This window comes from Drosophila willistoni, assembly GCF_018902025.1.
Source record: "Drosophila willistoni isolate 14030-0811.24 chromosome XL unlocalized genomic scaffold, UCI_dwil_1.1 Seg141, whole genome shotgun sequence".
Classification (NCBI taxonomy): Eukaryota; Metazoa; Arthropoda; class Insecta; order Diptera; family Drosophilidae; genus Drosophila; species Drosophila willistoni.
The window spans coordinates 3,152,075-3,214,218 of NW_025814052.1; the positions used below are offsets into that span (position 1 = coordinate 3,152,075).

Consider the following 62,144-nt stretch of genomic DNA (forward strand, 5'->3'; position numbering starts at 1 on the left):
GTTTCATCTAGTTCAAGAGCAAAGAAAAACAAATGACCTTGTGTAATCCACAAATTCAGGATCCTCACACACACACACACACACACAAACAAACAGAGAGGGAGAAAGACAACAAGGAGCGAAAGCAGAGCATCGTTAAACTAAAAAACCAAAAAAAAAAAACCAACGACAAGAAGGAAAAACGGCAGTGAAAATTCTCAGGTAACCAATGGATTGGTTCAAGTTAGTGATTGCAGAGTTTAATAGCCGCATTATTACAGCCCAAACAGAGCCATGCAAACACCATAAAAAATGAACTGAGCCAACCAACCAACCAGCCAACCAAACCCACAGTCAAGTCTATAGCCATACCCAAAACCAAAAGCCATATCCATACCCATACCCATACCCAGAAGTAGAAGAAGTTGAAAGAGATCCAGTTATGCTCCCATGGGCCCATGCGCCTGCGCCCCGCCAAGCAGCAGGAGTTGCAAACTTCAACATTAATGCTCCTCCAAGATAATGAATATTGTGTTTTCATAGCCTGCCGCAGAAGGCTAAAGTCGCCTTTAACAGCTTCCGACTGGAAACTGTTTTTTTTTTTTTTTTCTCTCCAACAACAACAACAACCAAACAAAGTCGATAGAGTTGGAGATGGAGCTGAAGCTGGAGCTGGAGCTTAAGTCTGTGTTTGTGTCTTTTTTTTCTTTGGTTTCAGTTTCGGTTTGGGGCTTGGAAGGTCGTGCACGCCATCAACATCCCAACCGATCCCCACGACACACTTACGCCGCATTTGGGTTTGGGATTTTTGGTTGCTGTTCTTTTTCTTCTTTTTTTTCTGTAGCGCCGCGAAAAAGCGCAACCATCAAAACCAACCATCGACAACATCGGCAACAAACTCCATGCCACAGAACTCCATGCCACTTGAGCAAGTGTAGGCGTAATTGTTTTATGTTGCTCGCTTCGCTACGCAAAACTTGGCTTTTCGTTTTCGTTTTCGTTGTCGTTTTCTTGTCTTGCTGCCAAACAAATATTACGATGAGTGCAATATCAAACGCTTGCTTTGGGTTTGGGTTGGGTTGCACATGCTTCCAGAAGCATCATACCTTCTGTTTCTTTTCTTTTTTTTTTTTTGTTCTTTTTAAATTGGCCAACTGTCCCGCCTACCATCGGAGTCCATGCCCATTGCCATTGCCATTGCCATTCCCAGCGTCATCAACGAGAAGCATGAGCAGGAGCAAAATGCGTTGCACTTGTCTCGGTATAGATCCTCAAGACGACTTGAGACTCCTCCAAATGCAATGAGCGCATTTTCAATTTTATGCTAATTAGTTTGGATTTGCTTGAAGACAAGTTAAGGGAATGGGAATGGGAATGGGAATAGGATTGCATCTTCGAGTTGCAGTTTTGGTTTCTTGTTGCCGGCAAAGGTGTTGGCCGAGGTGAGAGCGCCTGCAGCGGTTTTATTGGCCACAACGCCTTCTGGCCATAATGTAGCCAAATGAATTGTGAATGGTTGCCACCGTCTCCATAGATCACACACACACACACACACAAATCCTTAATTATCAACTAAAAATGTTCAATAGTTGAAAGTTTTGTTTTATTTTATTTTTTTGTTTTTTATTCTCCAAGTTAAGAGAGAGTTGTTAACTGAATGGGCACATTTGGATTTGTGTAACTTTTGCCATCATTAGAAGCACAAAAATCTTGAGAGTTGAGTGGGTAAACGAATAAACTTATTGAGTTTGAACAATATTAGTTGGAATTAGTTTTTGAAATCGGTTAGAAAGTGACAAAAATACAATTGATTAACCGAAAATGTTAATGTTAAAAAATTCTACAAAAAAAAAAATCATTATCTTTGCGAATCGGTATTTTCATTCATGTTCTAAATTTCACATTGGAGAGTGATCTTCTTTGAATTTGAATTATGATCCCGAAAACCCACTGAACTATACGAAATCCAGAACGGAAAATGGCGCTCGGGAGGATGGGCAAATTAGTTTATTCTTTTTATACTTTTGAATAAGATAATAATTGTGATTATTTCGCGAGGCAAGTGCCCTCTTAGTATTTACACTAGATCCGGCACTGTCAAATTCTAGAACTAATAAGAATAGTTTAACCAAATATAATTCATAAAATGCGGCAAAAATTTTATAAATTTTGGAAATTTCATGGTCAACTGAAGATATTTTCGTACTATTCTTTTTCTTTCTATATTATTAAACCTGCTTTTTAGTTGGTTCTTGAATTCATTAACAATTTGTTGTCATCATACTGAATTAAGTATAATATATGTATATATGTATATCTTAAGTTTTATCTATTTATGTATGCATGTTCAGTTTATAGCTATGTTATATCTGATTTTTCTGATATTTACTTATCAAGGACAAAGCAGGTAGGACGAATTGAATTTCATTCAATAATTGCTTGATTGAATGGCTCAAAAGTTATGAACTCAACACATTTGTCGCTAAATAAGTGATCTGTTTATGAATCGATCGGGAATGATTACCCCAGAAAGTAAAGTGGCCACCCAGTTATTGAATCAGTGTGAGATTTGTTTTCGAATTCGTTTCTCATACCATAATTTGGGGGTTAACATACACACACACACACACACACACACAGTTGGGCATCTTCAACAGTTTTGCCACCGCTATCCAACGCCCCACAAATTACTATATACTAGTATATGGGAATAATAAACCTCTTACAATTAGATGATACTAACAATGAGATGTGATGAGAGAGAGAGAGAGAGAGAGAGAGAGAGAGAGAAAGAGAGAGCCAATCTGATCGACTTGATATTGTGAATGTGAATTTTTGTTTTGGTCTTAATACATGGGCTTGGGCTTGGGCTTGGAATCGGGCTTACTTACACTGTGTTACGGTATTCGAATTGAGGGATTTTCGAATTCAGGACTGCCCATTTCATGCTAGTAGACCGTTTAAGTGGCGGCGCATCCGAGATCCCATGGCATCATACTCTTAAATTGTATCGCATGAACCTCATATGCATATGCCGCCCGATCAATTTTTTCAAGTCAAGTCAAGTCGAGTCAGTCTCGACTTTGGCTTTGGCTTTCGCCGTATAATTGGTCTGAAGTGGAAGTGGAAGAGAAGTGGAGTGGTGTGGCCTGGTCGGTTCAAACGCAGTAACCAATTGCAAGGGGCCCCCCAATTTTAGTGATAATGATTATGCGTTGCGTTGGCCTCAACATCGACATTGGCTATGGCTTACCATATATTCTTTGTTAGGACCATGCTGATGTGATGTGATGTGATGTGGTTTTGGTTATGGAGTCTCTCTGAGTATATGGTGTTATTGTGATTTGTGGTTAGTTGCAGCTTCTGTGCTACGTTTAAGCCACTGCCACTGCCACTGCCACTGGTAGCTGTCAGGTCTACGTTTGACTTAAAGGCTCATTACGTTTGGCTACCTTTAGCAATCTGTGGGAAAATTTTCGTGTCCATAATTTGCATTGGGTTCAATTAAAGTTTTGCTGCTGTTTTGCTCAGTTATGTGCCCAGTTTTCTGGCCCAATGCACAATATGGACATTAACAGGAAATTGATGTTATTGGCATTAGTCGCCTTTAGTTTTTTTTTTTTTTTTAGGACGTTAGGGCGTGTGTATCTGTAATTTTTAAAATTACATCGTTAATCCAAAATTTGGCCATATATGGGAAAGTTAACAATAGCATAAAAATAAGTTTGCTCCCATTTTTTACTTCGAATAGTTTATCCTTCAACATCCTAGTTACAGCTACATCTCATTTTAGCTTTGACAATGAAACCATTTGAGCTCAAAACTTAGCTTCATCTAAATCTTTTTTACTTTTGCCGCTGTGGGTGGATCCTGGGAACTTTGAATTAACCGCTCGATTGCTATCGATATCGGTAAAAGTGCTATCGGAGCAAAACCTATCGGCTAGTCGACATTATCGGAGCGAAATCTATCGGTTAACCGACATTATCGGAGCAATCCTATCGATTAATCGACGTTATCGGAGCAAACCCTATCGATTAATCGGCATTATCGGAGCAAGCCTACCGACTAATCGACATTATCGGAGCAAACCTGACTGGGCGGGCAAATTTAAAAAAATGTACTCTGGATAAATAAAACCATAATGAATGAAATATATAGTCTTGTCATTTGCGAAAGCTGCAGTTGTTAGCGATTAAAAGGGGAAATCCTTTTGCTAAAAATATGCTTATTTGACAAAATAAATAGAATTTGAGTGTCCTGGTTCAACTTTACAAACTTGTTACCACGAATTTTTCGTTTTACATGGAATTTTTTGAGCTCAAGCTTCACGGTAATTACACTTTTGAAAATCTTAATGTGTAACCTATAAATATTTAAATTTAAGTTTTAAATTTAAGTCATAATTGATTAAAAATTTATTTTCGCCGCATATTTTTATGAGTAGTAATTAAACCAAACAAAAAGATAACTTTGACTCTAAATTTAAAAAGATAAAGACACTTTTGTTGGATTATTATAGAAAATCATTATCAAATGATTTCATATATATAAGTTAATTCAAAATCGAGAAGATAATGAATAAATAAAAGATAAAAAGACTCAAAAAAAAAGGCTTAGACGCATTTAATTCGAATTTAATGAGAAAATCAATTTTGTGCATTTATGTGAATTTCCGAAAAAAAAATATATTTATATATATATAAGAAAAAAAATGCATTTACTTATTAACATACTGGAGCATAAGCTAAAGCTACATACGAGTATGATATGATAAAGTTAAGTGCTGAATATATCTGGTGCTTTAATGGGATTTGGTAGGGTTTTTTTTTTTTTTTTGATTTCTTTGAGTTTGTCCTACAATGACATTTTGTAATTTGTTGAATTATTCGCCAATGGGCGGAAAATGTTTTTAATTTTCTTTTTATTCGGTTTATATGAAGAGGATGACGACGAGGAGGAAGAGGAGGCAGAGGCAGATGATGAGGATGGGGATGAAGGTGACATGATCAGGGCGGCTGAATTACGATCCTCCGAGCGAGACCCATCATACGGAGTACGAACAATTTCCGGTAGATGAGCATAATAGACGACACGCTCATTGCGTATGGGCAATGTTAGATCTGGCAATTTGTGTGGATTATATTTGGCATTGATGTTGAAAGAGTCCACGGCGGGCACATCATCGATATAGGCACGTCTCGACTTGATATAGTCCCTTGCTGTGGGCGTATCCAAATAACGATCGGGATACATGACATAGGGATCAGGATATTGAGGCACACGGGGGCTATAGCTATCATAGGGATCGAAACGCTGCCGATGCATATACATATCTTCGAAATATTGCGGATAAGAGCGATGATGGTATTGTTCATCGAACCTGGACAGGAGTCGAGGAGATAGGATTGAGTAACGATTCAAGAGAGGGAAAATCACAAACTCACCTATCATAACGTCTTATATACGGATCATAAGATCTGGATGGATATAAGGGCAAACTGCCAGTCGGTTTATTTGCTTGGCCATACCATGGCAAAGATCTGACCTCAGCGGTTGGACGATTTATCGATGTTGTTTCACCATAGGACATTTTACCACCATTACCACCAACAGCCGCATTCAGATCCATATCAATTAAACCTCGTCGTGCATTTAGATAATAATCATAGTCTGCATAGTCGCTGGGATATTTCATAATCTTCATTTGTTTTGACTCCCCAGAACTGGGCAAATGAATATTGTCCACCAAACTATAATTATCCAATCCACTGTCCACTTGTTCCTCGGCATTCCGATTGCCATTGCCATTGCCATCCAATCCCTCATAAGGTTCGCCGCGAGCAATTATCAAAATTTGTACTAGGATGAAAATGCATAGTATTCGCTTGTCCTGCAACATTTCGAGACCGAATCCAACCGCTTGCAATGATTTACCAAAATGGACTGACCTAAGCTTATCAATGTAATTAGGCACTGCAAAACGCTATCGATAGGTAGGGCAACTAGGGAACTAGGGAGTCACACAATGGCCGGCGATATGCTGAGTTGAACTTCAAAAGGCAATTGTTTTGGCCCCAAACCCCACACCCATTTTTGATCATTTCAATTCCAGTTTGATACAGTCAACCGCAAGTTGCATGCAGGCAAATAAAATGCAAAAACCAATGCCGAGTTGACCAGTGTTCCCCAGAGCATTGTGGGAGATATGCATGGGCGTGGCACCTCTCCCCCTCACTATTCTATAACAATCTAATCTGCATTTCTCTTGACATTCTCCCCATACATTCAATCCGGACATTAGCCAACCAGCTAGCCCATGCCACGCTTCGTTGATCCCGCATAGACATGGCAAGAGAATTCTCCATAGAGTTGCAGCATAATACAAATTGCGACTAACTAACAAGTTAATACATAAACTAAACCCAAACACAGAATGTCTAAAGGTAAAACTTGTTCTCTGTTTTGCTGCAAGTGATCGAACAAGGCAAAAGGTAACTCTTTCTTCTTATCACAAGATTTGATAATCTTGGACTAGGTTCAGTGCCGGATTAGGCCAGCGCGGGGCGTGTAGTAATCAAGAGACCTATATACATGTATAAAGTGAGGGTTAGAACAAGATTCGAAAGGATAATGGTTTGTTTTAGAATTTTTAAACACGAATTTTTGGTCAGCCTATATTTTCGATAGTTTCTAACCGATTTCAAAAAGTTATATATCAATTAAATGGGAAAAAATCAATTTTCCATCCGATTTTGGATAACAAAAATATATAATTTTTGCCAAATCTATTATATCTCTGGATATTTTGCTCAGAACTATATTTTGGAAAATAAATAAAAAATTAACTAACCTAAATTTCATTTCAATTTCTCCATATAATTGAATATTCTCTTCTTCCTCGGTTCTTTATAAATAATAGTTTAAACACCTAACAATCTGAAATAGTATTAAATTTTAACAAATTTTCATGGCCATATCTGTTTGTCTAGCTTTTATTATAATAAAACTATATCAACGAAAATTATTCCTAATTCCCCACAAAAATTTGTATTGTATTTGAAAATGCTTCTAAAAGTCGTCCTTATTTATAGTGGCCAAGGCATCATTTCTTTGAAATTCGTCCCTGATTATGTTCATACTATCTCCTATATAATCATCGTATACATACATTAAAATCATATATTTGTCGTTGCTAACGTTCTTTATTTGTTGCTAAGAACTTACTCTCAGTTTCCCAATATTATTATTCGATTACTATTAAGAGATAAAGATTAGAATTGTCTTTTGTTTTTCTTTAAATATATTTTTAAATGGTTTTAGCCTTAAAATGATGTAAATCATAATATGTAAGATATAAATTATAAATTAGTTGCAATAACAAATTAATAGAATAAATCATTAAATGACTAATGTGTTTGGGTATTTTTTTTTTCATGATGCCTTCACAATCCGTGGGTGCTTTCTTTTTGCTTTTGAAAGAAACCGCTGCTTGTTTTGCGCAAATAAATAAAAAACATTTTAGAATACAATTATATTTTGCAATTGGGTCAGCGTTGAACCAAGATGAATGCTTTCGGGTAAATTCTTGATTTGAAGTAACCAACGCTGGCATTCGGCGCATTTTCGTTGACGATCCTCGCGCGTGACATCGACCCCCAAACCATTTGCTGCCCACGAATCCAGATTCTCTTGTATGGTGGGCAAGAAATTTGATAATATAATGCGTAATGTATCGCAGGCTCTTGTGAAATGGCTGAAAATAACAAAACATAAACAAATATACAGAAATTATTAATAATAATTCATTAAGTTTTCTCAATATGTCACTTACAATTTATGCTGACTTTGCAATAGCTCATAAATTTCGGGTAGAACAAATGTACAAAAGTCCAAATTCCATGACGAACTGAAAATTTAATGTATATTCTTATTAAAATTCTATTTCAATCAGATGAAAACTCATATTGCTTACGGTTTCTCTATTATTGCACCGAGCAGATCAATAAAAATTGATCGCCCATTATTTTTGGCCTGCCTTAATGCTCCGAGTACATCGTGTGAGCTGCGAACGAAAGGGAAAATTGTATTAAATGAATATAAATATTTAAGAAATTCATTTGCCTACCGTGTTAGACTTCTTAATAACTCGAGGCTGGTTTGCCTATTGCTCAATTCCTGTAGGACAGCTTCATGTGGTCGCGACAGGACATCGAATTCATAATGATCATTCAAATCCTGGCGATAGCTCATTGGCTGCAAAGTGAAAAGTTGAATTTATTGATTTATCCTGTAGATATTCAATATTTTCTTTTTTTACCTGTGAATGCTTTTCCTGATTTTTATTTTGTGGCGTCGGACGCATATCAAGGGTGGTCCGCGATCTAATTGGAGGTTTTGTAATGATCTCAACATTGATATTCTTTTGCATTGTATTCTCTTTATAAAATTGGCTCGTTGAGCCCATTGTACGCTTGTTCTTATTGACCACATTCGATGATGAGGACTTTTTCAATACCATATTGTCCTTCAGATTGTGCAATTCCATTGAGCTAACCGAAGACACTTGGCTGAGTTTGTTACTACCGAATATGGATGCCGATGTGGCCTGTTTCGTACTACTGCTGCCACCGATGCCACCTGTGCTCCGTTTGTGAACAGTGGTCGATGCCGGTTTCTTAATTAGCTTGGACGTCGCATTGATTGTGGGGGCAGCTGGTGTTGCCTTGTAATTGCTTTCAAAATAATTCAAATTCTGATTGACTGGAAAATCTTCAGTCATATCAAAATTATCATAATTGGTTAGTATTAGGGGATTACTATCGTTTGGATTGTACTCGACATCGTGTACATCCAATCTATCGTCATCCTTCTCAATGGAGGTGTATACATTATAATCGTCTGGGACATGCAACGAACTCGGACCATTCACATGCATTAATCGGGTGGTGGTGTTGGCCGTCGTGGCTACATCCAATCCATAGCCGTAGTTTCCCTCAATATTATAGGCAATATTGTCGGTAACTGGAACTCTGGTGAATTTTGTGTGCCTCAGATTTGGATCGGGATAAATGGGCTCTGTTGTGGTTGGCTGGTTTGCATATGGTGGCAAGGATGATGCTGGTGTTTCTATCGACTCCAATTCTGCCTCATTGACAACCTCCAAACTCAAATTTGGACTTCTATTGTCCTCATGCTCTTCCTGAACGTGAGCTGGTTTGGAGCCACTTCCCAACGATATTCGAAACGTTTGATTGCCACGCGAAAAACTTTTACGATTCGTTGAGTTATGCTTGAAATTTGGCTGGGCATTGGCTGGCTGATAGAATGGTATAACACGATCCAGACTGACCGTATTAACGGACACAGTATCAACCTCATAGCAACCACAGATCTGCAAGCATACATATATGTATATAGAAAAACTATAGTTTTACAATTTAAATTTCGTCTAAGGAACTTACCAGCTTATTCTTAAGAACCTTCATGTCACCCAAACATGTCCAATTGCTCTTAATGTGATCCAATTCCCGATTTGGCTCCCAGCCAATAACCGATATACCGGCCACACCGCCCACAAAAAGACATTCACCATTCTCGCTGGAAAAGCGATTTAAGATTTTTGTAAAGCCAGAATTCGATCAATCAATCAATTGAAAACTTACCTAAATGTTATACACTTAATGGCCTGGCCATAGAAATGACTTGTTTGTGAAACAAGCTGCTGATGCTCTAGATCATATATAGAAACTGTTCCATCGGCCCGACCGGCAGCCAATAGAAATTCAAACGGATGAAACTGTATGCAGGTGATTGGAGTTTTCGGTGGCTCGGCTAAAAATTCCATTATCTGTTGGCTCTTTCGTATATCCCAAATGAGTATGGAACCCTCTACACCAGCAGAGGCAATCCAGAGGCCATCCGGAGAGAATTTCACCGAATTTACATGGTACATGTGGCCACGATAAACTTTAATGCATTTGTTTTTGTCCTGTACATCCCAAAGGCTAAAAAAAAAACAAAAATATATGTATTATACGTGGAAAAAAGAATTTTTAAATGGTTTTGAAATTTGTCTATTAAAGAAACTTGGCTTTAAAACGGGACTCCATGTCGTATGCGTTATTTTTATTACGCATACGTCAGGTATTTTTTTTTTTTATTTCTAAACATAAGAATTGATTGAAAACACCAATATTCCGATATTAGATATTTAATATAATACCGACACATTGAAAGTTATTTTTACAAAAAAAAAAACATTATTATAAAGAGTTATCATTTTTCCTGGCTTTTGAATTGAAAATTTGGCGGCTTTTACTGTTGTTATTTAGCTTTTTTTCTCTTTAGCGACTAAAAATGTTTGCTGGGCTATGGCTAGAGTTACCGTTTCTCGTCAAATTCGAAACATTGTTTTTGTTACTAATGCAAAACGCTTATCTCTATCGGTGGAAGACTGCACTTTGTACCTGTGTTTGTGTTTGTGCCAGATTAGTCTCTGGTGGTATTAAAGGAGTTCGTTAAAAGAAAAGTTAGTCTACTACTAACCGCTCGGAAATCATGTAAGTAATGAAGCAGAAAACTTGTTGCTGCGGGATGATCCATACTTCTTGTAGCGGTGGAAGAAGGGGGTAAAGGGGCGCGGGCAAGACTTGTGTGGACTTGGACCATTGGACAAGTCAAGTGCTTTAATTTTATAGGCAATCACTTGCACACACACACACAGTCACATACACAAAGTAACGCAGAGAAAGAGACGATTTTTGTGGAGAGCTCTTGGGCGATTAAATTAATCAATTTCATTTTCTATTCACTTCACAGAGAGGATTAAGGGGATTCCAACCGGATAATTCAAGCATTATAATGTCAACATCAACTTTGCGCTACGATGGCCGTGTGGCTGTAGTAACCGGAGCCGGAGCTGGTCTCGGCCGGGAATACGCCCTGCTGTTGGCTTCGCGAGGTGCCAAAGTGGTGGTCAATGATTTGGGTGGTACCCATTCCGGTGAGGGTGCATCACAGCGTGCAGCTGATATTGTGGTCGACGAAATTCGCGCCGCTGGTGGTGAAGCCGTAGCAGATTACAATTCAGTTATCGATGGATCAAAGGTCATTGAGACGGCCATTAAGGCCTTTGGCCGTGTGGATATTTTGATTAACAATGCTGGAATTCTGCGTGATCGCAGCATTGTGAAGACATCCGATCAGGATTGGGATCTGGTGCACGATGTCCATTTGAAGGGCAGTTTCAAATGCACTCAGGCAGCGTTTCCCCATATGAAAAAGCAAAATTATGGCCGCATCATTATGACATCATCGAATTCGGGCATCTATGGTAATTTCGGTCAGGCCAACTATTCGGCAGCCAAAATGGGTCTAGTCGGCTTGGCCAATACAACGGCCATCGAGGGTGCAAAGAACAATATCCATTGCAATGTGATTATACCAACTGCAGCCAGTCGTATGACGGAAGGCATTTTGCCCGACATGCTCTTCAATGAGCTGAAACCCAAGCTTATTGCCCCAGTGGTGGCTTACCTGTGCCACGAATCCTGCGAGGATAATGGTAAATCAGCCTCAGCATTTCGTGCACTCTTCAAATTAATATCGTAAATTTGTTTCTTATAGGCAGCTACATCGAAAGTGCTGCTGGCTGGGCTACCAAAGTGCATACAGCCCGCGGCAAGGGAGCAGTTTTGCGACCCACAATCGAGGACACAGTGACCCCCGAATATGTGGAGAAGGTTTGGTCCAAGGTGACCGATATGTCACAGGCCAAGCACTTAGAAGCAATCGCCCATGCCTCTGGCTCCCTGTTGGAAGTGTTGGAGAATCTAAAGAATGGTGATAAGGATGCCGTTGAGGATACATTTACTTTCGCTAGCCGCGAGCTTATACTGTATGCTCTGGGTATTGGAGCGACCACAAAGAATAGCCAGGATTTGCGTTTCCTGTACGAGAACGATGCCGACTTTTCACCCATTCCATCATTCTTTGTTCTGCCCGGTCTATTGCTGAGCATGAGCAATCCTCTGGTGGGCAATGCCTTGCCACACAGCGGAGCTGATCTGACCAATATACTGCATGGAGAGCAATATTTGGAAATTGTTGATGATCTGCCCACACAGGGCACTCTAACCACCAAAGGCAAAGTGATTGATGTTATGGATAAGGGTTCCGGAGCCGTTGTGGTCACCAGTTGTGAATCGTTCGACGAGAATGGACGTCTTCTGGTCAAGAACCAAAGTTGCATCTTTGTTGTCGGTGCCGGCAAATTTGGTGGCAAAAAGGATCCCAGCTCTGATGTGGTACCACTGGCCCCTGTGCCCAAACGTTCCCCTGACTCATCAGTTCAATACACAACCAGTGCAGATCAAGCCGCCCTCTATCGACTATCGGGTGATCTGAATCCCTTGCATATCGATCCCAGTTTTGCACTAATTGCCGGCTTCAAAACACCCATTCTTCATGGCCTTTGCTCTCTGGGCTTTTCACTGCGTGCCGTTCTCAGCAAATATGCTGATAACAATGCCAATCTATTCAAAGCAATCAAAGTGCGTTTCTCTGGCCCTGTGCTTCCCGGCCAAACTCTTAAGATTGATATGTGGCAAGCTGGCACACGTATACACTTCCTTACCACGGTCGTGGAGACGGGCAAAGAAGTCATCTCTGGTGCCTATGTGGATCTGAAGAGCTCTCCAGCCAAATTGTAAACAATTGGAAGACAGAGTGACGGAGACGAAGACAGAGAGAAAAGAACTTAAGCATAACCAATTTTTGGTGGTAGTTTTCTAACACATACATACATATTTTTGTTTCTAAACATCGTATTTCACACACAACAAATGTTCGTTTGTCTGTTTTGAACTTAATAAAATTGACTAGTTTTTTAATCGATTTGCTTAAAGCTGTTCTAAAATCAATTTAAATGAAATGTAAACAATTGATTTAACCAATTGATGACCATTACAAATTCAACCTATCCGAATATACTCTCAAATCTTATCTTTCTTGTGTGATAGAGTAAGATAACCGTTAGTATTGCCATTTCAGTTTTAACTATGTACTAAACAGAAGTTTTTTTTTTTCATTTTTCTATATCTATATCTTAATTGGATATTCATGAAATTCATTTTTTACATTGCCTCTATATACATTTTCGATCAGTAAAATAAGTGAAATGGCAAACTACAAAGAGTAAACTAGAATTTTAGTTATCAAGGCTAAGAAACGAAATGATTCATGTTATACTACTAGGAAAATGAATTTTTCCTCTCTGTTTGCTTTAGAAGAGATTTATTGGTCACAATTTGTCTATGAGTCGAATAAGAATGTTATTCTCAAATGCTTTATCTAGACGGATTCGTCAAAGGGAGATTTTCATTGTCTATTGTTTTAATATTTCTAGCAAGTTGTTGGATCGTTTCAAAAATGATTAAAAGACAGACACAGAGATATTACGTGGCATTCAACAGGCCACCGAGTTCAAACAATATCGTAAAATAACAAAACTATAATGATAATGATACTCTTGATCAAAGTCAGCATCAATTCAAATAAGATCGGGCATAAAAACTTACCGAACTGTGGTATCATTGCTGCCAGAGACGACATATTCACCAGACGGATTAAAGTCTAATGTACGAACACTTTTCATGTGACCATTTAGGGTTGAATAGATTTTCTGTGCATTCAGGTCCCATCTTCTTATGATGCCAATATCGTCAGCGGAATAGACAAAATTATCCTTATAGGCAAAACGAACGCACTCAATCGATCGATTGTGACCGGTTAAAGACTGTGGAATGTAGATAAATATTATGTTAATGGGATGAGGTAAAATGGTTAAGGACTTACCATAAAACAATCATCCTGGCCAATGGCCCAAAGGTTAACATTTCGATCTTCGCCGCCAGTGACCAATACACGGCCAGTTTCACCCAGATCCAGACTGGTTACCCCGCCATCGTGTGCCTTAATGGCGTCTGGAAAAAACATATGATATGGGTGGAATATAATATATATACGTACATATATATAGGTACACATGTTGTTATTAATATTAATTTCCTACAATGGAAATTTAATCCCCATTCAGACACAGACATTGACATGGAAATCTAGACTAGACTCACGCACACACACAAAAGGCAGACCACACGCACACACAAACGCACACATAAGATACATCACTTTCGAATGTATTCCATTTACTTACAGATCCTTCCGAGTAAATTTCTTGGCATTGCCATTATCTTTGAAATTTGTATTATATAATCAGTCTGACAATGTTTAATTGTTTTACAATTGCGAGTTTTGTAAATAATTCCTTTTATTTCGTAGCAGGTGTGAGAATGCTCAATATTAAATGGGACTGATCAGCTGGAGCTGGCCGATTTATGAGGCTTATGTCTTGGCAGCGTAAAATAACATTAACAATTGAGTGTACGTATAGACTCATTAGCGACGACAACGACGACAATTACAACATTTTACAATCTTAGAAAAATGTAAATAAACTAATAGGAAAAATCACACAATTCTCGTAGACAAAAACAAAAAAAAAACAAATGCACTGAAACGGTGCCAGGGCTGGCATTAACTCTCTTTTCTGCTTTTAATCGCAGAGCCACTGGGCAAATCATGGAACTGGCTCAGTGGTTCGGAACTTGGAAGGTTTACAGGTGTACCTGATAATATGCGTAAATAATTATATATTACAAATATATAGATGATAAACTTTACATATAGAAATTTACAAATGTATTTACTTTCTAGAGAGAGGGGAGTTCGCTCGCTATTGTTACTCATCCACTAAATACACAGTCACAGTCGCTGTGAAATTCACCTTACATATTAAATATGTCACTGCATCCCTGTTGATAAAAACTGCTTCGCGATAATTTATCGTCACTTGGCTATCGATTGTTAATTCTCAAAAAAAGCATCATCATTGCCTGCAAGTTGAGAGACCACAAATTTTTTGCCGACCAAAGAATTTCGTTTAAACGCTGTGCGTACAATAAAATAGAATTGTCATTAGCAATCTATAGATCCCGCTTTGTTTCAAGTGATTAAAAGATGTCTGCACGCTACGATCGAGCTGTAACAATTTTCTCTCCTGATGGTCATTTGCTTCAGGTTGAATATGCACAAGAAGCAGTTCGCAAGGGCTCCACAGCGGTAAGTAATTGTAGTTTTTCTTGAATCCATTTTACATATATATATATGTTGTCATGGCTTCTAGGTTGGTGTACGTGGAGGAAACTGTGTGGTACTCGGCGTTGAGAAGAAGTCTATGGTCAAGCTCCAGGAGGACCGCACAGTGCGCAAAATCTGTATGCTCGACAGTCATGTTGTAATGGCCTTTGCCGGTCTAACTGCAGACGCACGTATCCTGATCAATCGCGCCCAAGTGGAATGCCAGAGTCATCGTCTGAATGTGGAAGATCCAGTGACCCTCGAGTATATTACAAGGTAAGTTTAGAAATAATTTGTTCACCAATTCATTGTTGCTAAAATTGAATGGACTGTCCTTGCCGTTTTTTTTTTTTCCGAAGATTCATTGCACAATTGAAGCAAAAGTACACGCAAAGCAATGGACGTCGTCCCTTTGGTATTTCGTGCCTGATTGGTGGTTTCGATACCGATGGCTCACCGCATTTATTCCAAACTGAGCCCTCGGGCATTTTCTATGAGTACAAAGCAAATGCTACTGGACGATCGGCGAAGGTAGTGCGAGAGTTCTTTGAGAAGACCTATCGCGAGGAGGATGTGGCCACTGAGCACGGTGCTGTCAAGCTAGCCATTCGGGCACTTCTCGAGGTGGCTCAGTCAGGACAAAATAATCTGGAATTGGCCATTATGGAGAATGGCAAGCCATTAAAAATGCTCGACCGTAGTGTCATTCTGGACTTTGTCAACATTATAGAGAAGGAGAAGGAAGAAGAACAAGAGAAAAAGAAGCAGAAGAAGTAACCTAAAATGGCGCTAAAAGGAGCCGTTCACCAGTCACTGAATCATATTCTAGAAGTAAAAGGACACATTTTGTATCTTTTGTAACAGGAATTGTACTTCTGTTTATTCTGGAAACTTTTTTATATATATTGGCTTTGAAACGGCCTCTTTTTTTTTTTTTAAGACACTAATTTTCATTTACCCGGTATGTTATATGGTATGGATTTGTATAAAATACATGATCATCATCAAAAACAAAGTAATCTTATGGACAAGTTTGGTATCTTTGTTAGTCAGCATGTTTGTATATGAACGAATTCTTAACTAGGTCGTTATTTGGGCAAATCGAATTGTCAAAGAGATATTGGCAGTGTTATAAAATTTAAAAAAAAAAAAACCCGCCGAAAATTACTGACTTACCCAACCTGATCATTTGGAGTCTTTGGGGAACTCATATAATGGGGACAACATTAAAGTGGTTTTTAGGCTCTTGATTTATTTAAAGAATACTTTACTCTTATTAAATATTTTTTTTAAATAAATAGCCGGCATTAAATACCGGGAATCAAACTCGATAACGTCGATAACGATAGAGTTGTTCCGATAATTCAGACTACGATAGGTTTTGCTCTGACTATGTCGATTACGATAGGGTTGAATACCGATATTCGATATATTTTATAAAAATACAAAACCATCGATGTATCGATAGTACCATCGATGTTATTTCCAGCTCTACTCCTGGTTCTCTTTGGTCGACGGACGTACTCTTTTGTTGCATGTTCGACTCGATGGTCGGAGTCTGACTCTTTTGCTCGATTGAATGGTCGGAGTCTGACTCTATTGCTCGATTCCGACCATTTCTCACGATTTTTACTCTCTTTTTACTCTCTTTTGCATAAACAGCGCTCTTTTGTTGGATGTTGCATCGAGTTGCATGTTGAATCGAGCTGCGACATCGAGCATCGAGTTGCGAACCCCCCGTGCAGTGGCGCCGTCAAACATACTTGTTGTTGTTTTTTTGTTTCCGAAGTGAGTGGACGTGTAGCGCACGGCTTGTTGAAGAGAAAAATAAAAGAATAAAATAAGAGGAAAGAATAGAAAGAGGAATTTGAAAAGGAAGAAAAAGAAAATTGAAATCCATAAGAGAATTTCTTGGTAAATGGACACGCGTGTGCTTGTTTGTACTCGTTCACCTTCACTAGCCGCAATTCGACATAATTTTTTTTTCTGCTGTGTGTGTGTGTGTGATGTGTAGTGCAAAACGGAGAAACGGCAATGACGACGAAGACGACCACCAAAAAGGAGGAGTAAACGTTACCAAGAAAATGTGGCCCGTAACACAACAAGAAATGGGTGAGGGTGGCAAAAAATAGAAAGAAAAAGTGAAAAAACAACCGTAAGAAAAAGTCTGGCCGCAGCAGCACATGCACGCACACAAGCACGCCAAAAACAACGCGAAAGAAAAGTGAAAACGTGCAAAAAGAAAAAAAAAAAAAAGGAGAGAAGAGAAGAGAAAAAAAACCAAATCAAAATAGACAACAGCAGTGAAAATGTGTGACACAGCGATAAATGTAAATTCTACATCAACAACAACAACAACTGCACCAGCAACGACAATAACATCAACAGGAGCAACATCAACTGCATCTGGAACCCAATTACCAGTAGCTACAATTCCAGCTACAACTGCTTCCAAGAAAGAAGCACAACAACGGACGCTACAAAATTGTTGCCGTCTTTGCATTGCTCCGGCCACAGAATGTATTTCGATCATCAATAGCTATGCAGCCGATAAGGAGCCTCTGACTACCAAAATCTATAATTGCGTCAATATCAAGGTGAGATACTACACACTTAGAGAGACACGAAGAGAGAAAGAGAGTACACAATAATGCCATCATCATCAGTAGTAGTAGTAGTGGAAGTAGAATCATTAGCTTTGAATTCCATTCCCTGCTCCCAGCCAGAGAAAACTGTTATACACATTTCCGACCTCCTCCTCCCCCTCCTGCTCGGACCACAGGAGCCACACCCGCAGCAGGCGGCGTGTCGCTCCTTCTATAAAGTTTCAATTCAATTGTGGCTGGAGGGGATCAGAGAAAAGAAATATAAAGAGAAACAGTAAAAAAAAAAGTGAGGTTACGTGTTTGACAGAAACCAAAATCCAAAAGCCAAACGAAAGCTAAAAGCGCAATCGTTGTGCAAGCAAAACAAAAATATGGGACTAACAGAAAAATGGAATCCTCTGCTGCCACAGGCACTGTCATTGGCACTGTCGCTGCTGCTGACGCCGCCGCCGCCTCTGACGCCGCATGCTTATATAGTTTATACTCTGCCAAGTCATGACATCGCCCCGTCACTGGTTGACGCTGCTGTTGCTGCTGCTGCTAGCAGGCATTGCCCAATCCCAGTGATATGAATTGAGGTTAGAGTTGATCCTGGCGAGGTATTCGTACGAATGGCCAGCACAAAGCGGAAACCGCAATGAGTCCGAATCGAATTGTGTGTGCTTCTGTGTGTGTGTGTGTGCTTGTGTGTCAATGTATGTGTGTCTGTATACGCTGGACAGGCACACAGAAAACCCAAAGCCAAGCAATTATTCGTATTAAATTTTTGTTTCTACCCCGTCTCGCTTATCCACTTGGTCTTGGTTTTCTTCCCTTTCCACTTTGCCCATTTTCATGGAATTTTCTTAAGGAAGATTCAATAGCAGCTGCCGTCTGGCGGCCGCCTCTGTTGTTACTCCAACGGGCGGCTCTGACCAGATTTCTATCCACATCCAACATTTTGCCCTCTCTCTCTCTTTCTCTCTTGCTTGCTCGCTCTTTTCGCTTTGCTCCGCTTCCGCTAATGTGCGCTTGCGTCTCCTATAACTTTGTTGGCATCATCATCATCATCCATTTGGATGACAACGCCACCTCGTTCTCCTCTTGCTCCTGCTGCTGCTACTACTACTTCCTCCCAGGGCCAGGACAGGTTGGCTTCTCTAGCTTCGGTTTTTATTGATTCTTTCAACAGGCAACAGCAGCAGCAGGCCCTCATCATCGTCCGTTGTCGTCGTCGTCGTCATCCACTTTTTTTTTTCCTACTTCGTTCATTCGGCTGCACACACACACATATATACATGCATACAAAACACACACACACACACATATACAAATACACTCAAAATGGTTGCCCGTTTCTGAGGCCTGACCCCCGGCGGCATCGACATCGACATCTCGACATCGCCCTCGTCGGTCGGTTACCGCCGCCGCCGCCGCTGCTGCTGCTACACGTTGCTGCTGCGTGTGCCAGTGCCATGGCTCTGGGGTCTCTCTAGTGAGCTGGTGACGACTGGTGGCTGGTTGGTTGGTTGGTTGGTTAGCTAGCTGGCTCGCTGGCTGGCTGGGTCTGTTTTGGCTTTGGCTCGATTTCATGGCGCGCACAGACACACACAAACACATATACACACACGCACCCATATACCCATACCCGACCGAGAGTTGACGACGACGACGAGCATTTGGTTGGCGTCATCGCTAGCTCGACTGCTTCTTCTGGCTCGCTGGCTCTGTTCTCGTTATCTGGAGGCGGACCACATGCTCGTTCATATAATACAAACACACACACACACACACATACACACCAGAAGAGGGAGAGAGAGAGAGAGCGAAAAAAAAGAAAATGAGACAAAGGCCTGACCATGCCATGCCAGACCCGGCCAGGCCAGACCAGGGCAGGGCAAGCAGGCAGGGAGGAGCGGGTAGTCGTCGAGTGGTTTCACCTTGGGCAACTCTGCGGCTCTTTACGCAGATTACCTGATGGGTTTGGGTTTTGGGCCTGGGCCCGCATCGAATTTCGTAAAAAACAAAAAAGAAGGCCAAAATATAACAAAAAGAAACTTTACGAAAAAATTAAATAAACAAAACAACAACAACAACTTTCTCTGATGTGGCGGATGCAGTGCATCCCCTCATATTCGGTTTCAGTATATGCCTAACGGTAAATTAAATAATCGATAACTTATCGTTTTTATTTTAATCAAACTCTATCGCCAATATCAATGGAAAAAAAAACCAAAAAAAAACTGAACATTGGCCAATGGATAGGTACACTTTGTGCCCAGAGATAGGATCCACACACAAACACATACACACACATATATATAGGGACGGGCGAATAAGGACACAAAAAGGAAGACAACAAAAATGAAACTCGTTCGATACGATTTCTTTCATCTCATATCCATCCACACGATGGCCACGATGATGATGGTTACTGATGTTGACGAGGATGCACCTGGTCTGCTTGGGTTTCTAGCAGCTGCTCTTATATTTTTTCTTGTTGTTGTTTTTGCCTTTCTACCTGAAGTAAGGGAGATGAGGATATAATCTTTAACCTGCCTCAATTCTCCAATATTAAAGTTTTAAGCTAACCAGGAGATGATGAAACAGAGAGAGAGAGAGAGAGGGAGTGAGAAAGGGAGGAGGGAGACTTATGTGTGTGTGTGTCTGTTCATGTGGTAATATGGCGGCGGTTTCTATGTGCGTGTATGTTTTGGATTATGTGGTGTGGGCAGGTTGAATGAACAACAACATGTTATCGAAAACCCTCAAAGCCCCCCCAAAACACACACAAATCCAAGACTACACTCCAAGTGTCCAACGCCAAAGGAGTTGTCAAAGGAAGGGGGAAGTATATAAGCATAGTATATAAACGAAATGAGGGAACATAACTACATGACCAGGAATATGATAGAGAAGGAGGAGGAGGACGAAGAAAGCCAAAGGATTGTGTGTGGGTGCAATTTGGTGTAAATTACAATTGCATAAAAAATATTACAGAAAAGCAAACAAAATAGACAAAATGAAGGAGAAGAAGCCATCAACTAAGTGTCAAATTGAATTTGCAGAAATTAATTGTAATTCAATTAAACATAGTCTGTGTTTAGTATATTACTAAGCATTACTTTTGTTTTATGATGATGGTCACTCATTTTTTAAGAGATGTGTCGTCGGGTAGGAGAAGAGGGAGAGGTGTCCGCTTACTACCGTTTGTTTCTATGTACATATGCAAGTACATAGATTCCAGTATATATGTACACATATATACTAAACATGCGCACACATACATACATACATACATCATCCATAATCGGAAAAGGGACATATGCATTTGATTTGCGCAGAGGTGTGTGTGTGTGTGTGTGTGTGTGTGTGTGCCGAGTTTGGGATGCTGCTGAACGACTGCAAGTTTTACATATAATTATAAACAGGTCATTGACATTTTAAATGGGGGGTAGTTACTTAGTTCTTCTCGCATCAATGATTTCTGCTGGACAATGTAATAAAGGTAAGGTAATCCTTGCAAATCCTTACCTCTCCGCCTTCTGCCGATGGAATCATCTTTCTTCATGTAGATATCTGCTGTTGTTACCGAAATTATCAAGTGCGCTTATTTAGGTTGGGGGTCAATCAATTATAGATTCCTTTTTTTATGTTCTTGAGACTTGAAAGGAGTTCAAATCGTAGTTCTTGTTTAACTTATTTTGGCATTTGACTTGCTTATAATTAGTTTGGCTGTTAAGAAGTCAAACTAGTTAATTAATAAATAACGCATTGACTAATTTAGTTTTGTATTTCTTTTTGTTTTTAATTTTTAGATCACATCACAGGATCGTTTGTCACAACAGATTTGTCATGCTTGTATTAGCTATCTAAATTCATGGCAAAGTTTTAAAAATCGTTGCCTTAGCTCGCAAACCAAACAGCGGCAATGGCTGGAGACGACGTCTACAGCGTCGTCGACGACGACGACAACGTCAAGTAATAAAAGCAAACTTTTGAGCTATTTGGATTTGAATAGTTCGGAGAATGGAACTGGAACAGCAACAGCAGGATCTGATCACCATCAAGTGGCGGCCGAGAATGAAACATTTGTTGCCGGCAGCAGTAGTAGCAGCAGCAACAACAACAACAACAACAACAACGATGCGGCATCAGATGATCCAGCGGATAAATCCGCATCTACCTTAGCAGCATCAGCATCCGCCGCAGCGGCAGCAGCAGCAGCAGCAGCCCATATATTGGATGGAATACCAGCGCTAAAGAAACGCAAATCTTTAACAGTCTATGTGAGTCCCAAACAACAGCATCAGCAGCAGCAGCAGCAGACCTACCATCAACAGCAACAACAACATCAGAAGCACCAGCTACAGCAGCAACAACAGCAACAACAAATGCAGGCAACCCCATTGACAGGCGGTTGGGCAGCGTGTGGTGGCGGTAATAGTAACGCTGGCAGTAGTAGTGGTGTTGGTGGTGGCGAAACACTACTTGTCCAAGTGTTACCGACAGCAGCAACAGCAACAATTGCATCTTGCTCCTCTGCCTCGACCTCGTCATCATCCCAATTTCACACCCAATCCCAATTACAGCGACATCAATCTCATCATCATTATCAGCAGCAGCATCCACAGCCACAACCATATCGTAAATACCAACAGCAAAGAAGTAGGCAACATCAGGCACAATATCAATATACTCCAAGACGTTCACGTCAGCATCAAGGAAGACGTGGTCCTGGTCATGTAGTTGCTGCATCTACGACTAATCCCACTGGTCATTCCACTTCCATGCGCAAATTGAAAACCAAAATGTATTTACCCTTAGATATAACTGTCCCATCATCGCCAATACAACTTACTGGTGCTCCTGCACCACAGCCTCCGCCTCCGCCTCCTCCTCCTACTTCTGTTCCTACTCCAATCCCATCTATGTCAACTGCTGTCTTACCGCTACCACCGCCAAAGCCACTGTTAATGCCAATATCGGTGGCTGCCCCATCAACATATTCGACGACAACGACTGCGGCTGCCACTGCGACACCGCTGCTAATGCCGGTGACGCTGCAAAGCGCCACACAGCAATTGCGATTTTTCAGACGCTATTCCTATAATGTAATTGTATCGTGCATTCGAAGAGAACCCCCACTTCCCACCTCCCCCATCATCCCAACCTACATTCGTCCCACATTTTTCTCAATTTATTCAAGCACAGGATATAAAGCGGAGTCAAGAGTTAATAATTTATATATTTATATATACAAACAAAGAAAATTGGTAGAAATTTCTGCAATACTGATCCAAGAACCTTCACGTTTTTATTTTTCTTATGCCCATTCTAAATACAGCCTCTGCCCGCTGTGCCCATCAAAGATGAGCCTATCGACGATACCGATGATGACTATCAGATGAAGTCCATAGATGAATCCATAGATGATATGGTTGATCCCACAATGTTCCTAGAGCGTTCTGAGCACGAAGGCGATGTCCCATTGATGGTAAGCAAAACCCCCGACTTGAGAGAGGAAGATGATGATGATTTTAATCCATTTTGCTTTTTGCATTCCTTGACAGACTTCGGACTATGATTATACGGCTCAGCATGGCGTTACAGCAGCTGCAGCGGCTGCTGCGCTACCAGCTAGCGCTGTTGCCAGTGTCGCCGCTGCTGGTGACTCAAAAGTGGCCAGTTGCCGGGCATGCAGCCTACAGTTCTCCACACGAGCCAATGCCCGACGGCACGAGCGTAATCTGCATCCGAATCTCTTTCAATTGTCCACCGATTCGCCCAACAATACCCCAGTTACAAAGCCAACGCCAGCTCTGGCTGCCGCATTGGAAATCCAACGGGCCGCTGCTGCGGCAGCCTCAGCTGAGGCAAGTCGTTCCGGTGGCAATATGTCAACGCAAAAGTATCGTCAGGTGGTAATGAATGCCTTTATCAAATGTGAAGCCGGCGGCTATGACTACGATAATCCCGAGCAATATCAATCCTTGCTGAGTCGCGACAAAGTTGAATTTATTGAGCAGAATGCCGAATTCCTTGAGCAGTATCAGACGATGACTTGTCGTTGTTGCAATAAGTTCTTTAGCACCTATAAGAATTTTATGGCCCATGTGCGCAAGAAGTATCCATTGTTGCCGCGTAATCTCTGTTTCAATTGCCTCAAGATGAACGACTCGAAGGCGTTGTTTATATCACATCTTAAGAAGCGCAACTGCATTAATCTGTACAGAGTTATGAATGCCATCAATAACAAGCAACAACAGCAGAACGATGGAACCTCAGTTGGTCCGTCGCCTGCTGCTGTTCCAGTTGTCGTCCCAGCGGCTGTGACAGTTGTTTCCGGTTCGAGTGGAACAAGTGGCACAACAACAACAACAACATCTGACCGCCCAGAGAAACTGCGGGCCAAAGAGCTTCTGGTCAATAAGCTATACGAATGTAAACTCTGCCCAAAAGGTTTTCGCACCAAACATGAGTTCCGTACCCATGTCTATGATAAGCATGCGGATGTTCAGCGCAAAGATAACAATTCCATTCAATGCAGTTTCTGTGGCCTAGACTTTGCCGATCCTGTGGACAGGCGGCGTCACTACAACAACATGGACTGCATTGTTCGCTTGCGATGCATGACGTGTGATGCCAAACTGGAGACGCATCAGCGATTCCTCGATCATGTCTATCAGGATCATTTGGGCGGCTTGAGCAGTGATAATGTCTCATCGACGACTGTGATTGGTACAACTAATGTGGATAACACCCATTCGCCAGGCAAGAAGAATCTGCTGGGTGCTCTGGGCATAGGATCGGCAGATGAATCTCGTAGTGCTGCCACACCATCACTAATAACATCTACACCAAAGCCAGCTGGAGCTGCTGCAGCTGCTGCTTCCACAGTGACAGCTAGTGGTGGTTTATTAGGTGGTGGAGCCGTGGCATCGTCGGTGGCCAATCGTGATCGTGATGGAGCACCAAAATCTCAATATTTCTCCCGCATGCCCCAGGTCTGTCCCATTTGCGGCCAGCAGTATAACAATTACAATAATGTGCTCCGTCACATGGAATCCAAGCATCCCAATAAACTGCCCGAAACATACAAATGTGTACGCTGCGGTTTGGGCTATCCACGAATCTCTTATCTGCGTGAGCATATGATCAATGTCCATGGCGTTGATAAAAATCGCCATTCTGGCGGATTTGAGTATATTGTTAATGCGGATGCTGTTAAACTAGCCGATGGCAGTACACCCAATGTCTATACGGGCCGATATGATTATGTGATGAAGGATCTGATGTCGATAACAAATGGTGGGACCCTCGGTAATTAGGCTTAGTGTGTAGTTTGTCCAAAAACCTTTCATCGACTTCAGTGTTACAGTGTGTTTGTTGCAACTGACTGACATATAGCCTGCTTATTGATTTATAATTAAAGTAAATGTTAATGAAGAATGTCAAAAATATTAACTATAGTTAAAGAAGTTATATCTTCTCCACAAAAGGTGGGCTTATCTCAATCAATTGTTTGGTAATTTAGTAGTGTAGTCTGTCTATTTGTTGCTTCTTATTTGTTTCATTTCTATGTAAACACTTAAAAATTTAAGAGAATACGAGATAGAGATAGAGAGAGAGAGGGAGAGAACTTAACTTATTAACAATGGCCATTCCTCATTTCAGATGATGACGACGATGAGGGAACAACTGGCAGTGTGGCCAAAAAGATACGACTGGATGACAGCAGTAATAATAGCAGCCTGATGGGCATGGCCGCAACACAGCAAAAGGAGTGTCCCATTTGCAATGCAGTATTCAGCAACAATATTGGTCTATCCAATCACATGCGTTCACATTATACAGCCTCTGCGAATGCCTCCGCATCGGCGAATGCTTCTGCCTCGACGTCTGCCTCATCTAGCACAAATGCTGCTTTGGCTGCAGCCAATCGTATGACACCCAAATCATTGACCATAACAGCGGCTCCTCCGATTACAGCGGATACACCATCAAATAAGAGCAAAACAATATCATCGGCGGAGACAAACTCTTTGGCCTCATCGTCAGCCGCACCGCAAGTACAGGCAATACAATTTCGTCGCAGTTTGGATCAGGCAGCCGATCGTCGTTTCCGGCGTATGCGTTGCCGCATATGCCAGCGACGCTTTAGCTCCAAGAAATCCTATCGTTATCACATGCTTACCGACCATCAAGTGCAGAATGTTCAGTTCATTAAGTGCAAACTTTGTAATGCCGAATTTGCCTATGAGAAGGGATTGAAAGTGCATCTGTTCAAGGTGCACGGCAAGGCCATTAAAGATGAGATGATAATTAAGCAATTTGAATGCGAAATTTGTTCCATAGTCTACAGTTCGGAGATGGAACTGCAGCAGCATAAGCGAAGTGTACATGAGTTGGCCACAGCTTCATCTTCGGCATCGACAGCAGCTGCAGCAGCAGCAACAACAGGAACGGCAGCAGCATCAGCAACATCTTCATTGACAAACAATGTTGGTTCTCTTACTGCTCCATTGTATTGGTATCAATGCAAATATTGCCCATCCAATTTCAATACGAACAAAAAGTTGGCCATTCACATTAATTCCCACGATGAATTCGATTCTAATGATTATTCGTGCAAAGACTGCGGCAATGTCTACAGTGGCAGAAAAAGTCTCTGGGTATGTGTGTCGATGTTTTATCAGAGAGTGTATATAGCAATTTATTTGATTAATTCATTTGATTTTTCAGGTTCATCGCTATAAGAAACATCCCCAAGTGCCTGATCCGGCCGAGTGTTGCCTATGTCGTAAAGTATTTTTCGATCGTCAAATGCTGGACAATCATATGCCCACTTGCAATCGTAAGCCGATAACATCCACAGGCGCACATCAACAACCACAACAGCAACAACAACAACAACAGCAGCACCAAAACCAAAACCAACAAGATCATCTGCGACGTGGTCTTGTTGTATTCAAGCACAAAACTGGCGACGATGATGACGATGACGAAGAAGATGTTGAACAGCAATCGCAACTTAATTTGGATGATGGAACTGATGATGGAGCTTCTGCGCCCGCAGCTGCGGCTCCTTCATCGTCATCGTCAGCGGCGGCTCATGTCAAGATACGCATACCTGAGGTGGCTTGCACCATTTGTGGAGCACGCTTTAACGATCAGGAAATGTTCACTAAGCACATACAGAAACATGAACAGGAATTGTATGTAGATAATCCATTAGCAGCTATGTTTGACGATAGTCCAGCTGATCCGGGACAATTCCAAGTGGAGCGACAGAACGAGAATGGGGAATATGCATGCGATTTGTGTGCCAAGACATTCCCCCAAGTGATTGCACTTAAGGTGCATCGCAAATGGCATTTCAGAGGTGATAGCAAGCAGGTGAGCGTTTTTCGGCTTGTGCAGCAAGGAGGAAGATCAACGAACCAAGTAACCCCCTAACGCCCTCTCTCACCCCTACTACTCTGAACTGAACTTGATGATGAAAGAATTTGTTTTATTGCTGCTGGGATTGTGTTTTTGCCCCTCAAATATCAGCGATAAATCACCACCGATCATTGATGTGTGCGATATTCATTTACAAATTTTTATTTTTAACTAAGTTTCGAATTGAAAATGATCGAAAAGCGCGCGGACACAAGAACTGGTGGCGATTTGTCGTTGCTGTTGGCAACAATAACAAACCCAGCTGCTGCAACCTCCGCACCAGTCGCAAAAAACAAATGATTATATGTAGATAACTTGAGCAAATCATTTTTACTAATCGATATTTAACTTTTTTGTTTCCCCCCCGCCTCCCATGCATGCCAATCAACTTTTCTCTTTCCCTTTTCTCCTTTTTTCTTTCTTCCTTTCTCTCTCTGTTTTTTTTTTTTTCGTTTGCTTTCTCTGCTTATATGTATATAGAACCCCATCGACGGCGAAGCGACACAGTTGAACAACAACAACAACAACAATTCGATGTTGCATCTACGCGAACTGCATGCAGTGGGTCTAGTGCCCAATCAACAGCAGCAACAACTGAACTCCAGCCACAATCAGAGCCAGCAGCAGCAGAGCCACAATTCATCAGCGACCTCAACGACGGGAGCAAGCAAATCGCTGAAACGGAAACGTGAATTGAAATGTGATTATTGCGCTTCCACCTTCATCAGCAACAACAATCTGCGTCGTCATATGTATGAGCTGCATAAACATGAGGTTAGCCATTTGCCCGAACCACCGGTCATTGTGGTTGATGACCCGCTCTCATGCCGCCGTTGTGATCTACAATTTGATACCAAAGAATTGTGGATTGAACATAAATTGGCCGATGCGAAAGTGGTGCGTCCTTTTTGTCCCTTTCAATGGGGATGTGATCTATGTGGCGAATACTTGTCACGCAAAGAGAAGCTCATCAATCATATTAACAATCACCTTAAGGAGGATGTTATAGTCCCCGTATCAGAGAAGTTAACCACAGCAGTCGCTTCAACAGCAATGTCAACTGCAGCAGCAGCAGTTGCAGCAACCACAACAACATCAAATGCAAGCGAAACATCTAAGACTGGAATTATAAAATTAGAGCAAAAGCCAGAATCAAGTGTAGAGATATCGTCTAAAAGTGAAGGTGTTGTCGTCGAGCAGAAGGTACAGATAATGGCAGATGTGAAAAATGAGAAGGCGTCGACTGCTCAGCCAGAAGATAGCGATCTGGACGAAGGGGATGATGATAGCTCAGATGATGACGATGGAGAGGATACTTCTGATGACGATGATGATGATGATGATGACGACGACGACGATGATGATGATGATGATGATGACGACGACGATGATGACGACGAAGAGGAGGACGATGATGTGGAAGTGGCACAAGTTGTTGAAATCGAACAGCAAACTAAACCAGTGCCAGATGCAGTTCCAGTTACTGCCGATGATGATCTCGTCGAGGAAGTTTTAAGCTCCGATGAAGCTGATGATGATGATGACGACGATGATGATGAGGATGATGAAGATGATGACGATGAGGATGACGACGAGGACAATGACGATAATGATGAGGGAGAGGACGAAGCTAATGTTGATGAAGAAGGCATTCCAGAGCCACCCATTTTAAATGGAAAACATCAGTTAAAAATGACACCAAGTTCTGTGGAAAATAATGTTGATGATGAGCATGTTGGTGAAGTGGAACATGATGGGGTTATACCCATTGAGGATATTATTGAGGAGTATGATGTTGATGATGATGATATTGAGGAGGATTTAGATGGTGGTGTGGTCAATGATGGCGTTGTTGTTGTCGAAGAAGAAGAAGTTGATGATGACGATGTTGATGATGACGATGATGATGATGGCGATGAGGAGGATGATGATGATGTTGGTAGAGTAACTAGAAGACCTGTAGCCACATCGACTACGTCATCATCGGAGAGTGAATCATTGACAACAAACACAACTTCACATTCAATGGGTGAGCGGCGTAAAAAGAAGGCAACAGCAACAGCAGCGGCAGCGGCGGCATTAACTGACGCTGCTGATGCTGATGCTGATCAGTCTGATAATTCCAGCTATACGTGTGATCTATGTCAACTTTGTTTCGATTCTCAGGAGCAGTTGCAGACCCACATCAAAAGCCATTTTCTGAATGGTCCAAAAATGTCAATGACAACGGCAACACCAACAACAACAACGGGTCTAAAAGTGGTGACAGCGGCAGCGACAGCAGCAGCAGCAGCAGCGGCGAAGGCGGTGGTGAGCACTTCTTCTAATATCATAAACAACAACAACAAAACAAATAAAATAACAACAACAATGACAACAAAATCTTCGTCCGTTAAGACAACAAACTGATTTTGAGTCCAACATTGCTCCTCACATCACGCACCACCCGCGCTTCACACACTCACACGACCAAAAACAAAAGCTACAAAACATGACTACAAACAATCTATCCATTCATCCATCCATCAATCAATCAATGATCATGAAAAATGTACAAAGACCAATCATCAGCAAACATCATCATCAAAGAACAATTACAACAGGCCTCATAGCATTCCATCAGTAACAACACATTTATGTACATCTACATAAAAGCTTCTTTGTATGTGTGTCAGTGTGTGTGCATATGTATGTTTGGGTGGGTGTGTTTGTGTGTCTATATATATATATATATAAGATTAAGACATAGTTTTAGCTAAAGATGTAAAACTACAACTAATATAGTTTTTTTTTTTTCCTTCTTAAATGTTGAATTAGTTTGTATCTACACAACCAACGCGCACACACACACACACACACATCACGCACACACGCACAGACACATACAAAAAAAAAATACACTCATATACACAAAAGCACATACAAAAATGCATGCCAGAGAAAAGTTTAAGTATATATAGTTAGATTTACGTATACTTACCACACTTATATATATATATTTATATATAATCTCAAAACTAAAAACAACAAAGTAAAAAAGTAAACAGAAAAAAATGGTGTTTAAGCCGTACCAAAGTATAATACAAAAAGCAAGTAATATAAAAACGTAAAAATAACAAAAGAAATACTATAAGAAAAACTTCGGTAAGCCGAATTTTTATTTACCCTTGCCATTAATATTTTGAATATAAAAGATCAACACAAAAGTACATACCAAATACATTTTAGCCAACCCTTGTCAATTGACCGACTCTAGGAGGTTTGGATTCAAAAAACACGCATGCGAATATACCAAAAAACAAACAAACAAACATATAATTAAGTGATTTCAATTGTGACTGAACTTTTAGTAACATATATTATCTATGCATTAAGTCATAGTATATAGTAAAAATGTCCGATTTTAAACAACATATACACAACTACAATTTTAAGATTTTCTCTTTAAAAATGCTTATTATTCTGCATGCTAATTTCAATTCATATCAATTTCAAATCAAATTTCATAGACATAGCTTTAAAATTGAGAGAGGAGGTGGCAAAATAAAAAAAAATCGAGTTAAACGATCCTATTCAAATATATATATAAGGCAAGGGTATTAACAAGAAGAAACAAAATCGCGCTCATTTAAAATTTAAGATGGTTAGGATATTAAGCTAGCTAGCATTAGGCGATTTGTCAAGGGGTTTGAAAAACCAATTATCAATTTTAATTTATTTCGAAAAAATATTTAATTTACCGTTTTCTAACATTGTCCTCGAAATGTAAATAAGAATAACTTAAAGGCAAAAACGCATTAGACAAAAGACAAAAAAAGAAAAACATAAAGAGATGCTTTCATTATTTGAAATTTAAATTTGATTTCTTAATTGCTAATTATACAGTTTAACAAAAACATTTCTATATCCAGATCCCTACACTACGACTACTTACTATTTAAATGGTATGAAACGAAAACTATTTTAGTTTTATTCCATGCATGGAATTCCTATAAAAAATTTGTTTCTGTTTACTTGATTGAACAGGATTTAATAATAATTTAAGAGACACTTGCTACACTCTTAAATAATCTGGATAAAGATCCAAGAGTTTCATAAGAAATAAACTCTATATGTTCAGTTTTTGAAGTTAAGACAACCAAATCCATTTAACAATCAAGTTTAATTATAGTTTCATAACCATTTGTCTTTTAATTAAGTTTAATTTTCATTCAATCAATATGCGTAAATCTGTTTAATTAGCTACTTAATTTAATATATATATGTATATTCATCTTGAATACGATTCCAATTCGTTCCAATTCGCACTCTGACCCAAAAAAAAAAGAAAAAAGCTAATGCGTTTTATCCGTCTTGAGTTTAAGAGAGGGAGAACGAAGGAGGGAGATGGTAGTTAATAGCAGCAACTAAAATTTAAAGCACAATATATCTAGTAATATAAAGATGAATGATGAATATATAATAAACGATTCCAATTGAATTAATAAAATATATATTTGTTGCCATACACCCAAGTCTAGAGACAAATGGAGAACTAGAAGAGCGGAGCTGTGGCGATATTCGTAGTTGGGTATAAGAAGTCGTCCCTAAAATCATATATAGGCACATATAATCTACATACTAATTGCCTCTTGGGATTGAAACCTTCGACCTTCTGTCATTCAGCCACAAAATGCACATGTAAACAGTCAGCTCCAAAACGAATAGTTCTAGATTCTTTTAAATACTAGAAATAAGAATTCAACTATACTGTAATTGCAAAACATAGATTATAAAACGTACAAAATACTAATAACTATAATAATAATAAAGTAAATAAGAAACACAATAAAAAAAGAGAGAAAAACACATTGCTACATATTATAAGCTGAAGGCGCAGGCAGGCATTGGCCTTCATCCTTAATCTGTCTCCTTTACTTTACCATCCCGAATGTGTTTAAGATTCCTGCTCTTGACAAAAAATTGAGCTAATAAACAAAAGGATTACAAATGATCGTAATATAATTTTTTGTCTATTTTATTTGTTTGGATTTTGCTGATTTTTATGATAAAGTCTTATATTTAATCTGCGAAATTCGAGAAATAACTTGTTTATAAGCAGAATTATTGATGAACTATCATTTTCATATACACCACGGGTTTTAGAATTACAGAACTGATGGGTTTATGAGAATTTTGTGATTCTTTTTTGAGAATTTTTCAATATGATTCTATATGATTTCAATTCTAGCTATTTTTTAAACAAGCGCATACAAACACAAGAATTAAGACATACATGGAAATCGGTCTAAAAACTATCTACAGATTCGCAAAGATAATTAGAATTTGCTTAATTTTGACTAATGAAATTATAATTTATTGGATTACTTTAATGTGCGTTGACATTTTTTGTCTTTCTTGAACCTTAATAATTGGGTAATAATTTCAATTGAAAAGAGATAGCATTTTTGAAAATTAATTAAAGGTTGGTAAAGTAGATAAAACCTTCAAAGTTTTTGTGAATTTTTATACCCTTGCAAAAAGGGTATATTAATTTTGGTCAAAAGTGTGCAACGCATAGAAGGAAGCATCTCCGACCATATAAAGTATATATATTCTTGATCAGCACGACGAGACGAGTTCAAATCGCCATGTCCGTCCGTCCGTCCGTCTGGATCAACACAAACTCCTAGACCGAAAGAGCTACAGAGCTGAAATTTTGAATGTAGGCTTGTATATACTGCAGGCGTTGTATATCTCGGATTCAGCCGGATCGGATCACTATATCATATAGCTCCCATACAAATGGCAAAGTCACGAACATTGAGAAAAGTCTCAATAACTTCGTTACTTTTTGAGCTATTGTCATGAAATTTAATATGGGTGTTTATTACACATATAAACGACTATGCCAAATTTGATCAAGATCGCGTGACTATATCATATAGTTCCCATAGGAACGATCGATGGAAAACACTGACTTTTGTCAATAACTTCCAATGCTAAAATTGTAGGCAGTTCTTTCGCAGTCATTACACTTTTTGGATAAAACGTTTTTACACTTTGATGGCTATGGGTAAGGAAAGAGTTACCAATCTTCGACGCGGTCGAAGTTAACACCGGTCTCTGGTTTAGATACATTTTTATACCATACACCCATAGGGTGAAATGGTATATTAAAGTCGCCAAAATGTATGTAACAGGCAGAAGGAAGCATCTCCGACCCCACAAAGTATATATATTCTTGATCAGCATCAACAACCCAGTCGATCTAGCCATGTCCGTCTGTCCGTCCGTCCGTCCGTCCGTCTGTCCGTATGAACACCTAGATCTCGGAGACTGTAAGAGCTAGAGCCACCAAATTTGGTATGTAGACTCGTGTAGTATGTAGAGTGATCAAGTTTATTTCAAATTTTTGCCACGCCCCTTTCCGCCCCCGCAATTTAAAAAAAGCGTTTATCTCAAAAACTATTCCAGCTAGAGACACCATATTTGGTATGTATATTCGCTTAGTAAATGCACACATTTTGTATGTATACAAATTTTGCCACGCCCTTTTCCGCCCCCGTAATATGAAAAACTTGTTTATCTCCCGGAATTTGTTACCTTATGCAATCAAATTTGGCACACTTAAATACTAATACTAATATCTAGCAAAATACCAAATTTGATCAAAATCGGACAAAAAACAGTCGAGTTATGCATATAAACATTTTTCCATAAGGCCGGAGTTGGCCGTTGGCTGGTGGGGGCGCTATTGTGCTCGTATGACTGAGTGAGCGAGAAACTAAGATATGCTTGTAAGAAGCATGTGAAAATGCATTTGGTTAATACAGTTGAAATATTTGCTTTACTGGTGTATGGTATACCTAAGTCGGCAAGACGACTTACTTACTTCATTTTTTGTTAATTTAGCCAGTTTAGTCTGTATTTTGGTAAACTAATAAATAATTAGTGATTAAAAATATTTTTATAGTGCGGGCCCCTAGAATTTGCTAATCCGGGACACATCCAAAACTTGGGAATATAAGTAAATAAAGTTAGGCCAGATTTTCTCATACATCATGCATCAGCGTACGTATCTTTTGTGGAATCCCTTGGATTGATATATTTGAAAGGCGACGACTTACATATGTATGTATAATATTTGCAAGTCGAACACCTTGGACTGGAACATAGTGGACTGGATTTTGGGTTCATAAGGTCATTTTGAAGGAAGAACCCGTAAATACAACAAGTAAAGAAATGAAATATTTATTTGCTTTGATTTTTTGTTTGTTTTTTTTTATGAGTTTATTTCTGGAACTGGGTTACGGGGTAACTCACTTGTCTATTACCCGCGACAGCATATATATTATCTTTCTTTTTATAATTGTTTTACATCGTTTACAATAAAACTAAAACTAAAAAAAAAAAATAATTATGAACATCATATATAATTCCTAAATATAAATATATACATGTACACACACATATTCATACATACATGTGTATGTACATAAATATACGTATACAGACTCATTACCAAGTTGTTTTTTTTTTTTTTAACTTTAACACATAAATCAGTCGAAAATACATCATCATTCCGATTCCGTTTGAATTTGTTATTTAAATAAATAAACACACACACATATATATATATATATATGTATATGTATGTATATATAATTAAATTAATATTAATTCTTAAATTTTTGCCGATTTTATTATGATTTCCAATGCTCAGAGGCAGAACAAACAAACAAACAAACAGAAGGAAAGGATGAATTGCTCATGCAACAAATTTAAATATGCATATATGCATATACAAATATGCATTTACATATATATATAGTTAAATATATTATTTGATTTCTCGTGTGTAGCTATTGTACATAATTAGAGCACAGCATAAACATAATTTAAGTTAAAAACATAAGGTCACTACCAGGAATTATTTTCTTGTGAAGCTGAATTTTAAGGAACGGACTGATTAAAATTTTATGAATTCTATTTCATAGGTACACACATACATACATATACATATGTATGTATATGTACAGATATTGGTATGTATCTATGTATATTTGTTTATCATTAAAGGGAGAAGATACAACAATTTAGTCGTTATCGAAATACCATGTACCACAAATGGGAGACAAATCTTCGGTCTCTGGCTTAAACTGTGTATTGCTTATATACAAGAGATTTGCTCAAATTTACGCTAATCGGAAAACAAAATATTGATCAAGAATATTGGCAAATCTAACATTTTTACATGAAACATATCTAATCCACTAGATACAGGGTAACTGCTTTTGCCTTTGCTTTTAACTATTGCACATTTTGGCTTTAGCTCATTGCTAATTATTTAGATGAATCTGACTGACTATAGGTTTAGATTGTTAAATAGATAGATATATATGTATGTATGTAGATAGCACTTAGTCTCCATTAACATCATAAATATGTTTGAGGGTACATGCAATTCTGCATTTTGCTGCATTTATATGGCTATTGTATTAACTCTGCTAATCTTCTTTAACCGCATATATACCAAAAATTACAAAAAATAAAAAAAAAAAAAAGGAAAAACAAGAATCAAGAAGCTTGGCAAACTTTGGTCATGCCGATGTTTCTATATTCTACCCAATTCTTCAATAAGGGACCAAGAGGTAGCAAGCTTAAGTAGCTAATAAAAACACAAAAAAAAACAAAACAAAAAGCTTACGTCAGTTTTCGTATCAAAACGAAATTGATTAAACTCGGCAGAATAAGGGAGCCAGCTCTTTCAATAAATTGTTTACAATCAATACTCTACGATCTAGAAAACTAATCGAGTTATTTGAACACTTTCATTTGTTGCTGTACGTTGTTAAACGTTTTTGTTCTGAAATCAGTGGTCATTAGTCAATCAATATCCAATAGCCTTGTGTTTCCCGATGCGTTTTGCTTCGATGCTTGCTCCTTAATGTTGATACAAATCTCCTTATGTAAAGCAAGTCTGGAATTGCTGCTATCCAGCATCTGAGAGATTGTTGCTAGCCATCGGAGGAGCGCCATCGCCTTCGCCACCTCCGTCATCATCGAAGCCATACCAACATCACATGACCATAATTTGCAGTGCTACTCATTGATCTATGGTGCGATATATGCGTCGCTGTGGCTCAGGTGTATAATGGATGCGAGTACGAAAATGTTGCGGTGATCCTGGCACACTCTCCGAACCACGACGCGGAGGCGGTAGCAATGGTGGCGAAGCAGACACATAACTGGATGGTGAATAAGTTAAATTAGAACAAGTCATCTAGTAAATTTAATATTGAGACTTACCGTCTTTGCATAAGCGGCGAACCCTGTGTCTGACCACTTAGTTCGAGTAGATTTTTACGCAACAAAAGCGGTGATTGTCCACGATTATAGCGTGGAGGGGGATCTGGACTTCGATGTCTCCGATCCAGACCGGCTAATATATGAGGACTGGGTGGTGTGCTAATGCTACCCGTACCCGATGTATTGTTTATATACCGACGAAGGAATCCACCGCTACTGCCGGCTATTGGTTCTGTTGTGGGTGATGTACTTTGGCTGGTATTACTACTACTGCTGGCTGCGGATAGAGTACGATAGTAATAGGATTTACTGCCACTGCCACTGCCACTGCCACTGCCACTGCCACTGCCATTATTCCCATTAATAATGTTCCTATAGGTTTGAGGCGGCGGTTGTTGCTGCTGCTGCTGCTGCTCTGCCACCGGCGATGTGACTGTGGAATTCAATTGGGTTTTAACATAGGTGGCAAACTGTCGCTTCATGGCACCTGCCAATGTGTTGAACCACCCTGTGAGATTCGAGTTATTTGTTCGTTGGATAGTTAAAATGGATTCAATGGTTGATGGTGTGCAGAAAATGCAGTGCATGATGAGGTATGATGAGGTGCCGATGAACATGTATGAGTATAATGTGTGTGTGTGTATAGAGAAAAGATAAAACAAAACGTAAAATGTCAAGCAAATGAAATGAAATGTGTAAGCAAAGAGAGAAGACAGTTAAAATGTGTGTAGAATGATAATGAACCGTCTTGTCTGTCATTTCATCCCAATATAGATATATGTATATATAATGTATTTTATAAGACTAATCAACAAAAACAATCTTAATCTTCAAAATGACTTTAGATTTGCCTTATGGTTGTACCTAGATGTATTATATTAACATACCCGCATCATGATTGGTATGGCCATGGTTATGGCTATATAGCATATGATGATCCTTGCCATCAAGGCTACTGCTGCTGCTATTGCTTGTCGCTCCACTGCTGGTAGAGCAGCTCTGACCCAGCAACTGCCGTCGTGCATACAATTTGCTCAATTTGCTGCCCATTAGAGATCCAGAACCAGAACCAGAACCGGAACCAATTAACAAATCAATTTGATGTAGATCAGCTGCTGCTGGTGAATTACATAGCTCCGATGTTGTTGATGCAGCGTTTGTTGTTGTGGTTGCTGCTGCTGTTGTTGTTGTGGGTAAAGGTTGATATTGCAACTGTTCGGTCATATGACCAACACCAAAATGTCCAGCTGCTGCAGCTGGTGGTTGATTAGCAGGTTGCGGTGAAGTTGTTATTGCTATTTGAGAGCAAGTCGATTGTGTCGATGATTGACTAGAATTGGAGTGTATAGAAGATGCGGGAGCCACATAATTGCTATGAAATGGATTTGTACTGCCGATCACTAATGGTGGTGGTGGTGGTTGTGATTGTGTTGGTGGTGCTACTGATCCTGCTCCTGCTGCTGGCTGACGTTGATACCTTTCAGCAGCCTCCTTTTCGCGCAGTTGATTCTGTTGATGGTAGAAACGTTGCAGAACTAAAAGCAAAACAAGAAAAAACCGATTAGCCATTAAGAGGTTTACATATCCAACACTAAGACTCACCTATGGGACTCTGATTGCCCGGCTGGAGACGCTGCTGCTGTGGTTGCTGTGACTGTTGACTGCCGGGACTGATCGTTGCTGTTGGTGGCGATTGCGGCAGCATCTCTATGCGCTCTGCCGTGGGTGAAGAAGCTAAACCGTTTTTACTACTACTATCACAGCTATCGTTATCGGCTGGCAGACGCCATGTTGGCATCGTCATTGTCGGGCTTGTAGTTGTGGTTAAATTTGTCTCCATTTGTCGACTTGCTGGCAGTGGATTATTATGTTTCTTTTGGCTAAAGGGCGATGTGGTCAAATTACGTAAAATCGATTGGCCTAAAAAACATATCCAACAAATTAATTAGGAAAACGAGAATGAAAATGAAATCATTTTTCGTACCTATGCTGCTAAACATGGACTCCTTTTTGGGGCTACCGTCGTTATATTTACTACTATAATGTGTTCCAACCGTATTATTGCTCAGTTTACGCTGCATAAATGGAGATTTGCGATAAAGTTTTGGTATATCACTAGATCCAGATCCACCTGATGGTGATAAGGGGCTATTTCCGCTACTACTACTGCTGCTACGAAAATTAGTTCCTTCTGATGCTGTTGATTGCTGTTGCTGATGTTGCTGATGTTGCTGTTGTTGTTGTTGTTGTTGTTGAGGTAGTTGTTGTATGGATGATTGTATAAAATACTGCGATGGCTGGTGCTGTTGCTGTTGCTGCTGATAGCTTGGTATTTGCGTGGGTTTTATTGTCTTTTGTGGATTTGGATTTGTTGTGGGACTTGTGATTGCTCCTCCTCTCCCATATTTGTGTGTGGCTCCTGTTGCTGATTCTAGACCAGTTCCATTTCCAGTTCCAGTTGTTCTGTAAATTTTCAAAAATCTCTGTTAAAATGAAAATTTCAAACAAAAGGGGGAAACAATACAATTTTCCGATTTTCCCATTTCACACACTCAATATGTATGCCAACAAAATGAAGGATAGTGGAGCAAAGTAACTTGTGGATGACATACATATACACAGAAATGTAGGAAATGTGTGTTTGTTTGTGTGTGTGTGTGTGTGTGTGTGATCAAATGCATATATATGTATGTATGTATGTATGTTTCTATGTATGATTATGTGCAACATAAAACACAAATCAAGCGAGAAATATATATGTATATATACAAACGGCAAATCTCACACAGATGCCAACGATTTCTAATTTTTTTTTTTTTTTTGCTTTCACACTTCACAAAAAAGCATAAAAGGATTTATCCCTTTCATCTCCCAGAGCGTAATCCTGTCATACAAATTTCATATCTCTTTTACAAAAATTGAGTTTTTTCGTAATCATTTTCCCACAATTTGAACCCAATTTGAAAATTTTGTATATATGTAGAATATTTTATGCTTACAGAACTCCATACGAAATTGACGAAATTTGAACTTCACAAATTTTTTGTTGCAAACAAACTAAACAAACAAAAATTTACCTTGTTTTCGATGTGGGCGATCTTGATAATAGCTTTTAATATATAACAATAAAATGCCAAGCAGTCTAAAAGTTAAAGCCAAACACCAAAAGAAAACCAAACAATTTGCAAGAGAGAAGAAGTTATGCGGGGAGAAATAGATAAGTGGAAAAAGGTAAGCGAGGGGGGAGAACAAAGAAAGCATGCCAGAAAAAGTTTATAGTTATTAGAAAACAATATACATATACATACATACATATAACAATAGTTAATAACAACAATAACCATAAAAACAATGATAAATTTATGAAATCTATATACACACATATGACAATGGATAATAATTGATAATTATTCTATGACGATATGTCTAACTATCAATAAAATTGTACAACAATTCTTTAGATAATGTAAAATTTCTATCCATTAAAGGTGTTTTAAAATTGATTGAAATTTGCATTAATTAAGCATTTCTAACAAACATATCGTTATATAAAGTATCAATAATCTGTAATTACATTTAAAGCATAATGATAATGAGATCATAATAATAATAATAATAATAATAACAATAAACGACAATGCAAAACTAATGCTAATAAATAAGTTTCAATTGTACTTACTGAGTAAAGTTTATTTGTTTGATTTGTGTTTGACATTTATTTTAATGGATTTCTCTCTCAGTTTTGGTATTATAAACGTATTTTTGCGGATATTTCTTTTTTTTTTCTTTTCGTTTTATTACTAAATTATTATATGTTTCTTTTTTTTTGTAGTTTTTTTCTTTGTTGGTTTTTTATGTTTGTCATTTTCGTTTAGGTTATATGTGTAGATATATGTATATATACACATCTGTATATATATGTATAGGTATATAACTATTTATATTGGTATTGGATACATATTAGGAATTAGGTAACCTACAAAAAATAATTGGTAATAAAAAAGATGGAAAAAGAAAATCAAAACAGAAAAATAAAAATGATAAAAATGTAGGAATAATAAACACACACACATACACTCACACACACAAACACGCAGTAGAGAGAGAAGGAGAAATTGAAATTAATTTTCGCTATGATAATTATTATTTATTATTATTATTACTTATTATTCACTCACTTGTAGAAATACATAGAGAAAAGTGATAGAGAGTGGGTTGGGGGTCAGGTCAAGAGTTTAGGGTTAAGACTAATGTGTGTTGCTAGTACAAGAACTAAGAATCTCTTGTCTTTGGGAAATAATATTAAACATGCCAAAAAATCAAATAAATTTCCTTGCCAACTTTTAATTAATAATTTATGAGTTTTAGTTTTATTTTCAAGCAATTTAACTATAAAGTTAAGATGGTAGTTTTAAAGGATTGAAAAATCACCCTATAAATTACTTAAGACTATTAATTTTGCGGCCTACCTGTAAGCAACCTTAGAAGAAGTTGCCAAATTGCTTTTGTTTTTTATGGAAAATTATAAAAACAAAAAATGAAAGGAAACAAAATTAAATGAAAGAGCAACATTCATTCAGCAGCAGCAGAAGGAGCAATACTACACACACACACATACTGGCATACCAGCACTCTCACACATGCACACACACACGCATAGAATGGGACCAAAAAGATAGAGAAAGAGAGAGAGACAGGCGAGTTATGTATCTCTCTTTTGATTCGATCCTCACCTCATCATTGTTGAATGATCACCGCCATTTGAACGCAGACGCCGTCCGGCAGTGTCTACAACATTTTGAAACCAATAAGGGACATCAACATCTTCCGTTTCATAGAACGTTATAAATTTCTGGGCCAGCAGTTCCGGATATTTGGGACGATCCTGATGATTCTTTGTGAGGCTGCAAGCAAACAAACAAACCAAATGGATTAACAAAAAACACAAAACGACAATGGACGACAAATTCCTACCACTTATTGACAAAAACATGAAACTCCTCACTGAAATTGAAGCCCTCACCACGCGGCAAACATGGTGGCTCTGAATCTAGCACTTTGGTCAGCACCTCAAAATCAGTATTACAGCCTTCATATGGTGAGCGCGCTGTGGCCAACTCAACCAGGGTTATGCCTAATGACCATACATCGGCGCGTATATCATATTTGGGCTTCTTTGGATCAATACGTTCAGGCTGTAACGAAAAATTTAGCATCAACATTGTGAATTTGGTTGCATTGCATTTTGTTGAGACAACAAACTCACCGCCATATAGGCTGCACAGCCGGCCGATCGTGTATTGGCTTTGGAATCCACTAGACGACCGCTAATACCAAAATCGCAAAGCTTTATATTACCACGTTCATCGATCAGTATGTTAGATGGTTTCACATCGCGATGGATAACACCATGCTTATCCTTTAGATATGAGAGGGCATTCACCGTCTTCAAAAGTTGAAAAGAAATCGAGAATAGAGATTAATAAACAGATCAATATTAACATAATTTCCTGGATATATGTATGTAGGTATGTACTTACCGCCACTGTCACCTTGCCCAGTATACACTCGGGCACTGGCTTCTTGGACAACTTGAGCAATTTGTCAAAACACATGGACATCAATTCCATACATATCCATACATCTGGATCGCGTACAAAGCAACCCAGACATTTTACAATATATTTACAATCGTGCGACTTTAGTACCACATCCAAATCCATTAGAATGCGTTTGTTCTCCTCCGCATTCCCGGTGCGACGCATTTGTTTGACCGCAATAATTGTTTTACTAGACAAATGCCTCATTTTTACCACATTGCCGCTCGTTCCATTGCCCAAATCACCCAAATGTTGCAGATCATTAATATCCGTGGGATACTGACGTCCATCGATATTCAGTTTGCCCGTTTGGTTCATTATCACTTTCAGTTTTTTGTCCGTTTCCGTTTCGGACGGATGCGCCTGTGTGGGCAGTGGCAGCATCATGCGACGCTTTTGATAGGAACCCATCTCGGCTGTGGAACAAAAAAATTAAAGTGAACAAAATGTAGCAAAGAAAATGATATAATTATAAATACATAATTACAATTCACCTCATTTGAATTCTTTTCTTTTGATTCAAACAATCATCAATGATCTGATAATAAATGGCTGAGTTGTTCAAAAATCAGTTTTGACTCTTTTTAGAGTCATATTTTTGATCATACATAGCGAATTTAAGCATATAAAAGAGTGATTTTTAAGTCAAAAATGACGATAATCATCAAAAGACTCATCAAGGTAATTTCTGTTAAATTCCTTAATTTTTGTGAGTATAATCTTGGTTGTTCATAATCCAATATTTACGTAATAGTGTGTCAAATTTGATCACGATAGTATGGGTATTCCGGGTGCAGAAGTGACCGTGGATTATTCAAAAAATACTATTACACTAGTCTATAGAAAGCAGATCTTAATCGATTCGGTTGCTAACGGTGAACGAGAATATATATGGTAATATTTATGTATTTGTGGGTTAAGAAAAGTTTCCTTCTGCTTATAACATACATTTTTTGTCATTTAGCAGAAACTTCTACTCCTTTAAAGTGCCTTCTTGGAATCATTTGATCTCTAAGCATTCTTTTAGGCAAACAATGTTTATAAATACCAGAAATAAACGAAATACTTAATGATATTTCAGGCTCATTCTTAAATTTGGAGTCAGTATCATTGACTTTTGTTTACTTGCACTAAATCTCTAAAAATGTTTACTGGTTTACCTAATGCGGAGTGTTTCTTCAGTTTCGAAATTAAATACGATTTAAATAAGTCTGAGGAGTTGGGAAGTATTTTTATACCCTTGCAAAAAGGGTATATTAATTTTGGTCAAAAGTGTGCAACGCATAAAAGGAAGCATCTCCGACCATATAAAGTATATATATTCTTGATCAGCACGACGAGACGAGTTCAAATCGCCATGTCCGTTCGTCCGTCTGTCCGTCCCTCCGTCTGTCCGTCCGTCCGTCTGGATCAACGCAAACTCCTTTTAGACCGTTGAAGCTACAGAGCTGAAATTTTGCATGTAGGCTTGTATATACTGCAGGCGTTGTATATCTCGGATTCAGCCGGTGAGTTAATTACACATATAAACGACTGTGCCAAATTTGATTAAGATCGGGTGACTACATCATATCATATCTCCATATAGGATATCTCCCATAGGAACGATCTTTCGAAAGCAGTGACTTTTGTCAATAACTTCGTCACTTTTGACGCGATTGCTTTCAAATTAAACATTTGTTAGTTTAATATATCTGTTAATGACTGTGCCGAATTCGATAAAGATCGGGTTACTATATCATATAGCTCTCATAGGAACGGTGGAAAACAGTGACTTTGATCAATATCTTAGTTTTTTCCTATGCTAAGATTGTTGGCCGTTCTTTCGCAAACATTAGCCTTTTTAGCTTGAGCATTTTTCCACTTTGATGGCTAAGGGTAAGAGTTACCATAAAAGTTGCAAGGGTATACAAACTTTGACGCGGTCGAAGTTAGCCCCGGCCCTCTGGTTTTTAAGTAAAGTTCTAAATTTTAAGATGATGGAATTTATATATAGAATTGCTACAATGTTATAAAAGGCTTTTTATGTTAATAATTTAGCTAATACAAAGACAACTTTACAACTTTTCAAATATGTAATACGAAATATCGAAAAATCCTTTACTAGACATCCTTTTTTTTCATCCTAACAAACAATTTCAGCAGTAGAATGAACAAACATAGACCACTGTGCGAATGAGTGATTCTCTTTCTCTCTCTCGATCTGTATTCGTCTCTATCACGATGTTTAACTGTATTTTGTAAAATGCTAACGTATCAAACAAAATCAAATAAACAATATACATATGTATAACAAAAACAAAATTATAAATGCTATTTTTGTGTTAAGTGGAAAACCAACAACCAAAAGAGCCACAGCGAAAGCCAAAACCAAAGCAAAATCAAGCAAAGGGGCATATCAAGACATTACTCCGGAAATGCCAAAAAACGAATAACAACAAATGCGAGAGAGACAAAGAGAGTGAAATGCTTAATGAAAATGCAATACGAACAAAATTTTGCAAACGAGACATAATACACATACATATGTATGTGTGTATCTGTGTTTGATGCGTATTACTGAGTGGGAGCATTACGATTGACACAAGGTGGATGGGTGGGTGGTTGGTTGGTTTTGGGTGAATAGCTGACGGCGGCATGTGATAGATGAGAAGTGGGCTGATCCGATTGGTGGTGGCAAAGAGGTAGAAGGAAGGCGGGAGAGGATTGTGAACCAAAACAAAGAGAAAGCCAAAAACAAGTTTTTTTTTTGTTTTGGAACTCGCGTTATCTATGCAATCAAAAAAGGGAGAGAGAGCAACACAGAGACAGAGAGAGAGAGAGAGGGAGAGTGGGAGCTAGAATCGGGGGGTTGGAAAAAAAGAGGAGGGGAAATGAAATTGGCATTGAAATCAATAACGATAACGCGTGCCCTTTGTTTATGGTGTGCTTAGGGTTAAACCAAGAGACCAAAAACAAGTCGATTTGTCTTATCAAAACGCAAACACACACACACACAGAAATATCAGGACCGTTGCTATTTTCAATCCAATTGGCGGTGGACAAACACCGTTATCTAATGGCACAATGGCTAACCACGATATATTATGTATATGTATGTATGTACAGACTTATTATTATCTTCAATTTCACCTCTCCCCCTCACGTATGCTTTACTGATCGTAGTCAATAATACTCGAGATATTTAAGTAAAATCTAACTGGACAAAACTTCTTTTGCCCACCCAACGAACCCCACTGTATGATCATGTATGATGAGGTATATGATATGCATGTTTTTGTTTGTAATAATATTTAACGTTAACTTACATATGGGCAAATTTGGCGTTGGGCGCAAACTCCTTGAAGGCGGGACAAAGTTACCAGGGATGAGGCCTGTAAAACTGGAAGCGGCGGAGGCATTGGTGTTAGGAACAGGAATTGCTGGCGCTGGCCTAGATGCTATGCAGGTGTTGACATTCTTGACGGAGGGAGGTACAATTGAGCCAGCAGCTGTTGTTGGTTTTGCCGATATCAGTGCTCCTGTTGATGTTGATGCTGATGATGATAATGATGGACCGGTAGCCAACCCAGCAGCTCCAGTTTGTGACATTGGCAAGGGCATGGGTGGCAGGGGGGGTATACGCGCTCCTCGGGCATTGGTTAAAACGATTTGTTCATGGGATTCGTTTTGAGCCTGGAGAGCAGCCTCCAGGGATTGCAGACGATTTCCAATTGTCTCGAATTCAATTGTTGTTGACATTGTTAATGTTGTTTTTTTCGGTTGTTTCTTTGTTTGTTTTCTTTTTTTTGTATTTTAGTATAGTTTAGTCGAAACTGCGGGAAGGGGGACGCGGAGCAACAGCAGCAGGAGGAGGAGCAAGAGGTAGAGATGGAGAACCTTCGACTTCGATTTTTCGTCGTGCAGTTGCTGCGGCCGCCTGCAGCACACACACACAGACACACATGTATATTTTTATGTGCTGTCTGTCACGCTGCTTCTTCTCTAATGCTTTTTTCTATTATGGTATTTGTTTTTGTATTTGCTAATTTGATTGTCTTAAAAAAAAAAAAGAAAACAGTCTCACAGGCACAGAGCTAAAGCAAAGTGAATGAGCGAGGGAGAGAGAGAGAGAGGCGAAGAGGCCGAGGAACGCACTCACTCACACACACACAACGTACACACGGACGCACAACAACAACACAAGAACATTCGCGATTTTGTCTCTTCCTTTTATTTGCCGTTTAACTTTTGCGTTTCGTTTATATTTATTTACGTATATTGCGGATTATGCACATGCACATGCTCGATTTTCACCATATACGTACGCACATATGTAAGTATTATTTATTCTTTGGCTGGCACTTGCACTTATCTTCTGTTTTCTTTTATTTTTTTCTTCTGTTTTTCTGTGTTTTCCAACATTGATAACGATAACGATTATGCTTTAAACTTTATTTATAGAAATCGATTCTTTGTGTGGGTGGAAATCGATTATGATGAAAAGCGGCGAAGTGCGCTCAATTCAAATTTTAATTTCCATATTTGTAAAAACATTTTCTCTTCAATCTTCTTTTCTTCACATCGTACATGCATATGATTAAACAGTTTTGTAATCAATTTCCCAAGTATTTCCTTTTGGATTTGTTTAAAAATATGTATCTGCTTTCGTTTGCTTTTCTTAAGTTGATGTTAATTTAGTTTAATATTTCTTAAAATATATGATGAAATATGTTATTCTGTGTTTTTACACTCTGTACCCACATGCATCGATTAATCGGGAGGCCACCCCGGCTATCTGTTATCGGGTCGTGGGGCGAATGGCCAATTTTTTAAGGCGAATAGTCTTTTTTTTTACGGCTCGGGCGAATTCGGCCTTGTGGTTGTTGTTGCATTTGTTTTGTCCAATTTTTGAAGGCGAAAAAGCGAAAAAGAAGAGCAAAGAGAGGAGCAAAAAATCAAATGCAGAAAACGAAGTAAGATAGAATAAAACGTGCAGCGGCGAGTGGACAAAAAAGGTGGCAGAAAAAAAGTCAAAAATTGAGGGAAAAGAAGCAAAATAGCGGATTAAGTTTTGCTCTTCAAGGTGGAAAAGTGCAAGTGCTCACGCACACACACACATACACTACAGACACACATTTGCACCCACATACAATCTTACATATATACATATATAGATTTGTATAAATATATATACCTATATATATATTAATATAGAGATAGAGCATAGCGCGCGCCGCAATGTCACGACAACGTCCGCGACTCCAACCCATTACAATTGACCGTGACCCGGAACCAGCTCTGTAAGTAGTAATAGAAGAGTTCATTCCTCATATTCTAACCAATTCATTATAATCCGTCCATACAATCATCATCATCTTTTTCTATTTCCAGTGTGCCGCCCCGTAATCTAGACGTACGCGCCACTATTCAGATTGGTGATCAGACATTCGATATCGATGCCGATAGCCTGGAGAAGATCTGTGATCTGGGCCGTGGCGCCTACGGTATCGTGGAGAAAATGCGTCACCGGCAAACAGGAACAGTGCTGGCCGTCAAACGGATACCCATGACGGTTAATTTCCGTGAGCAACAACGACTGGTCATGGATTTAGATATATCGATGCGATCCAGTGATTGCCCCTATACGGTTCATTTCTATGGAGCCATGTATAGAGAGGGTGATGTATGGATTTGCATGGAAGTGATGAATACCAGTTTGGATAAATTTTATCCAAAGGTCTTTAAGCATGATCTAAGAATGGAGGAGAGTGTACTCGGCAAGGTGAGTTAGGCTGATGGTCGGTGCAGTGGAAATAATGAAAAACGATACTAATTGGATTGGTTGCCATTAGATTGCCATGAGCGTTGTAAGTGCCTTACACTATTTGCATGCCCAGCTAAAGGTGATTCATCGTGATGTAAAGCCATCGAATATATTGATCAATCGCAGTGGTCAGGTTAAAATATGTGATTTTGGCATCTCCGGCTATCTGGTTGATTCCATTGCCAAGACAATTGATGCCGGCTGTAAGCCATATATGGCACCCGAACGTATCGATCCACAAGGTAATCCCGCCCAATATGATATACGCTCAGATGTCTGGTCGTTGGGCATAAGCATGATTGAAATGGCGACAGGACGTTATCCCTATGACAAATGGAGGACGCCATTTGAGCAGCTACGTCAGGTTAGTTACTTAACATTTAACAAATAATCAAGAACAGATCCAGTAGTAGTGCTTTATACATAAAGATATTCCAGTCTGGGACCGACTTGTGAGAGAGATTCCTTTTTAATCAGTCGAGTTTGCAAAGGTTCTCAGCATTTAGAGAGATCAGGCGAAATTAAACGTCTCGGACACCATAAAGGATATATATATATATATTTTTATTTTTTGGAATCTACAGTAGAGTCGATATGGGTTTATGACTGATTCATCAGAGTTCCTTAGCTGCCATAAAAGAGTCTAATAATTCACTTATCAAATTATCCTGTTCAATTTATTTATTTTAATTTGAAAATTAGACTTTCGGTACTTTCTTTTCCTGATGTTTTCAGTTACGAATAGTTTTCAAGTTTTATATGTCATTTATTGATTAATGGTTTTTCTGTTTATTATTATTATTTTGTGTTTGTTTTGCATTAGGTTGTCGAAGATGATCCGCCACGTTTGCCGACTGGAGCATTCTCTTCGGAATTCGATGATTTTATTGCCACATGCTTAAAGAAGGAATATACGGCGCGACCCAATTATGAGCAATTGTTGCGTCATAATTTCATTGTGGAGCATTTGCAGCGTAATACGGATATATCTGAATTTGTGGCTAGAATATTGGATTTACCTGATGTCCAACAGTCGCCGCAATAAATTTGGCACCATCACCACCTCTATGTCTGTGAATGTGTGAGTGCAAGTGTATGTGAGAATGTATGATTGTGTGTGTGTGTGTGTGCGAGTGGGTGTGTGTGTGTGTTTGTTTGTAAATTTGCCGCCGTCTTCTAAAATGCATTTTCCATCATGTTATATGCGTTTATATATATGCTACCCAACGATGAAAAATTCGCGCAAATCAATTATAAAAACTGAAACATTTTAAATACTAGCTAATAAGAAGAATTTACCATTTACCGTTACTTTTGCCATGCAACGCTCAAAACAAAATCAAACAACCAAAACTGTGCCTCTTCTCTAGTTGCTGTCAAAGAAGAAAAAAAAAAAAAACAAAAGAAAGCTGTTACGAAAAATTGTAATTTCTTTTTTTTATTTTTTGTATATCAAAAACTAAAATATTGCCAAGAAAAAAATTGTAATTTATAAATTTGTTTAACAAAATACAATACATTACATGCAAATAGCTTATTACTGTTTTAAATTTATATACACACATATACATATTTTTTGTGTAATTATTTCATTTTGTTGATATATTATCTACCATACTAAAAGATTTCAAAAATCAACAATAGCAATTAATAAATAAATAAACGGTAAATTGCATACATATATAATACTTAAAAAAAAGGAAAAACTTTAAACAATAAAATAGAAACAACTTAATGATAAGCATATGCAAAATTATGATGTATTAACAAAGCAAAATGGAGAATCAAACAAAAAAAAAAATATATATAAACAATGCAAAACAACGTTGTAAACCAGTAATAAAACGAAAAAGCTTGCAACACTGAATCTTAAATTTAAATATTACTTACATTTAGTTAGTTTGTGGTTGTGGCATATCGATAAGTTGAGAGTAAACATTTTAGGGCTGCTTAATAATGCTCTCTATATACATATATGCATTTTACATAACGGTAAGTCATTTTGTCAGTTAGCTGGATTCGACATTTGTACATATTTGCCTCCTTGGCTTTTGTGGCTGAATGTTAGGTAATTATTGTTTATACAATTAAAAGTTTGCAGTTTTTCTTTAGAGCAAGACAAAAAATTGATTTGTTTTTAAATCTGAAAAAGCTGTTTGCTTTAAATCTTTGTTTCTCCCTCGATTTTTGAACCACCCTAATCACGATATTTAATTTGTTGGAGGGGCAACCCTGTTCACGAGTTTGGAGCCGTTGCTTATCTTTTGTTTCTTAGGGCCCCCATAGAAAATAATCATAATCATAGCCGATTTTCGATAAGATTGATGCCATTATGAGCGCACGAAATCTTTTGCTACTTTCCTCCTCGCGGCTATATGGCCATGGGTATTTGGAGCATGCCCGCAGCCAACTAGAGGATCTGTTCAAATCGTAAGTCAATTTACACATATGAAAACATTTTCCCACAAGAACAAATGGATGTGGTGATTGATATTTTTAGCAAGAATGTGAAGACTGTTCTGTTTGTTCCTTTTGCTTTGCGGGATTACGATAAATACACGGCAACTGTACGCAATGCCCTTGAACCATGGGGATATGCCGTTGAGGGTCTGCACACAAAAGCAGATCCCTCCAAGGCATTGAGCGAAGCTCAGGCCATATTTGTGGGCGGCGGCAACACATTTGTTCTACTCCGCACCCTTTATGAACTTCAACTAATTGAGCCCATACGCAAACTGGTCCTAAATCAAGGAATACCCTACATAGGAAGCAGTGCTGGCACCAATGTGGCCACACGTTCCATCCACACCACCAATGACATGCCGGTGGTATATCCACCCAGTTTTAATGCACTGGCCCTGGTGCCGTTCAATATAAATCCGCATTATCTTGAACCAGATGCCAATACCCATCATAAGGGCGAAACTCGCGATGAGCGTATTGAGGAATTTGTGGCTTATCATGAACTTCCCGTATTGGGTCTGCGTGAGGGAACCAGTGTGCGAGTTGTGGGCAATCATGCCCAGCTGTTGGGCAAACTGCCAGCCAAATTGTTTAAGGGGTGAGTAGGATCACTTAACTTGTTCCAAAATATTTAGATAATTGAAACATTTATTTTTTATTTTTAAGAAACGGCAGCACTGAAGAATTTGCACCGGAATCGGATTTAAGTTTCCTTCTTCAAATTGATTAACCAAAGATGTAACTAACAGTATATTTTTTTTTTTTATATATTTTTGTATTATCTATGCGATATAAAACTTGCGAAAAAGTTATAGATTTTTCTTATTATAAAAATGGATTTTTGAATCGTATGCTGATAGATTAATTCTCTGTATATATTTGAAATCTATCTATCTTTAAATTAAAACAAAATTTCAGAATCTAAACAATTCGTTCAAATCGCATGGAATTCAATGGTTTTAAATTTTAAATTTAGATTTGTCTTTTCAGATTGATAATAACTAAATGAGAATTTGAGAAAAGTTTTACTAAATGTCGATAACAACTTAAAAAGAAAATGTTTCTTTTTTTTAAATTTTTAGTTTTGAATATAAAAATTTAAAGAAACTAATAATATGAAAAAAAGAAAAAAAAAATGATTTACAATTTTACTTGGCTTAATCTTAAATTTGTATGTGTTTCGATAAAATTGTTCCATTTTGATCAGATATGGAGTCCTGTTCAGCCCTGGAACTTGCCATAGCCAGTGCCGGATTAGGAGATGTGGGGGCCCGCTGAGGCATAGATACCTGTGGGGGAGGATGACCCGGGACCAAGTTACTTCTGGGAATTAAAATATTTCTCTTCTATGAATTGCCAACAATTCATTGCTCCCTGAAGTAGTTTTCTTTTGCCCTGTGGGTTTGTCTAAATCCTGCCCTGGCAAGACCCATATTTAAATTTAATACACGCACACACACACACACACAAGTGTATGCAAATATGCATACACAATAAATGCGTAAAGATCGCTGTCTTGGCATCTTGCCTAGAGGGGGACCTAAACGTTGATAGGATTGTACTTTGATCTGCCTTCCTTCCTCTTGCTATCTGCGCGTTCACTGATAAGGGAGAGGTGTCTTGGTGGTCTGGCTCTTCGTATTCGTTCGTGTGGACCCTCGGTTAACTTCGGTCTAGTTGGGTGTGCCTGTCCCATTGCGCCTTCATCTTTGTCAGTTGCCATCTGATTTTTGCCATGACCAGTCCCAATTACAATACATTTAAGCAGCTTCAAGTGGAACGTCGTGAACGTCTATTGATAATTAAGTTCAATGATGGTGAATGGCAACGTCGGACTATCTATGAGCTGCTCCGGATTCTGGATGTGGCCAATGGTGATGCCGATGTGGCCATAATTGTGCTAACCGGTAACTTCGAGGCGGGACAAAGTCAATCTGAAGAAACTACCACCCACCCCGCCCCGGCTAAAGACAAAGATGAAGTGGAGGCACGAGAGGTTCAGTCGCGTGCCTCGAGTTTTGTGATGCGTTCCCTGGCAAAGAAATTGTTGCTAAATCGCAAACTCTTGGTATCTTGTGTTCAAGGCAAATGCGTGGGACTGGGCGTCACAATTTGTACTTTAAGTGACATTGTTTATGCCTCGCGATCTTCGCAATTTGACCTATCACTTAATAAGATAGATGGCAGTGGACTCGTCGGCTTATGGACTCTGTCACATTTGAAATTGGCATTGGAATCGGGAGAACTCCTCGATGCACATGCGGCTCAAAATCGGGGATTTGTGACAGGTCTCTTGGACGATTCTCAAGCCGGACTTGCCAAGTTTTGGCAAAGATTGGGTGAGCATTCATTGCTGCCGATCGACTCTTTAATGGCAACTAAACGACTGTTAATGCATCCCTGGCATGAGAAGCTCTTGGAGGCCCTGCGTGAGGAGGGCACACCTCAGGCATCCGCCCAACGTCGCGGTAAACTTTAGATACCATATAAAAACTGAATAAACGGGGGTTAAAAGCACCACATAGAGCACCACATTAAAATATTTAGATACGTCTCATATCTGGACTTGTATCTTATCTAAACTATGATTTGGCAATGCAATTTCCTTACATCAAGACAATTAAATGTTTGCCATATTTTATCTATATAATAAACAATATATATACATATATATTTTGACAAAGGATTCCTTGCTTTTGGTTGATCAAATCGTTTCCGCCCTCTGGAAAATTGATCACATTCAAAAAACTATTTTGGCATGTTTTTAAGTCGGCGATTTATTCATCAATTCCGTTTATAACGACTAGAACCAGAAAGGTTCCTCATCAATGGCTGTGACCAATTCGTAGGAAAGAACTTACAGACGACGTTGGGGTTGATTGATGTGTAATTCTATCTATGCATATATCTTATGATTGTTTCAACTACAATGTTTTACCGGTTTGTTTTTTCTTTTATTTTGTATTGGATAAGAAAGTTTATAAAGTGCGAAATGCTCGAGAAAGGTTTGCGGTTCCTCACTCACTTAACTTACACCATGCATGTACAATTTAGATATATATACCCGAGATGTATATATTATATTTTGCGTCTATTCCTCATCGTCGTCATCGTCCTCGTCATCATCGTCCTCATTGTGGCCACGTGACGAATTGTTCTTGTGATTGAATTCCTTTTCAGGATCAAATTGCATGCCCTCCTGATCAGCTCCATCCTCCTCGTCATCATCGCCAGCCACCTGGGCATTTTCTGCTTCAGCCCGTTCCAGCCGGCGTGCAAGATCGGCCTCATCAATGGCTGTGACCAGTTTGGGCGCCATGATCACCTTAAATTCACCCTCGAATTCAAGAATCTTTTCTCGGATATTCTCGATGGCCACCTCCAAGGCCTTGAGGCCTTCCGTCTTCTTAGTGGTGGCAGTGGTCATAACATAGCTGAGGGGAAAAGTAAGAAATGAGATATGGATTAAATGATTCGTATGTAACCAATTCAAATTTAGACTTACAGTGGCGGTGCTATCAGATTGATGCGGATGGGCAGCTCTTCCGTACTCAATTCTAGGCCCTTGCTGAGAGATGCCTTGACTGCATCGATGCCTTCATAACCATAGCACGAACATTCAATGTCTGCTCGTATTTTCACAGTAGGCGATACCAGTTTTCGTTTTATGTTACTAAGCAGCACCTCCTTGGTTTCCGCATCCAAATTACACTCATCGAAGACAGAGGGATCCGTTACCGATTGCTTGAAGATATCATAGGCCACCGTTTTGCTGTTGTATTTCTTTTCAAAATACCATGCCGTCTTCTGGTAGAGCTCCTCCAACTTGTCACTGCTATCATATTCTAAAATGTCAGCCACATGACGAAGCAGTGAATTGATGGCTTTTGCCTTTGCGAATCGCTCCGTGCACTTTTCCACATCCTCGGGCGAGACACGACGCTTGGACAGATCAATATAACCCTTTTCCTTATCCACACGGATGACAACCACCGGTTCGGTTTTTCCTACACGGATCAATTTGTTGATTGAACGGATGCGGCGACGCGACAATTCTGACAGCAGAATCATGCCCTCGATGTTGTTGTACTCCAACAGATGGACATAGGCCCCCATTTCGGCAATGGACAGCACATTAACCATGACAACATCTTCAATCTCCGGGTATTTCTCATTGTAAAATCGCGATGTTAACGCCATTATGTGGACCGATAAAAAAAAAAATTACCGCAAAAAGAGAAAATTACGAAAAACGTGTACAATTAAATTAACAGTGCTCGCCTACGATGATGCACAGGTAACAGTCCGGTTGAAAAAGAAATGTTACTGTTTGACATGCTCGCAAATGATGCTGTTAACTGAACAGTGCTGCCACAGTGCGTTGGAAAAAATGTACCTAAATGGCAGCCCTCTATTAACGCGGCGAATTGGTAAGTGCTGCCACACCCTCGAAATGTCCCCTCCCACAACCACTAAAAACACGTTCGGCTAGTGTGTACACACTGGGCCACACAGTCTGCGGATTGCAGCGAATTCGCTCATTTGAAAAAAATAAAACATGGCTGGAAGAGGTGGTTATGAACACGCTAGGTAAATATTATTAACTACTGTCAATAATTGGCAAAGCCAACGCGATGAGAACAATTATCAAGCACGTGTCAGATATAGTTGAAGTGTTTAACACAAGCGCCAAAACAAAATAAGGACTTACAAAAAAAAAAAACAGAAAAAATGCACGCGGTTTGGGCAAAAAAAAAAAAAAAAACGGGAAGAGAAACCATCTCAACAACAACAACAACAACAGGAGCAAAATGAGCAGCAACAACAACAGTAGTAGTAATAGTACGAGAACAACAACAGCTAAGGCAGACCGCCTCGAAAGAGTGTTTGCGTGTGTGTGTGTTCGCAAGTGCCAAAGAACCTAAGAAAATTTAACATTTTCCCCACAAATAAAAGGAAAAAACGCCTGCATGCATTGATTAATAGTGAAAAGATGTGAATGAGTGAGCGAGAACGAAATACCGAACCGAGAAAGAGAGCAACCGCGATTGACGGAGAGTAAAGGAAAGAGTGAGAGAGTGTATGTAGCGATAGAGAGGGGGCGACAAACACAGAGCCGAGCCAGAGTAGTGTCAGGCGTTAGGCTATTATTTTGTGGCAAAATTTTTGAAATGGCGTTAGTCCATTTTTTTTTGTGCGGACCATGGTATTAACAAGTTTTAATAGTAATTAATAATAAATTGAAATTTCTCGGTTATTTTTCCTTGCTTTAGAGGCGGATTTGGCGGTGAGCGGCATGTAAAGCAATTGCCCACGGAACCGCCCTTCCTTGCCTTTGTTGGGAATCTGCCCCAGGGACTTGTCCAGGGCGATGTTATTAAAATATTTCAAGACTTTGAAGTTAAAAATGTGCGATTGGTCAAAGATCGGGAAACGGATCAATTTAAAGGATTTTGTTATGTCGAATTTGAGACGCTGGACAATCTGGAAAGGGCACTGGAATGCGATGGGCGTATCAAATTGGATGATTTGTCAGACCCATTGCGTATAGATATTGCTGATCGCAGGAAAAATGACCGGTAAGTGAGATGGTTATTATTAATAATAATAAGATTTATTGTTCTTAATTAACAATTTGACAATTGCTTTTCTTTTAACATTTATTTAGCCCTGGCGGCGGCGTTGGCGGCGGCGGTGGTGGCAATGGCGGGGGCATGAATCGTGATGGCGGTCGGGATGGCTTCCAGAAACGTGGACCACCACGGCAGGGTGGCGGTAGCAGTCAGTCCTATAGTCGAGGTGGACCCGGCACGGGTGGTGGCGGCGGCTCTGGTAACCGTGGCGACAGTAGAGGTTCGTACAATGATAATTATGGTGGTCACAGTGATAGAAGTCGTGGCGGCAACGGCGGCAATGGTGGCCTTTCCGGTTCCGGCGGTGGCATGAATAGAGGATACAATGGTAAACTACAAGCAACTACCTAGAAACTTCCAAGAACAACCACGACACGTAGATGCATCTTTGTAGTGCTCTGTAGTACTGATTGATTGATTGACTTGACTTGACTTGACTCGATTCGATTCAATTGCAACGCATGGATCACACTCACTATATCCATAAAATCCGCTGCAGTTCTCTCGAAGTGAATCCTTTACCTCTGCCTCGGCGCTCTCCCTCCCTATGTATCCAACTATCCTACAATTCACTTATGCTTTGCCTTATTTTTCTTACTCTTGATTACTACTTTTTTCCCCCAGTTTTCTATAAGTTCTATATAAAATCAACATCTTTGCAATTTTCTCTATTCAAAAATATGCCTGTCAAAAAGCAAGAAAAACTTGAAATTCCACAAAATTCTTTTACTTTCGTAAAGGTTATTTTCTTGTTGATTGTTTTCAAAATTGATAAAATTTCTAGTTCTCTACTAGCTTTTTTTTTTCTTAAATCAATTTAATAATTCTTGACCTACAGTTTTCAAACTAAAAAAAAATCTAAATTCAAAGCTAAGTTCCGGTATTTCATTTATTTCTCTTTTTTATATATTCTCAAACATATCCTTTCCTAGGAATTATCAGTTTATATGAATATATATATATATATATGTATCTATTGGGATAGGTTTAAAATTTGCATATCCAAATGGTTAAACTAAAAAGTGAAAAGTTTTTAAAAAATCATTACATATATAAAACCAACTAGCTCTCTCTCTTTCTCTCTCTCTATATATATATATATATATATATATACATTTATATCAATATGTAACCATAGTAAACTTTAAGCATTCCTTAGCACGCTTTATAGAAAAAAAAACAACTTTATTTTAGTTTAGCATGTTGCAGATGATCCTTCTCTGCCATTAATACCGTCTAATTAATCCTTATTTCTTTTTGTTGTTTCTGCGATTGTTTCTATTATTTGTAGATCGGCCTGCGAATCGCGGACGATATGGAAACTTTAACAACGATGATCGATTCGATCGCAATCAGGATCGTGATCGTGGACAACGAGAGGGCAGCTATGGCAATCAGTCGCGTGATGGTGATCGTTACAACAACTTCAGCAGGCATCGTGACCGTGAGCGTACCCACTACAATCCCAACCAGCAAAGCGATCGTCCCAGCGGAGGTGGCAGCAGTGGAGGTGGAGGTGGCAGTGGCAACGCAATGGGGGCAATAGGTGAGTGAAATGAAGCTAATGCTTGCATAATCGATTATTAACTATATAACTTGCAGATGACACGGAGCGACCACGTCTGAATTTAGCGCCAAGAACTATCGCCGCACCCATCAATGCGGTGGCTCAGACCAAACAATCGGCCTCCATTTTTGGCAATGCCAAGCCAAGGGAGGAGAAATTGAAAGAGCTGGAGCAGAATGTCAATCATAATGGCGATAAGAACTAAAACTGAATGCTATATATATATATATATATATATATAAAAGTATATATATATTTTTTTCTACTACTTCTGCAACTCAATTTCGCAAACTGTTATATGCCTGAGATATGATATTTTGCAACGCGCGGAAGATGTGAGAAAGAAGAACAGCAGAAGTAGCAGCAGCGGCAGCGATAGCAGCAGCAGCGGCATAATTAAACATATACATTAATTAATTAAACAACAAACAAACAACAACAACACCATCAAAAATTAACTACGCTACATACCTAATTATAAAAAAAAGAGAGCAAAAAGGTTTATGTTTATCTACATAATACTACTAAACAGGCAACAAAGCGAAGCAATGAATGAATGAAACTTGCAACTTAACAACAACCACAACAACAACAGCAACAACTTTTTCATACTCTAACAACAAATGAAAAGTCTTTAAATGTTAGTCTATAAGTCAACAGATGAAAATTTAGTTACGTGCATATATATATATATATATATTATCTTGTTTATGATTTATGTATAGCTTTTAGCTATGTGCACACTCTGCTATGATTGTTAGTTAAGCCTTTGCAACAACAACATCAACAGCAACATCAAAAAACAAAAAAAAACAAAAAAAAAACAAAAAACACAAAAAAAAAACAAAACAAAAAAACAGCAACAACAACAATATGTTCTAACATTAAGACAAAACAACAAAAAAGTGAAAAAAATCGAAAAATACGAAAAAGATAAAAATTTTTGACAAGAGTTCATTAAGGCAGGCAATTTATACAGTTTATATAGCAAAAAAAAAAAAAAAAAAAAAAAAAAAATGAGAAAAAAAAACAAAAAGAAGAAACTAAACCTTAACTATAAACGAAGAAAACATTAAAGTAAAAAGTGAAATACAACAAAACAAAAAACACCAACTACTTAACGTACGTAACAAAGAATATATATATATATATATATGTATGTATAAATATGTATATATATATATATATATATATATATATAGGAATCAATTGATATACAACAAAAGTGAATGAAAACCTTATGTAATTCAAGAAAAAGTCTAAGTCGCCAAAATCAATATTCACACCATATACATATATATGTATAAATGTATCTAGGATCTAGATATAGATATGCATGTATATATATATATACTTATACTTGCATAATCTAACAACTTTAATGATTTGTAATTTCAAAAATTTTCTACTCTTTTCCCCCCCCCACATACACTATCCTCCCCCCATACAATTTTTCTTTGTAGATAAGTTTAAAACAAGACACAAAAATAAAAAAAAAGTGAAAAAAAACATTCAGTTGAAAATTATTTGTTTTGTCCATTTTGTGCAACTATGTTGCATGCATAGAGCGAGACAGAGTGAGTGCGAAAAAGAGGGAGACAGAAAGAGAGAGAGGAATAATTGTTAATTATTTATTTGCAAAGAATAAGGACAAAAACAAATTGAAAATAAAAACATATTAATTTTGTGTGTATACATAAAAATAAAAACCAATTGAACAGAGATTAAAATCAAATTCATTGACATCAACAAACCACAAAAATGAGGAGGAGTAATTATTAATTTTCATTAAGCCTTAAAACAACCAAACAAACGAAAACAAATAAATACAACAAATAAAAGCAGGAGCAAAATATTTAAGCTAAATGCAGTCAAAACTATTAAATGCTGAAAGAAAAAGGCAAAAGAAAAAACCATAAAAAAAAAACAAAAACAAAATAGAAACACAACAAGCAAATTTGTATTAAATTTAAACATTAATTTATTAATAACGTAATGTTATTTAAACTTATTTAAATTTAATGACAAAACAAAAAACAAAATCAAATAAAACTAATCGTGTATGAGAAGAACTTTGATATGCATTTTAAAACAACGCCCATAAAACAAAATAAACATTAATTATTAAAGAAAAAACAAAAAAGAAAACTACAACAACCACAAGAATTTATACAAAGCAAAAAGTAGCCGTTAACTTATAACATAAAAAATATATAATATATTATATATATTTATAAACTTAACAAAACAAAACAAAACGAAAAATAACAACTGAACGATAGAAATTATATAATTAATTCTTAGCGAGACAAAACATTTTCTAATATTCATATATATATATATTAAAAACAGAAGAAAAAAACTTACTTAGCTAACTATAAAGTAAAAAAAAATATATAAGTTTAAATTTTTGTTTTGAAGTTTTGTTTGTCCTTTTTGCTTTGCAATACAATTTGTTTCTTTTATTTCAATATTATAAATATATACATATAAAAACCGATGAACAGGCAAATCAAACGAATTGAAAATCCAAAAGGGAAATGAGAAAAAAAAAACCAATACAAATGAAAAGAAAATACAAAGCGCTATAAAGTAAAAACCAATTGATAAACAAACAAGTAAAACAAAAACTCATACACCATATATTTAAAATATATATGTATATGTACATATATATACACCTACATATATATATATGTATATTTTTTTGTTGTTTGACATTTTGTACGATATATATATATATATATATACTTGCCCAGTGGGTAACCGTGATCCATGAAGGCGACTAGTTGACCTCTCCGGTTATTCCTAATGTGAATAAAGCTGGCGATTATATCTATATATATATATATATATATATGTACATACATATAGATCCTTGTATATATATGTATATGTATATATTTATATATATATATATATATGTATATAACATAAATAAATAAAAGAAATTATAATATAAACACAATCCATGCTTTTCCATTACAATTCATTGATTGTTATACCATACACCCATAGGGTGAAATGGTATATTAAAGTCGCCAAAATGTATGTAACAGGCAGAAGGAAGCTTCTCCGACCCCATAAAGTATATATATTCTTGATCAGGAACAACAGTCGAGTCGATCTAGCCTTGTCCGTCCGTCCGTCTGTCCGTATGAACACCTAGATCTTGGAGACTGTAAGCTAGAGCCACCAAATTTGGTATGTAGACTCGTGTAGTATGTAAAGTGATCAAATTTATTTCAAATTTTTGACACGCCCCTTTCCGCCCCCTCATTTAACAAAAAGCGTTTATCTTAAAAACTATACTAGCTTGAGACACAATATTTGGTATATATATTTGCTTAGTAAATGCGCTCATTTTGTTTGTGTAAAGATTTTGCCACGCCCCTTTCCGCCCCCGTAATTTGAAAAAACTCGATTATCTCCCGTATTTTTCCACCTTATGCAATGAAATTTGGCACACTTAAATTGACATGAAATTGAATGAAATTTGGCACACACTGGAGGCGCCAGGGTGCTCGTATGATTGAGTGAGCGAGATATTAAAATTGTGAAAATGCATTTGTTTAAAAAATTTGAAACATTTGCTTTACTGGTGTAGGGTATACCTAAGTCGGCGAGACGACTTACTTACTTAATTTTTGAAACTAGCTTCGATTCAAGAATTCGAGATGATTGTATGTAATCGGTAACCAATGCCTTCTTGATTCGGATCAAAAGATAATCCCTGGAGTATTGAGAATGTCGTCCCAAAAGAGTTTCTCCAAATTCGAGATACTTTAGGAGTTATGATATTTTTTGTGAGCCAACTTGAAAGAATGTTTTTAGAACTGGATTCTTGATCAGCATGTGTAGCTGAGTCGAAAATGCCATGTGCCCGTCTGTCAGTCCGCCGGCTGCCCGTCGCAACGTATGCGTTTTACTGAACCATCTTAAAAGCTGTCGGCCTGATAGAGCTTTGGGCTCTTTTTACTAGATCAAGTATGAAAATCGCCTGGATCGGACCACTATAAAATATAGTTATATCAGAAAAATAGGTGAAGGAGTTGGAGGATCCCTATGAAATTCACTAATGTGTTAGTTTTGTATATAAACCATCATGTTAGTTTTGCATAATACCACCTGAACCATTGAACGGCTTACTTATCGGGGCACGGATCCAGATTCTAACGTGTTCCTGAAGTCAATGCGAAGATTCAATTCATGCTTTCAAATGACATCGTTCGGAGCAACAGAAATAGTTCGAAATATTATAATACAAATGGTCAACAATTCAATTCTACATTCAAAATCAGAGGCCAAGTTTGTCATAAAATGGACCAAACGAACTACAAAGAATTATGCAAAGGAAGTCATCCGATGTTGTTTGGCTCTTATTTTTTTTCTAAATGAAAAACTTTGATTCTGTTTTTTTAATTATGTTTATTTATATAAATATATTTATATAAGATAAATTTTCGCATTCGTCTTGGATATTTTCCTTGAGGGCTTCCAAGGTCTCAGGCTTGTTGATGTAAACACGGGACTTCAAAAAACCCCATAAAAAGAAGTCCGGGACCGTTAAATCGG

General features: G+C 38.4%; 11 protein-coding genes across 14 annotated transcripts; 7 read left to right on the forward strand and 4 right to left on the reverse strand.

Moving 5' to 3' along the window:
- Positions 1-4,836: 4,836 nt before the first annotated feature.
- LOC6648552 lies at positions 4,837-5,881 on the reverse strand. The gene is made up of 3 exons (XM_002071174.2): positions 5,427-5,881; positions 4,998-5,362; positions 4,837-4,922 (listed from the first exon to the last, which is right to left on the reverse strand). Exons 1-3 carry the CDS (start codon positions 5,879-5,881, stop codon positions 4,837-4,839), a joined length of 906 nt encoding a protein of 301 aa, XP_002071210.2.
- Positions 5,882-7,259: 1,378 nt separating this feature from the next.
- On the reverse strand, positions 7,260-14,559 carry LOC6648553 (katanin p80 WD40 repeat-containing subunit B1). The gene is made up of 10 exons (XM_002071175.4): positions 14,198-14,559; positions 13,837-13,964; positions 13,560-13,777; positions 9,645-9,986; positions 9,444-9,579; positions 8,300-9,373; positions 8,108-8,235; positions 7,955-8,044; positions 7,814-7,888; positions 7,260-7,735 (listed from the first exon to the last, which is right to left on the reverse strand). The coding sequence occupies exons 1-10, from the start codon at positions 14,229-14,231 to the stop codon at positions 7,501-7,503; spliced, it is 2,460 nt and encodes an 819-aa protein (XP_002071211.1). The 5' UTR covers positions 14,232-14,559; the 3' UTR covers positions 7,260-7,500.
- On the forward strand, positions 10,407-12,876 carry LOC6648554 (peroxisomal multifunctional enzyme type 2). The gene is made up of 3 exons (XM_002071176.4): positions 10,407-10,541; positions 10,801-11,545; positions 11,608-12,876. The coding sequence occupies exons 2-3, from the start codon at positions 10,843-10,845 to the stop codon at positions 12,690-12,692; spliced, it is 1,788 nt and encodes a 595-aa protein (XP_002071212.1). The 5' UTR covers positions 10,407-10,541; positions 10,801-10,842; the 3' UTR covers positions 12,693-12,876.
- Positions 14,560-14,904: 345 nt separating the features above from the next.
- Positions 14,905-16,199, forward strand: LOC6648555 (proteasome subunit alpha type-7-1). Its single transcript, XM_002071177.4, has 3 exons — positions 14,905-15,162; positions 15,227-15,456; positions 15,540-16,199. The coding sequence occupies exons 1-3, from the start codon at positions 15,061-15,063 to the stop codon at positions 15,955-15,957; spliced, it is 750 nt and encodes a 249-aa protein (XP_002071213.1). The 5' UTR covers positions 14,905-15,060; the 3' UTR covers positions 15,958-16,199.
- Positions 16,200-16,941: 742 nt separating this feature from the next.
- Positions 16,942-30,795, forward strand: LOC6648556 (zinc finger protein hangover). 3 transcript variants are annotated; one of them, XM_023179492.2, is made up of 8 exons: positions 16,942-17,777; positions 21,584-22,054; positions 23,113-23,262; positions 23,339-25,088; positions 25,443-26,440; positions 26,511-27,164; positions 27,690-29,238; positions 29,376-29,605. In XM_023179492.2, the coding sequence occupies exons 1-8, from the start codon at positions 17,490-17,492 to the stop codon at positions 29,534-29,536; spliced, it is 6,021 nt and encodes a 2,006-aa protein (XP_023035260.1). In that variant the 5' UTR covers positions 16,942-17,489; the 3' UTR covers positions 29,537-29,605. The 3 variants fall into 3 exon arrangements, with proteins under 3 accessions (XP_023035260.1, XP_023035258.1, XP_023035259.1); XM_023179490.2 differs by having other exon boundaries at positions 27,690-30,795; XM_023179491.2 differs by having other exon boundaries at positions 23,339-25,076; positions 27,690-30,795.
- Positions 30,796-35,768: 4,973 nt separating this feature from the next.
- On the reverse strand, positions 35,769-46,246 carry LOC6648557 (dual specificity mitogen-activated protein kinase kinase hemipterous). The gene is made up of 10 exons (XM_023179059.2): positions 45,409-46,246; positions 42,041-42,516; positions 41,767-41,946; positions 41,475-41,695; positions 41,234-41,404; positions 38,485-38,963; positions 38,103-38,420; positions 37,388-38,035; positions 36,501-37,008; positions 35,769-36,439 (listed from the first exon to the last, which is right to left on the reverse strand). The coding sequence occupies exons 1-10, from the start codon at positions 45,839-45,841 to the stop codon at positions 36,298-36,300; spliced, it is 3,576 nt and encodes a 1,191-aa protein (XP_023034827.2). The 5' UTR covers positions 45,842-46,246; the 3' UTR covers positions 35,769-36,297.
- A 757-nt stretch (positions 46,247-47,003) lies between these two features.
- LOC6648558 (dual specificity mitogen-activated protein kinase kinase 6) lies at positions 47,004-49,773 on the forward strand. The gene is made up of 4 exons (XM_002071180.4): positions 47,004-47,382; positions 47,474-47,864; positions 47,935-48,270; positions 48,730-49,773. The coding sequence occupies exons 1-4, from the start codon at positions 47,321-47,323 to the stop codon at positions 48,949-48,951; spliced, it is 1,011 nt and encodes a 336-aa protein (XP_002071216.1). The 5' UTR covers positions 47,004-47,320; the 3' UTR covers positions 48,952-49,773.
- Positions 49,774-50,152: 379 nt separating this feature from the next.
- On the forward strand, positions 50,153-51,220 carry LOC6649179 (probable alpha-aspartyl dipeptidase). The gene is made up of 3 exons (XM_002071181.4): positions 50,153-50,336; positions 50,407-50,967; positions 51,036-51,220. The coding sequence occupies exons 1-3, from the start codon at positions 50,239-50,241 to the stop codon at positions 51,097-51,099; spliced, it is 723 nt and encodes a 240-aa protein (XP_002071217.1). The 5' UTR covers positions 50,153-50,238; the 3' UTR covers positions 51,100-51,220.
- Positions 51,221-51,553: 333 nt separating this feature from the next.
- On the forward strand, positions 51,554-53,040 carry LOC6649180. Its single transcript, XM_002071182.4, has one exon. It carries the CDS (start codon positions 52,105-52,107, stop codon positions 52,846-52,848), a length of 744 nt encoding a protein of 247 aa, XP_002071218.1. The 5' UTR covers positions 51,554-52,104; the 3' UTR covers positions 52,849-53,040.
- An 88-nt stretch (positions 53,041-53,128) lies between these two features.
- LOC6649181 (eukaryotic translation initiation factor 2 subunit 1) lies at positions 53,129-54,694 on the reverse strand. The gene is made up of 2 exons (XM_002071183.4): positions 53,875-54,694; positions 53,129-53,803 (listed from the first exon to the last, which is right to left on the reverse strand). The coding sequence occupies exons 1-2, from the start codon at positions 54,567-54,569 to the stop codon at positions 53,461-53,463; spliced, it is 1,038 nt and encodes a 345-aa protein (XP_002071219.1). The 5' UTR covers positions 54,570-54,694; the 3' UTR covers positions 53,129-53,460.
- Positions 54,695-54,878: 184 nt separating this feature from the next.
- LOC6649182 (eukaryotic translation initiation factor 4H) lies at positions 54,879-59,095 on the forward strand. 2 transcript variants are annotated; one of them, XM_047011441.1, is made up of 5 exons: positions 54,879-54,959; positions 55,643-55,948; positions 56,038-56,330; positions 57,294-57,548; positions 57,605-59,095. In XM_047011441.1, the coding sequence occupies exons 1-5, from the start codon at positions 54,928-54,930 to the stop codon at positions 57,772-57,774; spliced, it is 1,056 nt and encodes a 351-aa protein (XP_046867397.1). In that variant the 5' UTR covers positions 54,879-54,927; the 3' UTR covers positions 57,775-59,095. The 2 variants fall into 2 exon arrangements, with proteins under 2 accessions (XP_046867397.1, XP_023034790.2); XM_023179022.2 differs by having other exon boundaries at positions 56,038-56,222.
- The last annotated feature ends 3,049 nt before the right edge of the window (positions 59,096-62,144 follow it).

Excerpts from the sequence above, each read along its gene's own strand:
- LOC6648552 (XM_002071174.2), bottom strand. The coding sequence starts at position 5,881 with ATGTTGCAGGACAAGCGAATACTATGCATTTTCATCCTAGTACAAATT. Across the intron at positions 5,363-5,426 it reads TATATAAGACGTTATGATAG|GTTCGATGAACAATACCATC; the intron begins GTGAGTTTGTGA and ends ACTCCTGTCCAG. Across the intron at positions 4,923-4,997 it reads CTCGGAGGATCGTAATTCAG|CTTCATATAAACCGAATAAA; the intron begins CCGCCCTGATCA and ends CGTCGTCATCCT.
- LOC6648554 (XM_002071176.4), top strand. The coding sequence starts at position 10,843 with ATGTCAACATCAACTTTGCGCTACGATGGCCGTGTGGCTGTAGTAACC. Across the intron at positions 11,546-11,607 it reads CGAATCCTGCGAGGATAATG|GCAGCTACATCGAAAGTGCT; the intron begins GTAAATCAGCCT and ends TGTTTCTTATAG.
- LOC6648553 (XM_002071175.4), bottom strand. The coding sequence starts at position 14,231 with ATGGCAATGCCAAGAAATTTACTCGGAAGGATCT. Across the intron at positions 13,965-14,197 it reads AAATTTACTCGGAAGGATCT|ACGCCATTAAGGCACACGAT; the intron begins GTAAGTAAATGG and ends TGTTTTTTCCAG. Across the intron at positions 9,580-9,644 it reads ATTAAGTGTATAACATTTAG|CGAGAATGGTGAATGTCTTT; the intron begins GTAAGTTTTCAA and ends TCGCTTTTCCAG.
- LOC6648555 (XM_002071177.4), top strand. The coding sequence starts at position 15,061 with ATGTCTGCACGCTACGATCGAGCTGTAACAATTTTCTCTCCTGATGGT. Across the intron at positions 15,163-15,226 it reads TTCGCAAGGGCTCCACAGCG|GTTGGTGTACGTGGAGGAAA; the intron begins GTAAGTAATTGT and ends CATGGCTTCTAG. Across the intron at positions 15,457-15,539 it reads ACCCTCGAGTATATTACAAG|ATTCATTGCACAATTGAAGC; the intron begins GTAAGTTTAGAA and ends TTTTTTCCGAAG.
- LOC6648556 (XM_023179490.2), top strand. The coding sequence starts at position 17,490 with ATGTGTGACACAGCGATAAATGTAAATTCTACATCAACAACAACAACA. Across the intron at positions 17,778-21,583 it reads ATAATTGCGTCAATATCAAG|ATCACATCACAGGATCGTTT; the intron begins GTGAGATACTAC and ends TTTAATTTTTAG. Across the intron at positions 22,055-23,112 it reads GCAAATCTTTAACAGTCTAT|CCTCTGCCCGCTGTGCCCAT; the intron begins GTGAGTCCCAAA and ends TTCTAAATACAG.
- LOC6648557 (XM_023179059.2), bottom strand. The coding sequence starts at position 45,841 with ATGTCAACAACAATTGAATTCGAGACAATTGGAAATCGTCTGCAATCC. Across the intron at positions 41,696-41,766 it reads GCTGTGCAGCCTATATGGCG|CCTGAACGTATTGATCCAAA; the intron begins GTGAGTTTGTTG and ends TTTTCGTTACAG. Across the intron at positions 37,009-37,387 it reads CCATACCAATCATGATGCGG|GGTGGTTCAACACATTGGCA; the intron begins GTATGTTAATAT and ends CGAATCTCACAG.
- LOC6648558 (XM_002071180.4), top strand. The coding sequence starts at position 47,321 with ATGTCACGACAACGTCCGCGACTCCAACCCATTACAATTGACCGTGAC. Across the intron at positions 47,865-47,934 it reads AGGAGAGTGTACTCGGCAAG|ATTGCCATGAGCGTTGTAAG; the intron begins GTGAGTTAGGCT and ends GGTTGCCATTAG. Across the intron at positions 48,271-48,729 it reads CATTTGAGCAGCTACGTCAG|GTTGTCGAAGATGATCCGCC; the intron begins GTTAGTTACTTA and ends GTTTTGCATTAG.
- LOC6649179 (XM_002071181.4), top strand. The coding sequence starts at position 50,239 with ATGAGCGCACGAAATCTTTTGCTACTTTCCTCCTCGCGGCTATATGGC. Across the intron at positions 50,337-50,406 it reads CTAGAGGATCTGTTCAAATC|CAAGAATGTGAAGACTGTTC; the intron begins GTAAGTCAATTT and ends TGATATTTTTAG. Across the intron at positions 50,968-51,035 it reads CCAGCCAAATTGTTTAAGGG|AAACGGCAGCACTGAAGAAT; the intron begins GTGAGTAGGATC and ends TTTATTTTTAAG.
- LOC6649180 (XM_002071182.4), top strand. The coding sequence starts at position 52,105 with ATGACCAGTCCCAATTACAATACATTTAAGCAGCTTCAAGTGGAACGT.
- LOC6649181 (XM_002071183.4), bottom strand. The coding sequence starts at position 54,569 with ATGGCGTTAACATCGCGATTTTACAATGAGAAATACCCGGAGATTGAA. Across the intron at positions 53,804-53,874 it reads AATCTGATAGCACCGCCACT|CTATGTTATGACCACTGCCA; the intron begins GTAAGTCTAAAT and ends TTTTCCCCTCAG.
- LOC6649182 (XM_047011441.1), top strand. The coding sequence starts at position 54,928 with ATGGCTGGAAGAGGTGGTTATGAACACGCTAG. Across the intron at positions 55,949-56,037 it reads GATCGCAGGAAAAATGACCG|CCCTGGCGGCGGCGTTGGCG; the intron begins GTAAGTGAGATG and ends ACATTTATTTAG. Across the intron at positions 56,331-57,293 it reads CATGAATAGAGGATACAATG|ATCGGCCTGCGAATCGCGGA; the intron begins GTAAACTACAAG and ends TATTATTTGTAG.